Source organism: Camelus ferus, chromosome 11, assembly GCF_009834535.1.
Source record: "Camelus ferus isolate YT-003-E chromosome 11, BCGSAC_Cfer_1.0, whole genome shotgun sequence".
In the NCBI taxonomy this organism is placed as follows: Eukaryota; Metazoa; Chordata; class Mammalia; order Artiodactyla; family Camelidae; genus Camelus; species Camelus ferus.
This window is the reverse complement of record NC_045706.1, coordinates 44,510,573-44,582,661: the sequence shown is the minus strand read 5'-3', so window position 1 is coordinate 44,582,661 and position 72,089 is coordinate 44,510,573. Positions and strand designations below refer to the sequence as shown.

The window sequence follows — 72,089 nt, the reverse complement described above, 5'->3', positions numbered from 1 at the left end:
GGCAGAGAACACATTTGGGCAGCAGAACAAGGTAGAAAATGGGAGCAGAGAACAATCAGCCAGGAGAACAAATCATTCCTTCTGAAATCTGAAGTAAGAGAAATGGTCAGCTCTTCCTGGAGTGAGTTAGTCTGATGCTTTCAGCCCTAAAAAAAGTGAATTCTAAAAGCAGAGAGATTGCCTTATCCTTGGTAATGTCGGCCACAAGCCCTTGTCAGGAGTGGCAGGGAGTGTGCTTTGGTGTAACAGCCTGGTGCCAGATGCATGTGCCCCCTCCCTCAAACTCAAGCTGTACCTGGGGGGAGGGGAGCCATTGTCACAGTAGATAAACTTGGCTTAATTTTTTTGTTAAGTTAACATTTACTGGACAGAAGGATATTATTCTCAGTGAAATGCAGTTAGAGGCGATTACTTTCTGGTTACCATTTATTCTCAATTTACCAACTAAAAGGGCAATGTAGGGGTCCCTATCACAGAATTTTTATGGAGCCTATTTTCCTCCTGAAATCTTGAACTCTGTTATTTCTAAGTTGTTTAAAAGCTAGCATTTCAGCTTTCAAAGCTTACAATAGCATCTATTTTTCTGGTTAAAGAGCAGGAGAAGAAAAACAACTCCCCAGGTTGAAGTTAATGTTTTTAACTCCTTTTCCCCAAGGGACATACACATATGTCAAACAATGTAACCCCACAGATTTAGGCAACTGTAAGAAACCCTGAACATCCAACACAGGCTTCAGAAGAGTACAGGAAGTAAAGTGTGAGCAGTCTCCTTTGGAAGGGTCCATTGACCACTGTGAGCATGTCCGCAGGAGGGGGTGACCAGAGTAACAGTGGACTTTGAGAGATCTGATTGTCTTGTCAAATTTCTGAAGGAATGGACTGGCTAATTATATGGTTTCAACGGGCAGAATTAGAGTCAGTCGCTATAGGAAAACCACTTTTACCCTACAAAGAGGAAGTAGATAATTGTCTGATTGACTCATTGTTCCAGTGCCTAGCTCAGAGCTTGACATATAAAATGCACCCAATAATATTTGTTAAATGAATGGTAATCCCTGGCACTGGTCAGGTGAGACTTGCCACTGTCAAGCTAGAGAGAGTCCTATAACTGATTAAAGTTCAGATGAGCACTTGTAGGGAACACTGTAGAGGGTACTCCTGTATCAGGTAGGAAATGAGTCTGTTCTACTTTTGGGACTGATCAGTTCTAGAGCTAATGCTGCTAAGTTGGTCTGGGACTTGGTTGGAGGTAGTGAGTAAGAAGGTTATCAGGGCAAGTCTATCCTTATTTTGGGGGGCACTTAGGAATAGAAGGTGAATCTTATAAATCCATCCAAACTGGGAGATAGAGGTGTCCTCTGAGAACAGAGAAATAAAAACTTAGTGTGACTCAACAATAAGAAAACAAATAATCCAATTAAAAAAATGGACCAAAAGACCTTAACAGACCCTTCACCAAAAGAGCTATCCAGATGCAAATAAGTACATGAAAAGATGCTCCACATCATATGTTATCAGGAAAATGGAAGTTAAAACAAGAATGAGATACCACTACACACCTATTACAGTAGCCAAAATACACAACACTGACAACACCAAATGCTGGCAAGGATGTGGAGCAAAAGGAACCCCCAGTCATTGCAAATGGCAACTCAGAACAGTACAGCTACTTTGGAAGACAGTTTGAGTTTCTTACAAAATTGAACATACTCTTACCATATGATCCAGCAGATCCAGCAATCATACTTCTTGGTATTTACCCAAAGGAGTTAACAATCTACGTCCATACATGGATGCACATGATTTTTGCAGCTTTATTCATAGTTGCCAAAACCTAGAAACAATCAAGATTTCCTTCAGTAAGTGAATAGAAAAATAAATTGTGATACATCCAAACAATGGAATATTATTCAACACTAAAAGAAAAATGAGCTATCAAGCCATGAAAAGACATGGAAGAACCTTAAATATATATTACTAAGTGATAGAATCCAATCACATGCTATGTGATTCCAGCTATATTACTTCCTGGAAAAGGCAAAACTATGGAGACAGTAGAAAGATCAGTGATTGCCAGGCGTTGAGAGGCTGGGGAAAGGATGAATAGGTGGAGCACAGAGGATTTTTGGGGCAGTGAAAATACTGTGTATGACACCATAACGATGGATACGTGTCCTTATACATTTGTGCAACCCCATTGGATGTACAACACCAAGAGAGGACCATAGTATAAACTGTGGACCTTAGGTGATTGCAACGTGGCAGTGTAGGTTCATTAATTGCAATATATACACCACTCTGGTGGAAGATTTTCATAATGGGGAGGCATGTGGGGAGGACAGGGAGTATATGGGAAATCTCTATACCTTTCCCTCATTTTGTCAACTTAAATCTGCTTTAAAAAATTAAGTCTTAATTTTAAACAACAGCAGCAATGTGGAGATTCCCTGAGAAAGCATCTGAACATTTTCATTTGATGAAAAAAGAAGGAATCAGGAGTTGAATCCATTACTGCTTGTTCTGGGAGTCAGATTTCATGAGGCAGAGAAAAAGGTGTTTTTGCAACGTTATGGTACAGGAAAGCCAAGAGGATTATTTAGAAGTTGATCTTTAGACACCCAAAACAAAATCAATCCCCCAAATCTCTAAGGGTAACAAACAAGAAAAGGAATCCATCATTTCAGCACCAGTACTTGTATCGTATGCCTGTGAGTATCTCACCCCCCCCCCATTTACTACCAGGTGAACATCTTAAATAGCCTTCTTATTTTGCACACAGATAATTAAAGAATGCAATTTGATTGCTCATCTTGTCTGTTCTATAGTTGTGAGTCAATGTATAGAATTTACACACTGGCTATGGTTCATCTCTGAGCATTCAGTCTAGCAGGGAAATTTTCCTTTTCTCTTTCTTTTTGGGGTCCTAGCTCTTTAAATTCTATCTTTATTGGCAGGCTGTTGTCATGGAGAAAAATAACCTTAAGTATCTCTTTGAAAAGCTTTGAGTTGCTGTTCCCTGCTATTTAAAGATCCCCCAGTAAAGTGAAAAGTACACTGTGCTTCCATAAAAGGCTCTGCCACTCCAAGGCAAGAGTGTCACCAGAGCTGTGTTCCATATCCTCATAGCAGAACAAGACATGTCCTGAGCATCTGGGAATCACATTTACTAAACATGTCTACTCAGCTCAGAAAGACAAAAGAAAATCAGAAATTGAGACGTTTTATCTGAAATCTTTGTCCATCCAGGCTCGAGTCATTATGAGCTGAAGCAAATGAAACCAGCCAAATCTTACTACAGTTACCACCTATTTTGCCTCCCACAATGGAACGTTTGCTCTACGTGGCCTTGGACCTAATTGCCATAATCCATTTCCCTGCCACCTCCTAGTCAAGTACTCAGTATCTAAAACTTTCTTCATTTTGATGAACAAGTATTTGCTGGGCACTTAAAATACATCTAGCTCCTTTCTGGCTAGACACCATAAGGAACACTGAAGTACAGAACAAGGTCTCCACAGAGTAATGTTTGAGAGCTAAGATGACACAGATGAAACAGCAAGTGATACAGAACATTAGTGATTCCCACCTTTGCCTGATGATTGGACTCAGCCATGCAGCTGTTTTTAAAATACATATCCCAGGCCCTTGTACTTGACCTATGAATCAGGAACTCTAGGAAGGCACCCCCGAAGCAGTAGCTTTTTTCCTTACGTGCGTGCTGAGTTCTGCAAGACCTCTGACAAGAGCAGGCTCTTTCTGAGTCTGAGTTTTCTTGTCTGTAAAAGAAGAGAGGTGATCCAGATGGCCTCTGCAGTCCTTTTTTCTCAGACAGTCTATGATTTTTGTTATTTAAAGTACCAATATGAGTGGTTTAGATAATAATCAATGTAAAAACTCAAAGAGGGCTTCATGGACAATGGACTTGGAGGAGCAAAAGTAATTCCAGTGAGTGCACAACAGTTCCAAGCATGGACTTTAGAATCAGATACCCTTGGATATGAATATCAGTTCTGCGACATTCTGACTGGATGACCTTAGCCAAGTAATTTAACCTCTCTGATTATCCATTTCTTATCTATAAAATGGAGATAATTATGGTCCCTACTTCTTGGAGTTGTTATGAGGATTAAAGGAGACACTATATGTAAAGCACATAGTTAACTACTCAATGATAATTGGAAACATTATTCTCCTTACTATTGGTGAAGACAAGAGAATAAAGAATTGCAGCTGGAGCAAAAGATCTTGGGCAAAGCCATAGAGTCTTGTAAGAAGCATGGGATGTTGGGCTGAGGGGAAGAAACTAGCTTTACTCTGTTAAGAGGAGAGAGGTAAGTTTGGATAGCTAGGGTGGGGTTAGATCATCCAATTTGTTGTGCAAACGACTTGGTTAAAGAAGGCCTTCTCCACTCCCTCCAGTCAAACAGATGCTTTCTCACTTCCTTGAAACCACACACTATTAAAACAGATCCCCCAACATCAGCTATTCAAGCAAGAGCTTTCTCACTTCCTGCACAGAAAGAATCCAGGTGATGCCTCCTTCTACAGTTGATCTGGGTATGCCAGGGTAGATCATATGCAGCATAACCCTATTTTAGCAGAGCAGGAAAGCACAAGTCTCTGTAACAACAATGAATCGGGGCTGTGTCTCTCATGGAGATGATTCAGGCTTCCACTTGGGCTGAAGAGCTGAGTACAGCCAGAGTACCACTTCAAAGAGGAATCTGTGCTTACCATTTTGTTCACTGTAGACATATTCTGTCCCTGTCTGGAAAGTGAGTTCATTCTTCAGTGAGCCTGTGCCAAATCAAGTTATGCCCAGGTTCTGGGGAGGAGTACGTGAGGAAAAGAGTCACAGAGAGGTGGACAGGAATATTTAAGGGATTGGAGACCTAGAATGTTTTGTCTTCATTTCTAAATGCACAAGTATTTTAAAAGAAATCATATTCTTGCTTTCAGTTTATTTACATTTGAGACCAAGTGAATCATCTAATAGTTTGTCTTCTTGGTTGTCAAAGAAAATATTTTGCCCTCTTGAAAAAGGGGCTTTTCTTCTGACATGGAGAATATATCTTTCTCATAGGATACCAATGTACTTCCCCTTTACATCTCATTGGCTAGAACCGGGTCACATGTCTTAGTCCTAGCTGCAAAGGAGACTGGGAAAGGAATAGATCAACATTTTTTTTTCAACAGACATAAAATGATTACAAAATCCTAAGGATATATTATTTAGCCAGTTGCTCAATTACATTAGTCCTTCTGGAATAAAGAAAAGGAAGTCATACACATGACATGTAGGGAAATTTAAAGAGAGACAGAGTGACAGAGACAGACCCATTAGAAGTTGAAAGATGAGGCAGGCTTAAATTGATAGAGAATAAAGGGGGAAGGTCTTTCAAGTAAGAAAAAAATTTTTAAGTAGAAAATGACATTAAATAATCTGTAATGACTAGAAAACATGTGCAGTATCCATAGCAGCAAGGTTATAGTGTTACCAATATTTATATTAATGTCAAATTGATGCTAAATGACTTTAAATTAATAATATATTTTATTTGAAATGTATGTGTGTGTATGTGTTTGTGTGTGATATTTCTCAAGAAGTGTCCCAACTATTTAGACAGAATGGACGCAAGTTAGTCAGTTACAGAAGTTTCCATTCTGCAATTCTGAGTAGAAAGAGACAGGCATATTCTTTCCATTCGGGGCCTCTCCTAACGAAGCTTTCCAAGTATCTGTGAAAGGTGTACTGATAGTGCTAGAGATCAGCCATCAGTGGTATTCCAAGCTTACAAGGCACCAAAATGCTGAGTTATGAGAATTTTGCCAGAGTCCATGCAAGAGAAAAACAACCAAAGTAGGGCATGATGTGTCTCTGAAATCTGCCAGTTAGGTACACAATAGCAAAGCCTTAGATAAAGTCATACTGGATCTAATGTAGTATCTCTTCTCTAACTCCAGTTAGTCTATATCTTACCCTCACATTTCTTGCCTTTAATCTGTCTTATTAAGGCTCACAATCATCTTATGGATGTCTTCATTTACCTAGTTTTTGTCATCTTCCCCCTGCAATAAAACCTCCACGAGGACAGATACATTATATTTTTGTTCACCACTGTATCTCCAGTGCCTGTCATGGGGCTTATAAACTCTCAATATTCATTAAATGAATGCATGAATGAATAAATATTCCTATTTGTTAGCTAATTTTCCTTACAGTCACTTGAAATCTACAAAGCCATCCAGCACTTTCTGTCCTTCCATCAGGTCCATGTTGTGTTGACAAAAGGTATGAACTGGATGTGGAGCGTGTTCAGCAAACAAAATGCATCAAACCAAACATCACCAGACAATCAATAAAGAAGAAACATTACTCGGACACCTATAGCACCAAGCCAGTAGTTTGTCTCACATTAAGGAAAGCTGATTCATTATCAGTTGTCACCCCCTAGTGGTAAAGAATATACTTATCATAGCTCCACATTTCTGGTTAATTAAAAAAAAAAAAAAAAAAAGCCAGAGGGTTTTTTTTTTTGCAGAAAAGTGCTTCTGCTATCCATCTGACAACCTCTGAATTACATATAACACACACAGGTATACATACACACACACACACACACACACACACAGACACACACACTTATTTAGAATGAAAAAGGTTTATGAGTTACACCTTGCCTTAATGATCTGGCTGTTTGTTAACTGACTAGAAAATGTAGCTAAAGCTGAAAATAACTTGCTTAAAATTCCCTTTGAACCTTGTCTGCTTCTATAATTTCACTTGCTTATAGAATTTTTTCCTAAGAAAGATTTAAAATAGATATTTATTCTCAAATCCCTCTTGGAGTAAAATATTGATTTCCTATTTAAAATTTGACATTTACTCTATGATGTGAATAGATCTTTCAGAAAGCAAGAAAACCATGATGAAGTTACACTAAAGCTTGATATAGATCAACTTTTTTAGATGGATTTCAGCAAACTACTTGTTTAAAAAAAAGTTAAATTCAAGCCAAACCACTACTTACAAATCATTAGTTGCAAAATAGCCAGTTGCTTAACTGAATTCAGTATTGCCCTGCCTCCCTCTTAGCTAGAGAAAGTTTATGAGAGAGTTTAAAGTGAGAAAATCATCTGCTTATAGGACTTGTTTGAAATGCTTGGTGTGTGTTTGTATGTAGTACTAGTGTCATTTTTTTGAGCTTCAGTTATATGCCATGCATTGAACTTGGCACATAACCTTTCTAACGAATCTATAAAATAGACACTACTATCACCATTTTACAAATAAACCTACTCAAATATATTAAATTCCTGGCACAAGGTGATGAACTGTAGGACTAGATTTTACTGGATTCCAATTAGCTATTTTTTGAAGCAATGACTTTTTTAGTTAATTGGTACTACTCAACAAGTAGCAGCTTAGTAAGCGTAGTGATGTTGGTCATCTAGGCTGCAGGGCAGGATTCAAAACGCTTCAGTAAATATTTATCTCCTACTGACTGAAAACTGATGAAAATTGTTCTGTCTAAAGAAGCAGTGAACCTAATTAATGGCTAAAGTCTTGTAGGGCATCAAAATTATTCTTCTTAACATTACATTTTATGTGCTATTATTAATAACCTGAACATATTATAGAATTTTCTTATGTAACCAAATCTCAATTATTACTTATTTTGTTGCCGGTTGTTTTTCCCCCCTCCCCCCAAATACAAATAGCACCCTGTGGCTTCTTTTAAATCACCAAAGGAATGATAATTTAATTAATGATTTTAGTTACTTTAGTATTAGTTAACTAATTTTTTGTTCTACTAGATTTGTGTGGCTATTGGAACTTTCCCTTCTGTCCAGAAGAAAATTCCCAAGGTTTGCAAAATTGGCTACTTGCCTGGTGGAGTTGCTGGGAACATGCTAATTGTAGTATCTTCTCTGATACACCAGATGGCGATGGCTCCTTTATATGTATGTACATGAGCCTCAAAGATGTTCAGACTAGTGCATCAGTTAGGCTGATAAAGAAAGGAAAGTTACAGTCTTAAAGTATTACACTATGTTCTATTCCATAGTGTAACCAATCACTAAAGAGGCAGTAATATCCAGGAACTTCAGATGTAAAGTCCCACCTTCCAAGTATCAAGGAAAAAGAAGCACAAGATGCCATAGGACTGTTAGAATAAGTAGCTTGTCCTGTACTAATGCTGTGAAAATCATTTTGATACAACTGATCTTTTGCTAAATATTTCAAAAAACAGCATCATATTTCAGCATACCATTCATCTATTCAGCTTACGGGAAACAGGACAGAGTAGACTGAGTCAATGTGTTTTAAAAGAAAAGAGTTTCTTTGTTTTCTTGCTGTGGAAGGATTCAGGTATTGCCAGGAATCTGGATGCAAATGTGGCTGTGAAGATCTGTGGTATAAATCAATCAATCAGAAAAACATTCATCCTAGTTAAGAGAATGGATGAGAATTGGGACTGATTTCATTTCTGGGGATCAAACCATTCCAGATTTTCCTTGACTGAAAACAAACCCTTTCCCCATACCTTTGTCAGGTGAGGTTAAAAGTCTACAGCACCTCAGTATTACTGGCTCACTGTTGTCCCTTAATCTTTTGAAAATGGGCTGAGATTCCTCAGCACTTAGGATGGAGAGCCTTACTTGGCTCCAGATCCCTAAACCTATTTCAGCACTTAAACCCCAGCAACCAACAAGTATAAAAGGACTCAGAGAAATACACCTAAAGCATCTGTGAGGCAAAAATAAAACCTGTACATTGGGAGTATCACTCAGAAGATTAAGTTTATTAGGAAAAAATTATCTCCAAACACTAGGAGATCTGGGCTCTAGTCTTACCATTCTCTGAGTAAGTCCTTTGTCCTCTCCGGACAGAGACACATACTCATCTCAGGATGAGGAAAGTCATGTCTAATTGTCCTTCCCAAATCTCCTTAGTAAGGCCTGTAGAGTAGGCTCCATACTTCACCCCTCCAATCACTCTTTAAGACAATTAATCTATCGTGTTCCCATCACACCTCTTCCCATACTCTGAAATTGTCTTATTTATTTGTTCGGTTGTTTATTGCCTATGTCCTCTTTGTAGGAGGGGATAAACTCTTCCTCTACCCTCTTAGATTCTGTTGGAGGGTCCTGAAAACTAAACTGACATAAGACAGTTTAACAAGAAAAAAAGGTTTATTTCATATACAAGTGGGAGGTCATCGAAAAATGAAGTAAAAATCCCAAAGAAGCAGTTAGATTCAGGGGCTTAGATACCATCTTAACAAAGCAATAAATTTGTGGAACGGTGACAAAATAAAGGAGAGGGAGTTTAGGTATTTAGGAGCAGTAAATTGTGAGAAGGTAGATATATGGGGAAACGAATGAAGATAAAGATTATTTTAGTAAGGTTTGTTTGTACAGGTTCATCTTGTCACTGTCTCCACCTCAGGTGATAAAGGCTGTTTTTCTGCTCCTGGTACTGGAGAAGGGAGAGGGGACATCACGAAGAGAATTTTAGACAGATGCGGACGGATAGAGAGTTTTTACCTGTATCTGCTGTTTCTTAATTCAGCACAAAATAATCTTTATGGCCAAGTGGCGTATTTTGGGGGTAGCACATTCTGATCCCCTTCACCTTCTGCAAGTTCTGGGACATCTGGAATACACATGGGAACCTATCTTGTTCACTGCTGTACTATGAGGACCTAGAACAGTGCCTCATGCACGAGAGGACTCAATAAGTAATGTGGAATACATGAATAAATGAATTTCCTCAATAAATAATGTTGAGCACATGAAGGAATGAATTTATAATTTATGAACTTCTACTCTTCTAAGCAAGTTTGTTCCAGTGTCTCTTGTTAGCAGGCGGGTTTATGAAAAGAGACTAAAACTGCTCAAGGAGGCTATCTGGAGTTTGTGCTCTGCAATGGAAAATTCTCATTTTGTTCTGATTTCTAGTAAACTTCCTTGTTTGGGTGGTTAATGTCCTATTCCACTGTCCGTGAACTGATGCAGACTCTCCTGCTTCATGTGGGACCAGGTCAGTACAGTTTTCTGAGTAGGTAAGCTCATTGCCTGATTTCAGTGACATTCTGATATCTTGCTGATGTCAGCTGCTTGCTGACATTCTTGATGTCTCCACTCCATTGGCTCCAAATCTTCTTAATGTATCAGAAAGAAAATTCACGGAGGCTGTTGAGCTATTTAAACTCTGGGGTGAACGAATTAATCAGGCTCTTCCTGAGGGGAGGCATTAATTTAGAGCAGGCTGTGAGTATCTAAGGTTGAGTGTACCCAAGACGTCTTCATAAGCATTCTAATTTAGTGGCAGACCAGCTCCACCAATACCTCTCTACCTACAACCTACCTTGATTTGTTTTACATTTGATTCTTATCTTCCCAGTTTTGAGGGAGGGGAAAAAAGGGGGTTGGTGTTTTGAAAGATTATATGAACAATCTTAAAGCTGAAAGATATCTTACTGATCATCTAATATAGTGTTTCCCAAACTTGTCTGACCATAAGAATCCCCCAAGGTGCTGGTTAAAAAGTTAATTCTCAGGCCTCACCCTGCTGATTCGGATTCAGTAGTCTTGGGTAAGGTGAGGGGGAATACTTGTAGTTTTAAAATGTGCCCCAGGTGATCTTCATGTTCAAGCAAGTTTGAGAAACAGCAATCTAACACACCCTTTCATTTATCAGATGAAGAAACCAAGACTCAGAAAGGCCTGGATGTTCATCTGGGTCACATGGCTCAAGAATCTTCATGTTCCTTGACCTGGATTCTTTCTCTTACACCAACCTGCCTGCATTAAATCTCATCCTCCTAAAATAAACTATTCAAACACATGCAGCAAGAGAGCTGAGCACCCAAAAATACTTCCTCAGTACTTCCAATGAAAATGTTCGCTGACTTCTTTCAATATTCCCTTGTTGTGAAACATCTTTTTTTCAAAAACTCTCTACTCATAATGTGTGTGGAGTCCAGATTAACATTCAGACTTTGAAAGTAAATCCTGCAAATAACATTCTCTGAACCAGTTTTATAGCTCTTTGGAGTCAGCTGTCAGTCTTTTAAATCTATATCTGAATTTTCATTAAGTATCACTTGGTTTATCTAAAGAATCCAGAGGTAAGTGTACAGAGCAGTTTTTTTTTAATCATCAGGAACTAAAAACAGTTACTAACTTGCTTTTACTAATGCAGTCCATCTGCACATAAGCAATTTGCGTGATTTTTCCTAAGAACAACATCATATTTTCCATATATTTAAATGCTTAATATTCACAATCAAAGAGACAGAAATATCAACCAGCCCCAATTCTTACAAAACAGAGTTGAAAACAGGTGATTCAGCTGACTTCAAATGATTCAGCCTGCTTCCATGGCCAAAGTTAGTGAGTCATCTGTTTACTGTCTGAGGAAATTCATTTCAGAAACCGCAATTCCAGGGAACTCCAAAAACTCATTAAGCTCATTAGTAACTCATTGGTTCTGTTGAATTATTCTAGCCTTTCCCTTCACCCTCAGTTTTTATCCCTCCTCAAAGAAATCCAAGCTGAACTTAGCAACATCAAACAATAGGTCCTACAAGGAAATCCCACATGTAGGGTAAACTTGTACTTTCTTTTGGTGTGATTTCCCTGGTAATCTGGGCTTTTAGGGGAAACCCAAAGTGTGGAGTGGTTTTGCTGGGGACAGATCCTTAGATTTGCTAAACCTCATGATGAATGAAAAGTAGGTAGAAATAAACACCTAGTTTTGGGGTACTGGGAGAGGACTCAGTGTAAATTTTAGGACTTACAACATTCTGGGAACTGATTTTTTTACAAACTATTTAAGATAAAGAAATTGTTTTCTTTTAGATTCTGTTCAGTCTTAGTGACATATCTGAAAGTCTTTCAGGCCCTGAACCTTAACTTGATTCCCTATTGCAGAATTGCTCACTTTCTGTCATTTTAATAGTAATAGTTGCTATTGTTTCTTGAGCATGTACTTTTTACCCAGCACTGCGCTAAATTGAAAATATGGAAGTACTAATTTACTCACAATGGTCTAAAAAGACAGTGGTCTTTTAAGGAATTTTAAAATATGAATGATTTGTTTAAGTGAGGGATTTAGAAACAGAATCCAGAAAATGTCAATGGCCAGTCTTGCTGTGCTAGATGTGTAAATTCCAAGGCACCCATTCAGTGAAATACTTTCTGGATATCAGACTCCAAGATGGAAAAGATAAAAGTTGTTCAAAACATAGGCACAACACTGACATTCCATCATCCCCAAGATTGCTCTTTACTATGGAAGATTCTGAGAATTAGGTCGAGTAGAGTATTGGCTCAAATTCCTCACATTGCTGATGAACATATGTCTGGGGTCAGATCACAGAGACAGTATAGGAAACATGAAAAATGTTCTCCTAAAATATCTTATATCTGCCCTTCAGCATCCAGCAGTGCTAATCTGGGCAAAGGCTGAACTCCCTTGCCAACAGAGCCCATGTTCAAAGGGCCATGACTTCCAGGTTTGACCAGCGTCTGCTCATGAACAATACTATTAGAAGCATAAGTGGCAGAAAACCACAGAAAACCATTCTAAAACATAGTTTAAAGGTCTTCCAACATTTTGTTTTTACAGACGGGAAAGCTGAGATCTTAAGAGGTGATTTGCCCAAGATCACAATGTATGTTTGTGACCAACTATAACATGACCTCTGGTCTCCTGCTCTTTCCTCTACATCAAATCTCCTTTTTTAAGTGCCATTTTTGGATCTCAATACCATTATTGAAGTCTCTGTTTGCACTGGGTTCTTAAAAAAAAAAAAAGCAATAACAACAAAAAAAGAACAAATGCACTTAAACTGCTCCAGTTAAAATGGTAGAATGGAAAATGTATCAGATGGTTCTTTTTATGAAACCCTACTTAAAATATTACTTATTCTTACTTCATTCTTCTATCTGGAAGCTCATTCTCTGTTTTGCTTTATTCTTATCATTGAAAGATTATTTTGGTACACATACCTTTAGACCTAGAAATTCATCATAAACATACACTCCCAAAAAAGTATCCTGGGATCCACATTGTGGCAGTGATTGAACCCATCAAAAACAGAATCTATCGATTCTGGATGGATACCTAAGAGCAGTACTGTTTTCACTATTAGCATTAATACTTGGTAATAATTTCATAAGTAATAAGAAAGCAGATTGGGGAAGGCCATTGTGTTTTTCAAAATCTGGGGATGTTAGGTGAAATCAATACATTTGTTGACCTATCTGTAAAAAGTTAGTCCTCCCAGATAGAGCTGCTGGGACTGCAACCAGGGAATGTGATAGATGCAGATGGTGAAACACTTGATTTATACAGACTGCTCTGGTTTTCCTCTTTGCCCAACACACTAAGAGCTATTCAAAAGGGAAACACTATAATTACATCCTACATGATAAATAAAAACAGTAGCAAAATGAAAGGATTAGACTCTTAATCCTTAATTACTACCTACTTAGAAGATGGGTGTGATAGCTACTCATTCAGGAATATACCTGAGGCCACACCTCATTTGTCACATTACATCTTGTTTGTCAGATACCTTATGCTTGGTGTTGCAGCAGAAAGAAAAATAACCAAAGAAATTCCACCCAACGAGCTATCCAGGTTAGCTGAGTATTTGCTTAGCCTCAGAAACTTTGCCATCATCTCTTTCTTCTTCCTATTTTGGCAGCTTGCACTCCAGAGATGAGTGATGAATGGTTGATTGTTTATAAAGTTTCACCGAACTAGCATTTCCTGTTCTCTCCAGAGTTTTCGCTTTGTGGCATGTAAAGTTTAAAGTAAAACCCCACAAGGGTCCATTCTTATTATATTATATTATATTATATTATATTATATTATGTTATATTATATTATATTATATTATATTATATTTTTTCTTAAGCTTGTTTATTAATTTTTTAAATTTAGGTATAGTCAGTTTACAGTGTTGCATCAATTTCTGGTATACAGCATAATAATTCAGTCATACATATACATACATATATTCGTTTCATATTCTTTTTCATTATAGGTTACTACAAGATAGTGAATATAGTTCTCTGTGGTATACAGTATAAACTTGTTGTTTATCTATTTTATGTATTGTAGTTAGTATCTCCAAATCTCGAACTCCTAATTTATCTCTTTCTGCCCCCTCCCTGGTAACCATAAGCTTGTTTTCTATGTCTGTCAGTCTGTTTCTGTTTTGTAAATAAATTCATTTGTCTTTTTTTTAGATTCCACACGTAAATGATATCATATGGTATTTTTCTTTCTCTTTCTGGCTTACTTCACTTAGAATGACAGTCTCTAGGTCCATCCTTGTTGCTGCAAATGGCATTATTTTATTCTTTTTTATAGCTGAGTAGTATTCCATTGTATACATATATCACAGCTTCTTTATCCAGTCATCTGTCGATGGACAATTTAGGTTGTTTTCATGTCTTGGCTATTGTAAATAGTGCTGCTATGAACATTGGGGTGCATTTTTTTTTTCAAATTAAAGTTCCCTCTGGATATATGCCCAGGAGTGGGATGGCTGGATCATATGGTAAGCCTATATTTAGTTTCTTGAGGAAACTCCATACTGTTTTCCCAATGGCTGCACCAAACTACATTCCCACCAACAGTGTAGGAGGGTTCTCATTTCTATTATGTTGTATTATATAAGGAGGGCTTTTTTCCTCCTTTTTTTAGGAAAATGGAAATCTTATGGAAACACAATGTTTTAAGTTTTTTCTCAAAAGCAATTTTAGGTCTATAAAACAAGAACGTTAAAAATGTCTTTACTTTTTGATATGTTTTATATCTATAATTCCAAACTAATCAAATAATTCAAGAGGTAGGCAAGATTTAGATACAAACATGTTCTTCAAATTATTATCATAGTAGAATCATTCTTATATTGAATAGTAAGAGTTAAATCAGCTGCAGTAATTCACATGATAGAATAGTAATGTCATCATGAATATTAATGACAAGATTCATATAAACTATACACATATAATATCAATCTAATTTTATTCTTTATAATGTTAACCACCACTTTTTCTGAGATTTAGGTTGATTTTATGCTTTCCTGTACTTTTCTAAGTTTCCTACAATTACTATTTCTTTCATTACCAGAAAAACATAAATGTAAAAACATCCCTGATCTTCAAGAGCATTTGCTCAGTAACTACCACCCACCCATTGAGAATTGGTGATTAGCTGCAATCAGCCCTCACCTAGGAGTTGGCCCACACTCACCATAACCTCAGCATCACCACCATCATTCTAAGCATGCCGACAGAACTGGGCTGGAACCTGAGTAAGCCTCTGCAGTAAGCAATGCTAGTGCAAAAAGACGAGAACTTTAACTTTTCTCCAATTCCAATTATGATTCCCAGTGCTAGGCAAAACATCCAGCTTCAGACTGCCTTAGTTTCTGATAGCAAACCAAAAGCAATTGGAATTATCCAGATAAGCACGCATCAAGACACTGAGAGAGAGAAAGAGGAGTTAAGAACTAGACATCAGAGACATCATTAATAAAGAAAATGAACTATGTAATCAGGCTTGGGGACAAAGATAAAGAGTTTGATTCTTGAATCACAGGAATAAAACTTCTGTATAGGTTTTAGCATCAAGGGAGGGATTCATACATTTTGTTGACAAGTCACAATTATAGAGTCAAAATGAAAACCTGGTTGTTTTGACTTGCATTTCTTTTATTATAACAGACTTGAACATATTTTTTATTCGTTCATTCATTCATTCAACAAATAATTAACTAATTCCTACTATGTGCCAGGTACCAGTCTAGTGTGAAGGATATAGCAGTAAGCACAAGGGACAAAATTCCTTGAGCTCATGAACCTTGCCTTGTAATGGGGAGAAATGAACAACAACTCAATAAGTAAGAAAATACATAGTACATCCAATAGAGAAAAGTTCCAAAAGAAAAGTAAAGTGGGGAAGGGGAGTAGGAAATGCTGGCAGTTGGGGGTGCAGTTTTAAATAGGGGAGGCCTCATAAGAAAGTGATATTTGAGCAAAAGCTTCACAGATGAGGGTGTGAGCATAAAGGATATCTGGGGAAAGAGCGATATAGGTAGATGGAAGAGTAAGCATAAAGGCCTTTGGCTGGACCATATTTAGCTCCTTCTTTTCAAATATTTGTTTAGAATTTGTGGTTAGTTTTATGTGAACTGCCTGCTCATATGCACATTTTCTCTTGGGTTGTCTTTTTCTTATTGAGTTATAAGAGTTCTTTACATGTTAAAGAAATTAGTCTTTGCCTAGCATATATAATAAATATTTCCTCATTTATATTGTGAGTATACAGCCATATATATACATATATGAGTGTATTATATTTAGACGTAATTGCTATACAGAAATATGAAATTTTATGTTACAAAATTTATCAACTTTTTTTCATTTTTTAACTAAAGTAGAGTTGATTTACAATGTTTCAGGTGTATAGCAAACTGATTCAGTTATACATATTTATAAAATCTATTCTTTTTCAGATTCTTTTCCATTATAGGTTATTACAAAACATTGAATATAGTTCCTTATGCTATACAGTAGGCCCTTGTTGGTTATCGATTTTATATATAATAGTTTGTATCTGTTAATCCCAAACTCTAAATTTATCCCTCCTCTACTACTTTCCCCTTTGGTAACCATAAGCTTGTTATCAGCTTTTTCTTTATTGCTTCTAGGTTTTGGGTCTTATTTAGGAAGGTCATCCCCACTGCAAGAACTGAGAAAATGATTCTTTTTTTCTATTTTTAATAGTATTGATTTTTAAAAATTTTGAACTTTGATCTATCTGGAAATTATTTTATAATAAATAAGGTAGGGTTTACTGTTTAAAAAATAAAGGATTCCTGAAATTGGGAAACTTCAAAGATCCAAAAATATGAATATATAAGTGTAATATAGCATGCAGTTTGAGTTGAAATTAGGTGGAAAAGATTCTAATAAAGTCGACCTCCACAAATGTACTACCAGCCATTCCCTAGGGTCTCACTTCCCAAAGTGTTCTGTGCCACTCCAATTCTACAAGATGACAAAAAGTATTCAGCAAAAAAGTTTTCCATGTTAAAATAAGTTTGATAAACTTGGGATAATTATTTTTTAACTATAAACAAAGACACTTTGGGCCACAGTACCCTTGTTTCATAAGGTATCTTGGTAATCAGTATTTATATGTGCAGCAGTCGTTCCTAGACTTGGTTACATCAGAAATACCTAGAGAAATATTATAATACATACTGTTGAAGCTCATTCCTAATCAATCAAATCAGAATATGCAGGAATTTTTTAAGCTTTCATTGTCTGGTGTTTTGAAATCAGTAGTCCAGGACAGCCCCTATCAAACAAGGTTTCACTAGAGAATTAGGCCTAAAGAAAATTATTTGAATGACTATTTTCTCAATCCTTCCAAGCTGTGTTCTTGATGCTCTTGATGAGGGAAGTTAGTTCATCGTGCACAGTGGATTCCTGAGAGGATTATAGTTTAATTCTCTTCCAAAATCCATGTTGAGAAGAGCTGGACTACAATATTATGTGATAGCTGCAATAGAGCTAGATATGGAGTTTGCAAAACAAACAAACAGACTACGCCCTTATACTCTACCACCTCTTCATCTCATATCCCTTACAAATAGAACATTAAATGTTGAATTTGGTAGCAGGGATGAGGAATGGGATCAAAATTAAACTAAGTTTGATTGGATAGGCACACTCACTCCTGGGCTTCTCAAATTAATAGAGTTCTCAGAAATTTGGCCTGATCAATCTTTTGTTGTTTCTACACATAATAATGTTGACATGGTCTGTTATTAAAAGCCATTTGTAATTAAATTTAATTTTTTTCTTTATCCTAACCTCGTGCCCTTATCTTGTTTACAATTCTTTCCTCCCACTGTGTCTCAAAGGCAAGTATAATATATTGTTGACTCCATGAACTTCAATGCACTGTGTAAAATTAGATACGTTCAATTTTGAAATTATGAACAATTTTAATAATCTGAGTAACCTAGTGTGTAACTAGTAGTGCCAAATACCATGCTTATTATTATATTTTTCCTCTTTGTAAATCTGTTGGTTTGTAAGCTCGAAGACTGCATTTCATTATATCCTAATTGGATTCACAGAGCTATGATCTTCTTGTAATCCTAATCCCTGTTACAAAATGGAAATATCATCACTAAATTTGATTTACACACTCCTTTTGGGGAGTGCCACCTACATTACCCTCCTGGCAAGGATCTTTTGTTAGAATCTCTTTTTTGATCTAGGAATTCAAGTCCTTTAGAATAACCAAAATGAGCACATCTTACACCCTAATCAGTTAGTATAAAAGTTTAATATTCATTCCTGGCTATTAAAACTAATATTCTGTCAAAGCCTACATTATTAAAAACCACAATTCCCAAGGCAGATTTTGAAAAGTACTACTCCTATGAAATACTCTGCAAAGAAGGAGTCTTAAGGTCAAATAAGTTTTGGAAATGCTGAAATTCAAAATATATCTTAGTATCTTATCTCCTTTAGAATTCCTGCAGTTTCTTTTTAAGGTTCTGTTCAAAAATTTTAAAACTTACTAGACCAGAAATTCTTTTTGAGTTTCTTACTCAGTGACAATCTACAGAACATAGTTTGAAAATTGCTGAGCTAGGCTAACATTTAGGGAACATCTACTATATACGTTAGTTCTCACATTAAGTTCATTTAACATTAGAATAAGTCTTCCTAGCTGGTGCTGATATATTGTGTGAAGCCATCCATGGGCCAGGCCCAGATAACTAGTCATAGGGAACTCCTTCTTCAGACAACTACTCATAAGGAACTATTTAAAAGACCCCAGGTGTGACTTGAGGGAGAGATAGTAACAACAGGAACAGGTGCCCTGTGAGCCTGAGCCAGCTACTCACACAACTTGGTTTAGTCTTCAACATCTATTGGACTTCAGTCTCATAGACAGCTCTTCCTCTTTCTTGTGATCATGGCGTGCTCTATGAACATCCAGTTTTGTGGTTTGGTGGATGATAGCTAAGTCATGATGTACTGCTTAGGCTGCATGGTCATGTGGTGATCTGTCTCTGCATTCAACCTCTTCTAGTAGAAAGCTAAGAATTATTTCATAAATGGAGAATGATTATTTTCAGAAGAGGGCATGACTTTGCTCTCAAATCCTAGGCATCTGCACTCTGATTCTCCTAGTGCATATCTCAAAGCTCCCTATAGCATCTCTAGCCGCTGGCTCTGCTGGATCTTAAGACTCAAAGAGCAGAGCAGCTTGTACAGCAGTCTGGACCAGCTGCAGAGCTTCTTTTATTCTAGGCCCATTCAAAACTGACAAACTTACAGGTCATTATCTGGTAATGTGTCAGAGCAGCATGCTCAAATGTGATGCACCTTGCCTTTAAGAACCAAAGAAACCCACCAAGCCTTCTTAGTGATAAGGGTGTAAGGTATAGCAATTTGTCTTCTATTTTTTAGGAGATAGCGCATTTCCCAGATCACAAAACTAGAAATTTCACCAAATTGACATGCTTTGAATTTTCATGGGGTGTTTCTCCCACCTCCAGCATGCAAGTATTTTACCAGGGCATCTAAAGTACCTGTTACTTCCTACTCACCTGGTCGAATCAATGTGAGTCATCCACATAATGGACTAACACACTGTCCTGTAGAGTAGTGAGACAACTTTGGTTTCTGTGGGCACGATTATTGCCAAAAACCAGAATGTTGACCTAGCTCTGAGGAAAGGATGATGAAGGTATACTACTGTCCCTGATAGATTAAAGCAAACTGCTTCTGATGTTTTTTGCTATTCAGAATAGACAGGGAAAACATTATCTGGATCAATAGCTAATACCAGCTGTTGTTCCAGCAAGGGGTCCATGTCTGTAACATCTGCAGTAATAATTGCAATAATCCACTGTCATTATTTCAGATTCATCTGTATTCTGTATGGACCAAGCAGATGAGTTAATGTTGACGTGAAATAAATCAATGGCCCTGCAGCTTTAAAGATTTGATGGTGGCACTGATCTTTGCAATTACCTCAGGTATGAGTGTTAATTACTGTTTACTATTTTGGGGAAGCAAATATAAGGGCCTATCCTATCATAAAAGCTTTACGCCAAAGATGAGGATGCCAATGTGGGAATATTGCCAGTAGCTGATTAAATCTATTTCAGTCATACTTTCAAAGATGAGCACAATATGGTTTTGCAAACCTCCTAGGCCAATTGTGATACGGATTTAGGTTAAAATTCCATTTTTCACTTCAACTCCAAAGCTCCTATTTTAACTGATAGACTTCAGGGGACTTTTGGTTTCTTGGGGGTTTGCATCAGCTCAGGGCCAGTGAGAAGTAAGTCCTGGAAAACGTGGGTATTTTACTTTACCTACTGTGGATTAACTCTGGTAGATGGCCACAGGTTCCTGTGAGAAAGGCTTGGTAACAGATTTACAGTACACAATTGTGCCATTGTTACAGGATCCTTCATCAAGTTGACTAGATTCTCTTCCATTCACAGGGGCCTGTGAGCTGGCTCAGGTTGGAAACTGGGGATGAGAACATGATTGTCTATGACTTAGATCTCTGTTCTGAAACAAAATGGCTACCTATTTCAGTCCAAGAGACATCAGTAAGGTGCTACCAAAGATGTCTGTGGGTAAAACCATGCTGATTATTACTCTGGTCCTGCCACCCATTATAGTAACCACATTTACTTTGTCTCTGGAAGTTAAGTGCTGCCACTTAATTAGTACCACTTCAGGATCCTGTCATCCTCACTACAATGTAAGGGCTCTTTCCATTGATAACATTTCCCATCATCATCTCAGAAGAGCAGAGGAAACCTACTGCAGACCTTTCCTAGGACACTCAATCTTCTTCTCATTGCCTGTCCATGTCCTGTCCAACCGCCCTTCTGAGAGAGTATAGTGAAAGAGACAAGCTTGATATAATCACTCCAGCGTTCCCCGTCCTCTTAAGCCTTTAGATTCCTCCCTCTGTGTTATATCAAGAATATTCTAGCAACTCAACTTTATTTAATGTAGACCACTATTGATTCCAGTTGAAATCAGCTAAATAAACTGCAGAACCACTCCCAGTTGCTTGAGTGAACACAATAAATCCAGAATTTCTGTTAAGTACCTCATGAGACAGTGTTAGCCTATTCCTAACTGGTCTAGTACACTTATAATCCATTCCCACACATGGTCTCCAAGTGTCTGCCAATATAAATCAGCCACTGTCATGCAATTCTTTTGGTATTTCAGCTACCTGCTGTGGGTTACACTTTGTCCCTTATAGCATTTTGAGGATATGCACTGGTTACCAATCTAGAAACAGTGTGGATTTGGGGTAGGTCTTAAGAAAAATCAGCATCCCCTTTCAAAGTAATTGCCTATGGTAATACCATAATAGAATCTTCAAGCAAGGGAAAATCTTCAAGCAACAGGAAAGGAGGACGTTTTACTGGGATTTGAGGGTTTCAGATTTATATTTACTCACCCAAATTTCCCTACTGTGATTTTCAGGGTCTCAATCAATGCTCCAATTTTCACAAAAGCTACCTACACTTATTCTGTAAATCAGCAGCCTGCAGAATCAAACTTTGACTGTAGTTTTAAGATATATTAACACTATAATTACAAGAGATAATGCATTCTTTTTAGCACGGTCATAATTATGATTTTCAACCATGTCTAAACCCAAGAATTTAAAACCTTAAGATTGTAAATTCAGTTAGAATTTGCCATAGTCCTTTTTATTATTATTCCTACCATAATAACCCATTTTAGCAGCCACTTGTTTTCCCAAAGACTTCTTCTCAATAAACATTCCATTCCAAGCAAAAAACAACTGAAAACAGATAAATACATATTTTGTCACTGTATATCATAAACTACTATTAACAGTTATCAATCCCTTTAAACCTAAGTAGGCCAGATTTACATCTTTGAGACTTTATTTCCCAGAACTGCTTCTGGTACAGAATACTTAATCAGTCAGGACTCAGTGAGAAGAACAGAAACCAATTTAGAAGAGATTAGATTCCTACAAATCCTAATCAGGGAATTAGGTTCTTATAAAACCACTGGAAGCACTGAAAGAGAAAGAGTCAGGGAAGGCCATCACTTGTTTTCAAGTTCACTGCCAACTTGCAGAAAATTAAGATATTACTTCTGAGCCCAAGCCAAGAACTCAAAAAGCTGCCAGAGACAGAAAAAGATTGCCAAATATTCTACTTGCTTTCCTTTATTTCAGCTGCTTGTAGTTATGTAGGGCCATTGATATGTGAGACGTTATATGCATCAGCTCTGGGTTATAAAGAAAACTCCACATGCAATTCTCTGTCTCCTTATTTCTGTGACATGGTTTTCTAGAAGGACACAAGTTTTAATCAGTATAGTTACAAAGATGGTGGGAGCTCCGTCAGCCTGGAACCTTAAATTACTGTGTGAAGCAGAGTACCCTGTCAATTTGTAGTGGACATAAAGTATTCATTAGAAAAAAAGCTCTCTTTTATGTTAAGCCACTTAGATTTCAGGGTTAATTTATTGCTTAAGAAGAACCTAGTTATGCTGCCTAATATGAATGCCAGTGGTCACAGCTGCCTTCAGCACTGAAGTAACAATTGCAGAAAATCTAGAGGTTGCTGCAAAATTCTGTATCTGCCAAAACTAATGTATCTATCTCTTGTTGCAAAAAGAAGAGTAACAGCCTCTGCTTCTCTCTGCCTTCCAAATTGGACGAGTGCCTCTCTTTGGCAGATCTAAACTAAGACTCGGTTGGTGGGCGATTCTGAGAAATATAGTTTCAAGGCTTCTAATCCCTGGTATATGGGAATAATAAAGAAGGTGAGTGAGAATGATGCTGAGTACCAATTGACAATTTGAAAGAATATACAAAGAAAAAAAGAAACTTAAAGATATGTGAAAAAAACAATTATAAACAATCACAAAGAATTTCTAAAAAGGAAAAATATAGTGAAATTTAAAAACATAAGGACTGAAATATAAAACTCAATGGATAGATTAAATAGCAGATGAGATACAGCTAAAGGAATTGTTATTGAATGGCAAAATAGTGCCAAAGAATTTATCCAGAAAAACCTCAGAGAGGCAAAGAGAATATACAAAGGAAAAGTTAAGAGGAAAAGAGAATAGAGTGAGAAGGTCTCCTCAGCTTTCCAGAAGTAGACAATTTAGGGGAAAAAAGTCAACCCCAAAACTAGTATTAGTTGAAACTGTTCTAGAATTGTTGGAAAAACCCAGTTTTCAAATTCAAGAAGCCCAGTGAATCCCCAAATGAATAAAATACAAGAAAATTCCTAACTATCCCCATTATAGTAAAATTTTAGAACACCGTACCAAAACCAAAAAACTCTTAAAAACACAGAGAAAAGAAAGATCACCTACAAAGGAAGAAAACTTAGACAACTTACTTCTCAACAGCAACAGTATCAACCAGAAGAGAATGTACAATGAAGAGAATCTTCAATGTACAGAGAGGAAACTATCAAGTTAATATCCCATATACAGTGAAGCCATCTTTCATGAGTGAGATCAAGTAAAAAAGGTTTACATAAATAAAAACTGAGTTTACTACAGAATAGAAGTAAAGTATATAATCCTCAAACAAATAGCTGAGGAAAGTAGAATAAGAAAGAAAAAAATCAATTAATCCAAAATAAAAGGCAAAAAGAAGGGAAATTTTTAAAGCAAGACAAAGAGAAAGTACATAAAAGAAGATGCTGGTATTAAATCCAAATACGAATCACAATCATTGCAAACAGTTTAAACTGTCAAATTAGAAAGCCAATTTACCAGACCAGAAAAAAAAATTCAGTTGTATTTTGTTTACAAAAGACATACTCAAAACTTAAGGATGAGGGAAAACTGAAAGTAATGGGATAGAAAAAAACTAAGCAAATATCAACCAAAATTTGTAGCTGTATAAACATCAGAGAAAACTGACTTTCAGGCAAAAAACTTTAACAGAGATGAGGAAGGTCATCATAAAATAATAAAATATTCAATTCTATTTTATGCACTCCTAGGGCATAAAAATGCCAAATTTTTGTACCTAATAATATATCCTAAATATATTTAGATTATACATTGACAGAACTGATATGTGAAATTGATAAATACAACCCTATAGTAAGAGATTTTAGTAGTTTTCTCAAAAGTGACGAGATCATAGAGACAAAATAAAACCAGTGAGGATAGGAAGGATATAATGAGCAGACAAATAAATGAGCTTGATTTCATAAGTATATTATATATATTTAGATAGGTAGATAGATAGATAGATAGATAGATAGATAGATAGATAGATAGATAGATAGATATGGTATCATTGCAGTCAACAGTAGGAGAACACGTATTTTTTAAGCATGTACAAAAATTGATCATATAGTAGGCCAAAAAGCTAGCATCAACAAATTTCAAAGGACTAATGCCAGAGAACCACATATTCTATTATCTAATAAATTTACAATTAATTACAAAAGATAAATTGGGGAAAAACTCATACAATTGAAAATTTTAAAAATACACTTTCAGGTAAGAGACGAAAAGGAAGCATAATCAAATTAGGAAAAACTTAGAATTAAAAATTACAAAAGCATTTCACACTGAAATTTGTGGGATATAATTAAAGAGGTACTGAAAAAGAAAATTATAGCATTTAGCACTATATTAGAAAAGAAGAAATCCTAAAACAATGAGTTAAGTCTCCAATTTAAGAAATTAGAAAAACAATAACAGAATAACTTCAAATCAAGTAGAAGATAAAAAACATTTTATTAAATAAAAAGGAAAAATTTAACAGAAAGAAACAACAAAGACAAGACTTTATTCCCTGAAAAGATTAATAAAATAATAAACTTCCAGCAGAATTAACCAAGGACAAAAGAGAGAAGACAAAAAATAACATTAGAAATGAGACGGAGGAAATAAGGCAAATGTTCTATAGACTGAAAATATATAAGAGTTTCTTGAATTCTTAAATTTTCACTTGATAAATAGATAAATTAGTAGGAAAAAAGAGAGGCATACTAAAATTGACTAAAGTCAGGACATAAAGGACCTGAATAATCCTATGACCAATGAAAATTAAATCAGCAGTTTAAAATCTCACAAAGAAAACAAAGACCCAGGTAGTTCATTCAAACAAATATTTATTCTGTGATAATTTCAAATTTGCCCAATTTGTTCCAGAAAATAGTAAGTCCTAGCCTAACTTTGATATCCAAATAAGACAATGTCAACATAAGAAAGGAAAATTGCAGGCCAATCAGTCTTAAACTAAATGCAGTATTATATATAGAAATAATACATAATGACCAAGTATGATTTATTCCAAGAATTCAAGTTTATTTAATGTTATAAGTTCCTATAATTCACTACATTAAGAAATTAAGAGAAAAACTGAACAATACCTCATTAGGTACAGAAAAAAAACTTCAAATTTATATCCATTTGTGATATAAAAAACAAAAACAAAAAACCTCTTAGCATACTAAGAATTGAAAGGAACTCTAATAACCTAGAAAGTGTATGTACCAAAATCCTAAGACAATTTTCATATTCAATGATAAAACATTAATTAATATGTAAGAATATCTCTATGATTTGGGGTAGGAAAAGAAACAGAAAAGCACTAAGCATAAAGGAAAAGACTATGAAAAAATGACTGCATTAGCCTCTTGACTTTCTATTAAAACAAAAACAAAGAAAATAGAAAGTCAGAAAAGATAAAGATCTTTTTTAAAAGAGAGAAAAAGAAAAAGAAAGCTAATCTAATAGAAAATTGGGCAAAGGGCTTGTAAATGGCTGATTAACATAAGAAAAGTCTCAACCTAATTTGTAATTGTGGAATGTAAACTCAAACAAAAATGAAGTGTCAATACACATCCATCAAAATGGTTAAAATTAAAAAGGCTGACAATACATAGTGCTGATGAGGAAGCGACACAAGAACAACACTCATACTTAGAACAACCACTTCAGAAAACATTGTGCAATTACCCAGTCAAGTTAAATGTGCATTTCATAACATCGCAATTCCACTCCCAAGCGTATGTGCTAGAAAAATTCTTGTGCATTTAAACCTGGAAAAATATATTAAGAATGTTCATATCAACACTCCTAATGATAGAGTTAGTTTGGGCATCTGGACCCACAAAATGGAGACTGTCTCTGAGGTCTGGCTCATGTCACAAACCTAAACCTAAATCAGCTGCATACACCAATCTCAATTCTCCAGCTCAGCTTTAGCTGGTTTACCTTCCCCTAGCCTTGTGAGGAAATCCCTGACCTCCCCACCAATTGTGCCCCATTTCTGCGTTACAGCTTCTAATGCTGAAATCCTTCAGGAAGAGCGTTTCACTGCTTATGAGGCCCTGTATAAAAAATACTCATATTTTACATATACTCTTTTGTATGTATAATGTAGTTCACATTTTAAAATATAAAAACAGATCTATTTAGTTTTATTTTTTAGTTACTTTTACTTGTTAAAATAGTGTTTCTTTAAATAATTGCTAAAATTTATTGAGTTCTCACTATATACCTGAGATTGTGCTCAACTCTTTATGTGGATTATCTACGTCAATGCTCACAGCAAGTCCTTGAGGTAGGAACCATTACTGTCTGCACTTCACATATATGCAAATGGAGGCACAGAGATGTTAATTTGCCCAAGGTGGTAAGAGTAGTAAATAGTGGATCTGAAATTAATCTGACTATATAGCCTAAATCAGAGCCAGTACATACCATCTTTAAGAATGGCACAGTCTGAGATTGGCCATGAAACATATGTTACAAAATCTTGGGGAATAAGTAGACTGCATCAAGGTAACATGCATATATACGCTGCTGGCTTTCTTTTCGTTAGAAATATTGATCCAAGTTGGGTCTTTCGTTGTCATGTTTGAGTATCACTACTGGAAGGTAAACCACTTAAAATCATTCCTGACTGTAATCATGTTGGTTTCTATTTTTCATTCCTTTAGTTATTTCTGCATCTTTGTCATTGTTTTCAATTTTTATACATTTAAATTGTTTTTTTATTATGTAAAACATTTACATGATTCCAAAATCAAAATCATAAAACAAAGTAATTCAGAGTCTTCCCTATAGCACTCCTGTCCTTCCTGTTCTCTCCCTCCTTTTAGAAAGGGAACTATTTGTTTTTAGATTTTAAGTTTATCTTTCCATTTTTTCCTTTTACAAATATGTATTTCCTATTCTTCTCTTTTTCTTTTTATACAAGGGTAGTATACAGTACACAGTTTACACACGGAATCTGATTTAGATATTTTTTATAGAGAGATGCAATATAAGAGAAAAGTAAGCTTCTGAAGAAAAGTATATTTGTTATGTGCTCTCAAGGAGCATGAAATTTAAGGAAAGAGACTCGGAATGTCCTCCTTTCTCTGCTACTAACTCTCTAGGTGATTCTCGGAAAGTCACACTATCAATCCACGTCTCGGTTTCCCCAGGTGTAAAACAAGAAGGAGGCTAAAGATCTCTAAAGTTCTGTCCTTCTTTAAGGAAAAGTGCCACAACAATCTCTGAGTTGTGAATGATGAAGCACATTTAGCTTGAGTTAGATAAATAGTGTAGGGGTTCAGAATACGTCACCCCAAACTATGCCACTTTAGCATATTGATTATTTTGAATAAAAGAACTGGAGAAATAGCCAGTGCAAAAAGGGTACGCTGACCTTCCTTTGTCCCCCTTAAAGCAGGAGATAAATCTCCCATGTGAAAGCTACCCTCCCTGTACCAGGAGGGTAAAGGCATTCTTGTCACCAGAGTCAGGGAATTTAGGGCCAGCAAGGCTGTATTAAACACACCTTGTTACTTCTTCACCATTTTACTACCCCTAGCCCAAACCCCTTTTTCTTATCAGTTCTTTACAAATTTATTCCTTCTTTGCTATGGTCATTTCTTTGAGTCTCATTTCCTTGCAAGGCTCTTGTATGTATACATACGTGCATACTTAATTAAAATTGTTTTTCTCTCATTAAATTGTCTTCTATTACAGTGGGGTCTCAGCTCAGAACCTAGAAGGATAGAGGGAAAATTATTTTTTGTCCCCTATGATAGCTCTAAGGAATATTAGCGTATGTCCCACTGTTTTTATTAAGATGAGCTGATTATCACTTTCTCTCATGTTCTGTGCCAACCCTTTAGAGGTAAAGCCTGCAGGAAAGAACTTCAGTTCGATGAAACATGGCATTAGCAAAGAAATGAGAATAGACATTTTGTTCATGTTTAGAGCAGGTTCTATTTATGAAAGACTATTGAATGTTTTATCCACTGGAATCGTTACTGGTATTTTAAGAAGTGATTGCTACAGCACAAAATACTAAAGTAATCTACTCAAAGCACTTTAGACAGGATGCACAGTAATAATCAGCATTAGGCTGATGTTTGAATAAACATTATAATGACGCAAAATAAGAAAAAAGAATAGTATGTTTATCTCAAGTAGATTCAAAGAGTTGATGACCAGTGTTGGAAATTTTTAGGAACAATATAAGTGGTCATTTGGTAAACAAAGTAAGTACATTTATTGAGGTTGATTCTATTGAATAGAAATACATACTTTAATACTATTTCCCGTAACTATTTTGCTAACAAAATAGGTCTATTAGATCTCAAATCACTTGAAATTGTCTGGATTACTGAGCTACAGAGGAACCTTGCCTTTAAGGGTTCATATAATTGGTTTGAAGAAGCACATCAAATTACAGTAATAACCTAATGTTGTATGATTACACGTTTGTTCAACTTCTGTTTCTCTCCCTCTCCCCCTCTCTCATAAGATTTCAGCGTGAATAGGAAAAGTTTATTCTGTGCTGTAAGTTGCCACCTAATATTTCAGGATCCATGGCCTCTCAAAAATCTTTAATCTGTTATTTTTCCTATTTTCTGTTATCAAGAGATTGGAAGTAGTAGGTTCTACCTTCAAGGTATCAGATGTGTGTATTTTGGATTCATATTAGGAAAGTATGAGAATATTTCAGATGAAAAGCAGTCTTTAAATAATTAGTATCTAGAGAAAACATTTTCTTTTGTTAAGTGAATATTACTTACGAGTACAAATAATCATTCTTCTACCAAAAGTGATTCCTTGCAGTTGGCTCACTCTGTGTTCATCCGATACTGTTTTAATTTCATAGTAGTTTTTTTCTGGTAATCTTCCATCTGATCAGGTGGAAGTCTATGACACTTGACCTGTGTTGGGAACCTGTGCTGGGGAAGGAGCTGAGCAAGCTGCATGGCTCAGAACTGAAAGTGATCCAAGAAATCACATCCAGAATTAAACCAAAATGAAAAATCAGAGAAAGTATGTGATTAAAGTGTCAATCCAAAAGGCCAGATAAGAACATCCAGTTCTGGGTAGAATGGAGTAATTTGAGGTTGACCAGTGCTTCCTAAAAGAACAACTACAAACACTGGATAAGACATAGTTTCACTTGTTTAAAGACGTCAGACAGCTGCTAAATGAAAGAGGAGAAGAATGGTTAAATTTCTCAAGAGGTGAGAATGTCAGCTCTCCGGCATCTACCTGCAGTCGCTTTTTCCCTTGGGGCATACGCAAATTCTAAGAGATTGGCAATCTGAGATTTTTCCAGACTGCTGTGAGGAAGAAAAACGAGCAGAGATTTTAATGGTTTTGTGGGGCCATAGAAGTATAATTAAAGGCTTAAGGGACTTCAAACACAAAATCCTCAAGACATTTACAAACTTCTGAATTGGTGAGGGCAGGTGATTAAAAAGCTAAGCAGAAAACTTGTGAAACAGTAGCATTTCTTCATGGATTTGTGGTACTGGGGAAACAAAGAGTAGACTTTAGGATTTGTAAGCTATGCTAAAAACCTCTGAAAATCAGAAAGTAATTTTTCACTTCTTTATAATGCGGAAGAGACAAAAATTGGATCCTGCTAAGAGGAGGGAGACCAGTGAACACACCAGACATTCAGTTGAAAACCCTGAAGGACAACATCTTAGTGACAGAAACAAGTCAGAGGTAGGCTGAACCTTACCAACAGTCAGCCTCAACTCAGTTCATTCTCTTTAAGATAATCAGTTTCTACTTTCATCTGCCTAGCAGAGGAAAGGATGAACCCATTGTGAAGAAAGAAGAAAATCATTTGTAGCTATGTAATTTTTATTCACAATGATCAACATTCAATAAAAGTTTTCTAGATATGCTATAATTCAGGACCATATTACTGAAAACCATAAGAAAAAACATTCAGTAGGAATATAACCACAGGTGCAATAGATATTGGAGTTAGCAGGCAAGGACTTTGAAATAATTATGAGTAATATGTTCAAGAAAATAAACGTCAAAATATCTATGTCTAATATGTTAAAAAAAATAGAGAAAATCAATTTTAAAATGGATAATTTTTAGAGAATTATAATCTCTAAAAAAGAATGGGAATTTTAGAATTTAAAAATATAATGTCTTATATTTTGGGTTTAATAAAGATTAGAAACAGAAGACAGGATTAATGAACAGGAATAATGACCAAAGGAAAATGCCCAAACTGAAGCACAGAGAAAACAGAAATAGAGAATATAGAAAAAAAAGCATAAAAGATACATAGGACACAGTGAAAATGTATAACACATATAATATGAACCCTAGAAGGATGCAAAAGAATGATGCAAAAGCAATATTTGAAGATATAATGGCCAAAAATTTTCCAAATGAAGAATGATATTAATACACAAATTCATGAAACTCTGCCACAGATTCAAGAACCAACCATAAGCAAATTAAATACAAAGACAACACTTAGGCACATCATGATAAAACTACTGAAAATCAAAAGGTAAGGCAAAGGAGAGAATTCAGGTATATAGCAAAAGGCCACAAACTGGAGAAAGGACATATGAACAGAAAAAAAAAGAAGATAGATTACCTGGATGATCCACAGGGTGGTACACTTGGCAAAATATTTCAGAGATAGAGGTGAAATCTCTGAAGAATAGAGAGACAGGATAACTTGGAGCTTCACTTTTAGTTCACTTGTGCTAAGAAGCCTAAAAACAATAATAGAATCCGAAGCAATCTGAGTCACAACCACTTTATTCTCTGTTATATTCAAATGAATTAATGTATATAATTTATTGTTTGATGAACACTTTAAATTTCAGAAAGGGTTTGCTTCTTGCTGGGTTTCCTAAATCTGTGAGGACTTCTATCCCTGACTCTCTCTGTCAGGAACCCAACCTTGGAAAAACTTAACCAAAGAAGGGAAGAGTCAGAGAGTGTATCAGTATTACCAAGGGGTACTTTTCCCCCTTCTCTCTCTTTCCAAGAGTAAATCAGAAAAGGGATGATGAGGAGAGGACCAGTAATTGCATACTGAATGGCTCCCTAAGTATTTCTGCCTTCCTGTCCCCCATATTAAGAACCTCTTTATATTGGTACATATGAATCACCCAGGGATCCTATGAAAATGCAGATACCAATTCAGTAACTCTGGAGTGAGACTTGGGATTCTGCATTTCCAACTTACTCCCACGTAATGCTGGAAATTGCTGGTTCACAGAATACTTTGAGAAGCAAGGTTTTAGGTGAATCCAAAATCACCTAAAAATAGGCCATGCTGGCTATTAAATGTGTGCTGCCTCAAGATAGAGAGTGTTAAGTTCTCCTAAGATGTGGGAGGCGGGGAGTGATTGCAATTCTGCAGTGTTTACCGAAGTATATTCTGAACACTAACTATAGTAGTTGCAGAAGATGTTAATGCATGTTCTCTAGAAGAAATAGTTCCATGGCCAAATAAGTTTGAGAAGCATTTGTGTACTTTTTCCTGCTCTGAGAGAGTCACAAGGTATGTTTTCATTTTAATGATTCTGAACCATCTGCAGTAGGGAAACTTACTTTAATCTGATAATTTATTTAACCATTAACACTCTGAGAATTAGTGTTCTATGGAGCAAACTTTGGGAAATGCAGTCATACAGAGCAGTAGTTATCAAACTTTAGTATGTGTCAGAATTAGCTAGAGAGCTAATAGAGAACAGAGATGCTGTTACTGAACCAAACTTGGGTCTACTTGCCCATCACACGGCAAAGCCAATGTACTGACATTGGGTTGTGGTGAAGGAAGGTACAGCATTTACTGCAGGCACCAAGCAAGGAGAACGGAGAATGGGAAGCTTTTGCTCAAAAGACCCAAGCTCCCTGATGGCTTTCAGGGAAGGGATTCTAAAGGCAATATTTGGGGTGAGAGCTGCAGGGTGTATGACTTTCTTTTGGTTGGTTGGTGGTGTTTTAGAAATCTTAGTCATCAACCTTCTGGTTCCAACCTGTCTGAGGTCTGTGTGATTGCTGTCAACATGTAGTCACCATCCTCTACTGGGGCAGAGGTCTTAGTTTCTACAAAACAACTCAAAGATATGCATCAGATTGTTACGTATATTCCTTTAGGAAGAACTCGGATTCTGTTTTGTCACTGAAGTATTATCATTACTTTTCTTGCTTCACTGTTTTTTCTTTGTTTCTACATTCCTTTATTTCCCTAATTAGTAACCGCTTGTGTCTGCTCTTTGGAACCCAGGGAAGGCCTAAAAGACTACAAAAAGAAATGGGTGACTCAGAGTGGCTTTTGTACCCAGGAGGGCCCCACAGGGTCCTGCTTGATTTCAATGCCAGGACTTGCTGAAGGAGGATAAGTCCTAGGCCTTTGTGTTTTCACCAAATTTCCCAGATGATTATGATTCACACCAGTGTTGGAGAATCACTGCTGCAGTCATCTCAGAGGAGTTTCTGTTACCATCTGGAGAGGCAGAGTTTCCTGTTGGCCCAGCTTCCCTTTTGCAGAAGCCTGTTTTCCCTGGGAGGACCAGCAGTGGCTGCCAACTACCTTCACCTGAGGAAGAGCATCCAGACCAGATGGGGCACCCCACAGATTCCTCTGTATATTTTACGTACTGCAGGGATTCCTCCAAGTCTTTTCGCTGTAACCTCCCAGTCAATAGCGGCTGTCTGTTAGCCCTGCTCCAAATCAGAGCTCAGAAGTGTTTTCTCTTTAGAACCAATTCATTGATTCATAGAACAGATTTTCATCAGTCAGGATTTTGGCGGGATTCAGTGAACAAGGTGGACAAGGCACTTCCACGAGTCAGGGGTAGGGGACAGACAATAAACAAGTAAACAAGTAAGTAAGATAATTTCAGATAGGAATCAGAGCTGTGAGGAAAATAAACAGCACCATGTGTTGGGAGGTGGAGATACTGAATAATATCCTCTGAACTGAGAGGGAACTTTGAGACTGAAAAACGAAGCAGGCAACTCCGTAAAGTACAATTATGAACTTTATTCTGGTAACTTACACATAGGCAGGAAGGACTGGGCAGACAGATGACCCAGAGGCATTCACAGCTGCTCTCCACACCTCTGAAAGGGGTTCAGGTGGATTTACAGGGGTTAAAACTAAAGACAGAACCTGACTACCAAGTGAGAAGCATGTCCCAACAACTGGAACTGAGGGCCTTTCCTCTCCCTGGGGCTCTCCTGGCTATTAACTACCTGTGTCAGCAAAAGGCACTCTTCAAGGTTTCATATCAGATGAAGGCAAGGGTAAAAGTTGATAGGGAGCTCACCTGGTTTGGGGCATTCCTTGTGAGTTAGGGTAAAGCTCTGTCACTGAGAAAAGGGGCGGGGATAGGACTGCAGGCCAAAAAGGAGCTGACAAAATGGAGTCATTGTGGTTCAGCCACACATCATGGGACAGAGAATGAGTCACGGATTCCATTTAGATGTTGTGGCCCCGGAAGACTGCAGAAGCCCTAGGGCAGGCAGGGTAATGTAGACGCCATTCCAGAAAGGCCAGCACTGACTGGAATTGGCCTTAATAGTTCAGAAAAATTTACCAGCTACCTGAACTATATCTGGTCATGAGGCAGCCTAAATCCCTTGTACCTACTACCTGGCTCGTACAGGGGCCCCAGTGAATACTGGTGAATGATTAGTTGGATGGATGGATGGATAAGTGGATTGTTGGATGTATAGTTAGTTCTAGTGATTTTGACAAGATTCATCTGATGAGACCTCAAAGCAGGACTTGTTTAAGCTACTGGGCCAAACTGAGCATTCACTCTGAGGAACAGCTCCCTTCTAAATGATAAGGCAAATGGTGAGATACTCTATACCTAACCCTAAAGGTATGTGAGGTTTCTAATTATTATGAGGCTGTCTTGGGGAAGTGACAATTGACCTGAAATCTGAAGGCTGAGTAGAAATTAACCAGGTGGAGAAGAAAGAGAAGGGCATTTCAGGCAGAAGGCATAACCCAGCATAACTGTGGTGCAGAGGGAGAACAGGGGACTGGTGAAGCTCTGAAACGAAGCCAGTCTGAAGAGGGGCCGGTCCAAGGTGTTGGGGCTAGAGGAGGTAGGAGAGGCAGTCCGGAGCCAGAGCCTGCAGGCAAGCTCAGGACCTTGCTCTGCATCTGTGTGTCCACTCATTTGCCCTTACCCCACTGTAAGCAGCTCTGTGTTTACACTAGATGTCCCTCACCTATTAAGAATCCCCGGTTCCCTCCACCAGCCCTCTGTGTTTAGGATTATAGTATAAGAAATTTTAGCTATGGTGTCAAGTTACAGGCAGACTTTAATAGGAATAAAAATTAAGTTATACATTCTTGAGAATGAGGGAAATGGATGCTCCCCCTTGAACAATGAGGAGGGGCTTAGATATATAATCAGCTGTTTCTCTATGATATATCTGACTGAGGAAAATGCAGTACCCTTCTTGCCAGTCAGTAAACTACCAATTTGAAGTGTCCAAAAGTGTGTGCATTAAACTCTAAGAGACTTAGATCTGAAACTCTACAATTCCTTGGCAAGTTGGGGTGGCTCTGTTACAAGGCAGGGGGTATGGAGAGATTACAGAGTGGTGATATTTACATCCCCCACATGGTGGCTTGCATTACGCAGGTACAGTAATTGATGATAAATACTAAGCTGAATTTTAGGACATGGAAAACCACTGTATAATCAACAAATGCATACACTTACGACCATTTTCTGGGAATCTTATCAAGGAAGCAGTGCAACATTGTGAAAAGAGCCCTGGCTGAGATTCAGGAAGGCAATACTGTGGTTCTCATGCTGGCTCTGTCATGAAGGAGCTTAGGGCCCTGGACAACTCTTTCAGACCACTGTAAGCCCCACCTTCATTGTAAGATATGGTGAAGTTTCATTGTTAAGAGTTGTCAGAAGAAAAGCTGAAGTTAACTATCATGAAAACTATTTGAAAAATGCCTGAAGGAGAAAACGCCTGAGGAAGGCACAATACTGGAGCCTGATGCACCACATACCATCTCTTACTAAGTCCAGCACTGCCAATTTCTCCCCCAGTGTTGGACAGAATTGCTGTTGAATCAGCTGAACACCAGATGAAGTGGTTGGCTTGCATTCAGGAGCCATGCTGTAACAAAAAAATGTACCTTCTCTTTAAACACTGAAACCACATTCTGTGAGGTGAGATGCTTCCCGGGAAGCATGTGGTTCTGACGGAGGTAACAGTGCCGTACGTCTGCCTCTATCATCCCTGACTGCTGTTTCTGCACCTGCTAAGAGAGAAAGTGATACCTCCTCATCCCCACCTACATCAAAAGCATTCTGTGATACAGATACGTTCTGTGATGTGTTTTATGTGTTACAGAAAACTTTACAAAGTCCAAGTCAGTGGGAAAAATCTCCAAAATCAATTTGTCACGTCAACACTAAGTTTTATGCAGCCTACATTTACAATAATGCAGCATCATGTGTGATGGGATCCCAGGGCTAGGAGTGTTCTTCTGCCCAAAGCAGAGCCCCAGCTACCAAAAGGAAAGAGCAGCACCGCGACAGGGGGCTCTTTTCAATAAGGTGACCTATTCTGTGTTACACTGAGGTATTTTTCCTCCAGTGACTTAATACCTGCTTCTTTAGAACTTCCACTGTCTTTTTTTCCCACTGTCTTAGTAACGTATAAAATGAGTATTCTTGCCTGTGACAGCACTTCAGATACTCAAGCACAGCAATCGAATCTCCTCTCCTCATTGGAGATGGGTACCGAAGCTGTCATCCCAGACACCTGCATCCACATAGACAAAATTTACCAGTGTTCCCATTGCAAGGTGGGCAGGAGACTGAGGCCTGCCTATGCATGAGGTTCCTTGAGTGGGAAGAAACCTCATTTCTGGTTTAGAATAATAGCTGCAAATCCGGAGTAATTGTGTCATCTGGCTACAAGCTGAAGATCTCTTTCTTAAGTGAAAATTTCAGATGTCTACATTTTACTGATACAGAACATGGACCAGAAAAAGAAGAAAAAAGAAAAAAAATCACCATCTTAATTCACAAAGAGGAATCCAATTTCTAAAGTCCCCCATCCTTTTAATATTTGAAATGGTGCCAGAGCTTGTGTTTGGGATCCTGCATGCATGCCATCTCTGGAATTCATTTTTCAAGGATCCAAACTGAACAGAATTGCGATATGGGGATTTACTTATGTCTTCTAATGACCAGAAATAATCAAGAATGTCAGTTATTTCTCAAGAACAGTATGACCTGGTGAACCCATTAAGTTTAACATGAGTAAGCATAAGAGCAGACTGAGGTCATCTCCCTAATAGCTCTAACAGCTCCTGAACAAATGAAATCCCCTGAATTTTCCTAATCCCATGGCTCTTAAAAGACTAAAGGCTGAGTAATTCTACCAGTGATATAATTCTTTCTGTTAACTATCCTGATCACTTTCTGGGCCTTGTAATGACTAGGATGTACAGCATATATAGACTGGGATATATACTGTGAAATCTATTCATGGTTTTTGCTAAAAGTTGGCAAGTTTAAAAATATAGTGTAGGAAAATTACTCATAGTTGTGGAGGAAGATGGGAGAAAAGTGCCAAATGAGCTTTCAATGAGGAGTTGTCAGTGTGAGCATATGTAAAAAGAACTTTTAGGTAGAGGCATTATGATAAACAAAAATGATCAAGCTAAGTTCTCAAGAAAACTTATAGGTACAAGATCACGGTGATGACATGTATGATGAACAGCTTTTTCATGAAAAGCCCCTTCCACTGTTAATGGACCAGCACACTTGCTTCCCAGAAACACTTCGAGACAAAACATACCAATACATTAGTCAGAAATATAGCTTTATTATTATAATAGTTCATAATCTAAAAACTTTTTTTAAATTCTGGGAATAGAATATCCCAACTTCCATACAACTGATTAACCCTGCACAATCCTGGAAAACAGTGTCTGAGAAATCTGAATTTTGCAGTTAACAATCTGTAACCTAGTTTTGGGAAAAAAGAATGAAAGGAGGGTTGAAATTAAGGTTTCTTCCTTAGAAGACAAATAATAAAATTAGATCCATTCTTCAGTTTAAACTTGAATATGTTTTCCCAGAAACTTTGGTGATTTCTTCAAAAAATCAACCCTAAGGTTGACTGCCCATTAGGACAAAGAAAATATTTAAAAATAAGACCCAAGTGGGGCATGGCACATGGTTCAGACCATGGCATGTAGATGGGATATCCCTCGAAGTGAGTGGGCTCCCGTGTTTCAAAAGCAAAGTTATGTCTCTAAGGAAGCACAACATACATAATGCATCTCCTTGTATGAAGGTCAGAACTTAGTTAGAACTTAAAAAAAAATTTTAATGTAATAAATTTTAAAATCATTTGTCTTGTGTAATGTCCATAGAGTAGATATGACATTACGGTGCTTTCTGAAGATCACTGGGTAGGTACCACTGTCAAAGAGAGCTGTCATGCCCTCTAGGCATATTAAATGAAAATTGAAAATGTAAGTTACATTAAATAAAATGGGAAAAAAAGTTGGCTTACACTACCTTTAAAAACAAATTGTCACTGCATACACATATTACAGAACAAAAGCGCATGCAATGCAACAAACAAGTCAATTTTTTAGTCTGTGTAATGCTAAAGTGCAATCATGGCATAAACACCAATAATAAACAACCATGGAGGAGGTTAATTCTCAAAATAAGTAATTATGGTAACTTTACAGTTTTTAGCCTAAACAGTGATATTCACAGCAACGTTTTTTCGCACTTGAGAGCTGCGTATATACCACATGAGCAGCCCACCCCCATGAGCCAAAAGTCAAAGTGAAGATTCAAAAATCAACATTTTCACTATAAGTTCAAAACGTCTGTATAATATAAGTTACACTTTTCAATTTACTGGCATATTAAGCAATTATTTTGTTACCTGTTTTTAATACACTGCTAATCTGCTGCTTATTGCAATAACAATATAATTCTACTAATGTTAATTAGGTTACACTTTTAATTTTTAAAGTAAGAGAATTCAATTTACACGAACATATATAGTTTAAAAACCACCCACCACAAATACACACCTTTTCCATGAGTATTTAAAAATAAATTATTAATATACCTGACATATATATTTTATATGTGTTATATATATATACATAAATGTTTATATTTGTGGACATAATTATTCTTGTTGCCAGAAGAATGTCAGTACTTACAAACACTGCAGGAGACCCAATGATATTACTAAATTAAAAAAAAAAACATACAGTAACATGAAAATTCATTCTTGAAGAAAACTGTCAAGCAGGAGGTTTGTAACAGATGGTTCTTTATGGAAACAAAGGCCGTTTTAGGGAGGCAGGGACAGGAGGAGGATCTCAGATTCTGGATCCCGCGTGCATTGTTTATTTCAGAAATTACTTTAGAAGGCCATGTACAACAAACACTTCAGATACTTGGTTGAAAGGTAAAGAACATATATTTTAGACATAAAAGGGCAGAGAAGCAGCAGGAGGTGGAAAAGTTAGGCCAGCAAGGAGAAAGTCCTGCCGACAGCGAACGGAAGCTGCCAACACTCGTCGGGAAGCAGGTCTTAGGAAAGTGCTGAGTAACATCTGCAGTGCCTCCAGGATGGTTCACAGTGCACTAAATGTGCAATCTGGTGGCATCCAACCATTCAGACCCTGTACTGGTGATAGGTGCTGACCAAAAGGTTTTTACTGTCCTCCCCAACCACAGCAGTAGAAGCAGCTATCAAGACAGAGGCTGGCAGCACAGTCTTAGGGTGAGACCAGAGATGCACCAAAATCAGTTTTTTTTTTCCCCCCAGTGCCTGACATCTTGTGTGGCTTTGGGGCTGAGAATTAATGACCACCACAAAGAACTCAAGATGTGGAAACTACTGGAGACTAGGCTAATTATTTTAGAAGTTGGAGCTTCGTTTTACTAAAACTGCTTTTAGTAAGACTGCTTCCATTTTTAAAAATTCTTTCTTCCTTTAATTTACAGGGGCTTGTAAAAAAAAATTCTGGTTCACCGAGATTCCGTTTTGTTAATTTGTTTAACCCAGGTGCTTATATGGGTATGAAATGAATGTGTTACGCCCTTCACTTTCCCAATGTGTCTTACAACAGGATGTGTTTAAAACGAAGTTAATGTTGGCCCCAGAACAACATCCCCAAAGCTCAGTGATGGTGGTCCAGAGCCACCTACCATTTTAGATGATGTTCACAATCGCTGTTGGCTTTTTTTTGGCCATTTTGGGCCTTGATGTTGCCTTTCCGGCTAAACCCTAGAGGTTCCCCTTTCTTTGCTGGTCTGCAGAATTCTCTTGGGGACTCAGCCTGTTCATGCATGGACTTAGCAGGCTGCATGCTGGCTCTGTCATCCTTGGCCTTTTTCAGGTAGCTCCTTCCTTTTGGATGGAAATGGGTCTTGAGATCAGGATGGTTACACACAGAATGTGGGTGCCCTCGGCTTCTATAGATGGTCAGGCAGGAGGAAGATGAGCAGAAAGAAAGATTTCTTTAAATCCTTAAAAGAATACAAACTACTCATAGCAGGATCACTTCTGCATGCTAAGGTAACAGTAATGCTGCCAGTAAAACAAATAATATAAATAGGCTTTTTTGTTCCAAATATTTCTATGGCTTTCATGAAGTGATCTCACAATACTGAATTCCCAAGGAGTTATTACTAGTCCTATTTACCAGTGATAAAAACTGAAGCACAGAAAACTTAAATGACTATCCAGGATAATAGATACAGTGGTCTTGGAGAAGATGGACCAGAACCCATAACTCTGGACTCTCTAAGTGACTACTGGGGGATTGAGACAAATCTGTGGTAGAGCTATTATAAAGTATATGATTCATAGTATAAATTTATATATATATACACACAGACACACACACACACACACATATAGGTAGAGTGGTACACACACTGCATTAAGAGTACTACAGAGCAATTATGACTACACTATACCACAATAAGAGAAAGTGACACTATGCAATACTAGAGAAAGACTCCTGTAGTACTATCCTACTGCCATACACTCATAGACTGTTAGCATAATTAAAAGTCACACACACATTTTAGGAAGCTAGGTACACAAGCAGGTAAATTTTCACCTGAAACTCTCAAATCCATTTAGATTATAGATATCATCTAAAGTGCAACAGGAAAATGTGTTATGCAAACATTATCAAATGGCTCCAGTATAAAAAACATATACATACAGGCATTTGGGTTTCCTATTTGAGGAGACATCTGTAAGCTGAAGGAAAACAAATAAGACAAAGCATTACTTCACTTAAAGGCTGGATTTGGTTTTTAAAATCCTCCTTGCTTATATTTTTAAGAAACTGTATTCCCATTAAAGAAGCTGGGAACTGTTACCAGGGGCACTGCCCACAGAACCACCCATCAGAGCAGTGAACAAGAACATCTCGTGCTCAGCCTCTGCTTACTCGGGAGGCCTCTGTGGCTCCCTGTTCTGAGATTTCCAAGAAGCCAACATCAATAGATCTCAAAAATGTCAAGAAGTCAGATAGCCTCCCAAGAGAGCAACATTTGAACAAACATGTTTTTAAAAACTGGAATGACATTATTCCTTGATTGATTCAGGCTGTATCTGCAGCTAATTTACTACAGCTACGTCTGGTCATTGTGTATCAACGAAGGGGAAAATTGGCATAACATGTTTATTGCATAAAATACATCATTTCTAAGATGGAAGCATATGAAGACCAACTCCACAACTGGCCTGAGGCCATCTATCATTGAGATTATTTTCCACTCCCAATAAACAATCTGTATGCACTTTTGTGGCTGGGCTCAGAATATCATTTGCAGAATAAATTGATAATTATCATTTTGTGATCCAGATGTCACCAACCACTTTACAGGCAAGCCCAGTGTATTCCCAAACTTCAGTTCCCAACCTCCCTCATGCAGCCTTCACTGAAAGAAGTGGTGTCACATCGGCAGACAGACAGACAGAAGAAGCAGATGACTAAGAGGATGTGGAGAAAGGGCCACCTTGGTGTTGGGGCCAAGACATGTGTCCCTGCTATACTCAAATCATCTGAAAAACCAAGCTCGGCATAATAGGATCTTTCTCCGGTTTTTCTGTCTGCAGCTTGAGCATCAGTCAGGAGCAAATCAGAAAGAAGTTTTCTTAATTAGATCTCTGAGGGTCAAGTGCCCAAGAAGGTGAGATGGGATTCCTGCCTTCCACCCTGGGACACAATCGGAAGTCAGCACTATGGCTGACCTTGTCCACGCTAGCTAGGTTTGGCATGAGACTAGTAAACATCAAGAGAAAAAGGCACCTTCCTTACATGAAGGTCGTGAGGTCATGAAATACACAAAGAAGGGGGGACAGATGCCGCTGGCAGCTTCTTGGAATCCCAAAGGCATCAGCATTTCCACCCTCTTTCCCCAAGGCCCCCGCTCCCTGGACCCTGCCCTCCATAAATAAGAGTTTCTCAGCTGGACTCCTTGAATGGATTTTAGCATCTGAATAAACAAAAAAAAAACTTAACAGGGTTTTTCTTCCTTTGAATACTTTCCTACTTAAAAAAATTACTATTATTGAGGCAGAACAAAACACTTTCAAGTGTACTGTATATAAGTATATAAGCATATAGTGTGATGATTCGTTGTATATGGATATATAATTCCCTTTGGGATTTTATGCAAAGGTAAGTGTGTGTGTATGAGTGTGCATGCTTCCCTCACCAGGGAAAAGGCTAACAGTGATCTGATAGATTATGACGCCTGGGGTGGAGGCGAGGCCATTATCACAGGCACCACAGAATTGCGTACTTTCACATGCTCTCCTCCCTATGAACACAAGAGGCCACTGCTCCCTCTGGCCTTGACAGCCTCAGGCAGATGAGAATGCTCTTCCCACTCGGCACAGCTACCTACCTCCATTTTCTCCTAGTCCACCTACTTTGTCTTCTTTTTGTTTAAGGAGAGAAAGGTATGAAGATGGGAATCAAAAGAGTCCTTGGTCAAGGTTTCAGGCTGAAAAAATATAAATACCCTTGCACAGAGAGCCAATCTAAGTTCTTCTAAAACACAAATATAGTGTCTCAGGTTATTACAGGTTTGGGGAAACTGGGCACCTTGCCCTTCTCCAACTTCCCCTCCACGTATATAGCAGCACATATACCGATTGTTCTGGCCAAAACCTTGGATTCATTTTTGATTCCTCACTTTCCTTCACCTGCTAGATCTAATCCTTCAGCAAGGTCAACTGGTCTTGTCAATTCTACTCCAAGAACATATCCTATGCCTTTCACTTCTCTCCACTTCCACTCTATCCAGGCTGCCATCCCCATCCCCTCACCTGCCACAACATAATAGCCTTCTAACCCATCTCTCATTCTTGCATCCCTCCAGTCAGTTCCCCACACAGCAGCTGAGTGATTCTGCTGAAACGCGGATCACCTACTTAAAACCTTCCAGTGGTCTCCTGTGTGCAGTGGAATAGATCCAAACTCCGTATGTGACCTAGAAGCCCTGGGATGATCTGGATCCTTCCCACCTCTCTGACTTATCTCCCACCACTCACACGTGCCACAGCTTGTTTCCTCCAGAGACAGCTGCATTTCCTATTCCTTTGCCTAGAATGTTCCACTTCCTAATTTTCACAGAGCTGCCTCCTTGTTATTCAGGTCACAGTGCAAATGTTGCCTCCTCAGCAAGGCTTTTCCTGAAATTTTTTCACTAAAGCTAAAGTGGGTATCTCAAACCTATCATCTTACATTTTTCTTTAAAGTAGTTATCCCTATATGAAATTATCTTTGTTACGTGTTTGCTTATTGTGAGCCCCTCCTCCCTGAGACCAGGGAACTCATCCATCTCGATCACAGCAGTTTCTTTAGCTCCCAGTAAGTGCTGCGTTCCCAATAAATATGCTAAATGAATTACTGCTAGTCCTAATTTAGCAACCTGCAGGAAATAAATGCAACGCTTAAAATAAGATTATCCAAGCTGTTCCATGACCTTCCATTTGAGCAGCTCTGTGAGTGATTTTGGCAGATGGGATATTAGGTCACTTTGTGTCTAATTCAACAGCATGTTTCAGAGCATGCAGACAAAATATCTGAGTAAGCACGTTACATTTTTAGAAATCAGCCAGGTGAAAAAGAACATAAATGCTCAAGGGGATTAAGAGAAAGATACAGATGCCGAAACCTTATTTCAGAAAAGGCACTAAATGTGAGGAGGAAGGATATTTTTCTAGAGCACCAAAGAATCTTAAAGCTAGGAAGACACCGTAGAAAGAAGCAACTTACATGTCAATCTCTGGAGGTGGTAATGTGAAAGACTTAAGAGGAGAGAGGGAAGGAACTGGGGGTGGGGAAAGAAGGGAAATGAAGAAGCTGCACGGTTTCTCTAGAGCAGCCTTGGTGGAGATGGGGAGAACCAGCCAGGCTGGGGACAGCACTCCCCAGTGTTCTGGGAGGGGAGCCGAGCTGAGGTGGGGGGAGTCTGTGGGAAACTTCTGCTCCATCTGGGGGGTGGTGTGCACCCCGCAAGGAGCTCTCCTGGGCAGGGCTGAGGCTCCAGAGGCCTGGGCTCCTCCGTGCTCTGCACCTTCACTAAGCTGCGCCAAGTAGGTGACTAAAGGTACCGTTCAAAACTTTTCCTGCTACAAGCATCCAATTCTTCTGTGTATCCACAGCCACAGATACCCAGAGAGGCCAGACTGAGCACTTTTTACATCAAAGACACGGTGAATATATTTTATCATGATGAAACAGACTAAAAAGAAGAAAAGATCTTAAGGTCTGTAGACTGTCTCATAATGTGGTATATTATGGTCCAAAGTAGACTTTAGAGGACTATACATGAAAACAGGGGAAACCACATCTGCCCATTCCTTTCAGAAATTAATCATCTCATTCTTGGTCTTTTCAGAGTGATGTGTCTTCCCTCCAAAAGTCAGTTCACCTCCCTACAGCCTGATCCTGCCCTACTCACAAACAGCTCTCACTTCTGAATTCCCGGCTGCAATCTCAACTGCACTTTATTTGATCTGAATTAGTCATTTCTTCCCTATGTAGATCAAATCTGAAGAAGCCAGATGATGTCATGTTTGGGACAAAGAGAACATAAACATAAATATTTATTAATTAAATGTCCTACCATATTCATATGTATGTGTATACATATGTGTATATATACAAGTACTTATGTGTGTGCATATATGTTGTGTGTACATACACACACACATAATTTTATATCTACATATCTGACTAGAAGAACTGAGATGCTGTTCAACCTTTGATTACATGATACAGCAGGATGAGAAGTAATGACTGGCTGTGTCTTTTAAAAGTTGTTCGGTTTCCAAGCTGGAAAAGTAAACTGAGCAGAGGAAGTGAGCACATAAATATAAATAAAGGCAAGAACTAATGGGCTTCCTTTATTTCTCCTTGCCTTCCATTGTTTTCTCTTCCTTTAAGACCTTCTTAACTTTGTGTAGTAAAACTTACACATTTCTTAGCTCTGGGTTACTTATAAGCCTAAATACTTAAACTATTATGGGACATTTTAATTTTAGAATTCTAACCACCAAAGTCAGAAGATAATCAGAGAGTTTAAGAGGCCACAAGCCTTTAGAGAGCATGCAGTCCAACCACTTCATTTTATAGAAGAATGACAGGCCCAGGAAGACAGACGGTCTCACCTGGTCAGAAGTAGGGTGGGAATGATCCAGAAGCCAGGCCTTCTCACCTCACCTCTGGGCTCACAGCACAACCCCGTCCTGAGAGATGGTAGGATGGAGGAAGAAGGCAGGAAAAGGCTGAGAGTGTCCCTCCAGCCAGTTAGTTATGACTGGACTCAGTTTCCCAAGGAGGTGACAGAGGAATTAAGGAGGCGAATAAAGGCTGCTTCTCAGGAGACCACTGATACCCGCCCAGAAAATAATCAATATGTCAGGTAGCTGAAATTGCTCTGATGACAGTTACTACTGAAACCTAACAGATGGAAGAAATCTACTTCCTTCTCGTCTACTTTGTTCCTGATGGAAAGTTCTGGAGCTTGCACAACTGTACAGCTCTAAGGCTGAGTGTGCATTACTACAGTTAGCACTGTGTAAAGTTCCCTCTTTTCTTTCTTTCCTTGTCTCTGTACCTTCCTATTGTCTGTCTCCTCTGGTCTCCCTTCTTTTATGCACCTGCGCTTCATTTCATTCCTTGATTCTTTAATCATTTTTCCTTTTAATCTTGGCTTCCCTATTATTCAACCTAAACTTTTCAGTCAACCAGTAGCAACCTTACTAACCCCTTAGTTAGCATAAATGTTTCCTATTTTTCTTTTCCTTATATATGTAGTCCATTTTGGAGTAACTAAAAGAATCATTTTTAAATCTTCTGAGAAGTCAGCATAAATAAAGTTCAACTGATAATGAAAATGTTATAAATAAACCACTTTAGGGTTCTAAAAATCCATCCTTTGGCTTTGATTAATACAATTAAGAAAGCTGTATAGAGGGCAGATATGATTCCCCCCCTCTACAGCATGGTTATTTGCAAGCCTTCCCCTACCCCTACCCTCTAAAGAGACCAGGGAATCTTGATCAAGCCACTTATGAGAGTCTGGACATTTATCCATACCCAGGGTTCTCATCTGGGCTCTGGAGGTTCCTTAAGTCTCTGAAAGTACAGGTAAAATTGTATGCAGAAATCTATTACAGAACCTCTCCTGTGAATTTTTCTACGTCTTTTTGAAAATCTACTTAAAGAATGTTTCACCTACAGAGACTATGGTATAGTGTTTTCTTTTCTATTAAGGAAGAAAGCAATATGTGGTTAAATCTTGGTAACAAAGAAGCATGAAAGTGTTTAGAAGATTCCTTGAAGAGCTCCAAAACATGATAATAACTTCCAATCTACTTGACACCAAGGTTGGGAAAGGTGATTTCTTTGGATACTTTAAACTGTTATTCTACAACATAAAAATATTTCTACCAATTCAGCTTGGTGTGGAGTTGGATGGTGAAGAACTGGAGACCCTGCATCCAGAATTTCACTTACTTGCAGGTGTTTTGGACTCATCTGTGTCGCACAGGCATGGCTGGGGCAGCACTATCAAGTGATGTCTAGAATGTTCCTGCAAATCAATCCCCAGCTCCCTTTCCCTCTGCCCTTGACCCCACTTCACATACCATGGCCCTCAGCCCTGGTGCTGAACCCGAGTGACTTACCACGTGCTCAGTGGCATCCCGGCGGAGGCCGGCAGCCTGCTGGCTGTGGTAGTACTCCAACTGCTTTTCGGCCAGTTCTACTCGGTGCAACAGATTCTCAATAAAGTCCTGGAGCCGAGCTTTCCCTTGAACCTCCTTCTCAGCAGCTGCTTCCAGGAAATGGTTGAATGTAACAACTTCTCTGCCAAGCAAACATGTCAGAACACAAAATGGAGAAGTGAGACAAGAATTCATTCATTCAACACGTATTTATTGAGTGCCTACTATGTGTCAGGTACTGCCCTAGGCAGTATGGCCATAGCCATGATGAACGAGATAAGATTACTTTTTAGTGATTACTTTTTAGCAGAAGAAGAGAGTCACTATAAAACATACAAATAAACACATATGTCAGGTGGTCATAAGTGCTAAGGAGAAAACGGGAACTGGGTGACAGAGACAGAGAGTGACAGAAGGGAAGGAGTAAGTGACACTGCAGATAGCAAAGTCAGGACAACCTTTGGGTGGGGCAGCATCTGAACAGACACCTGAAGGAAGCAAGGAAGCAAGGAATTCGCCACACAAGCACCTGGGAAGAGCAAGCCAGGCCTTCTGTGGGAATGTGCAGAATGGTCTGAGGTACAGCAGGGGGGCCTGCAAGGCGGAGCAAGGTGGGGAGAGGGGAGGACAGCCGAGAGGGAGCCAGGCAGGGCCTCACAGGTCAGCGTGAGAACTCCAGATTTTACTATAAATGAGATGGGAAACCACTGGCCACTTTTGAGGAAAGTTCTGACATACATTTTAAGTCTGGCTATTGGGGAAGAAAAGACTACAAGGAGGGGAGCATGGTAGCAGGAGGCACCAAAGCATATATAAAATAAGTTACCTTGTCCAACAGTGTATTTTTGAGCTAAGAATGCAATAATCCAAGAAATGCCATCTTGAGGTAGATCTAAGGTCTGTTGGGGAAGCTATTTCAGCTGACATAGGATAAGCAATGTCCAAGTTGCCCTTCCCTAAAAAGTCGAGCAAAATACCTTTATCTACATGACTCACTGTGATTCAGAAATCTAGAAAGTTTTTAATAACTATTACTATTTTACATTTTTTATTTCTAATGCAAGTGTGAAAATAACACTTTCTTGAATTATAGTTAAGTAAGTTAAGTTCTTTATAAAAAATTCAATCCATGAAAAGTATAATGAAGAAAATATCACTTGAAACCTCATTATCCTAAGATCACCACCATTTACATTTTGGTAACCATCCTCACAAATATCTCTACAAATATATCCACACACACACACTAATCAGCACTACCAATAGGTATACAGTATCACAATTCTCTTCATCTGATTTGCCTCACTTAAGAAGAAATCCTGAAGAGCCTTTTGGCCATCCCCTTTGTATGTTCTGCCACACCTACTGGGGCTAACAAATTCTGTAATTTTACTACCCATTGGATATAATATTTCTTTTATGTGTCTTCAAACCCTCTCTCAACCTTCAAGGAGTAGTTCCACATTTTTCCGGCTCTATTCTACTCACACAGAACCAAGATTCTAAGGACTCTGATCACTGTCCTCCCAAACTTCTTTCATTTTAGTTGAACAAATCCTATTTTTAAAATCTAACCTCATGCAGTTGTTCTAGATAGTCGATTAAATTCATTGCCTTCTCTGCATTTTCTCAACCTCTGCTTGATTTTTATTTTCCACTAAGCTCCATAATTTCTTGAGAGCAGAACTTCAGGGATATCCAGCTCAAGAAGTCAGTTTCACAGAAGGTCTCTGCAAAATAGTTGGTGGTGACTTCTAGCTCCTTTATTCTGTACCACTAGTCAGGGAGTCACTTTTACAATTAGTCATGATTTTTCCCTCACAAATGTATTACATCACACTTGACCATACTGAAACTTTTCTGACACTTCCTACAGAAGCAAATGTCTCTGCAAAACCTTTGGAATTACATATTTATAAAAACAGAAAAGAGACTGGTTCTGACAATGATTCACTCCAAAAACTACTCATCATACCAGGCCCCATTTTTCTAGCTTCCTATCCAAGATCAAACATAAACCCCGATCCCAAAATAAGTCCATTCAGTAGCTCAGAAGTATTCACATACAAGAAATAAGAGTCCTTTTGGAAAGGAATTCTCTTTCGTTATTAAGTTTCAAATTTATTTCCAGGTGTTCCGTATGAGCCCTGAATAGAAGACATGCACTTTCCAAGCTGTTCAGGCCGCGGACATAAGCCGGTTTTGAAGCTCTGCCGTCATCTGGCTTTGATCTGTTTCCGAGGTAAGTCACAAACCTTAACTAACAGCAAAACAGTGGAGGGTCCATCCAGCCCTGTCATGGTTCTCAGTTATAGTTGAGAACCTTTGGATGGAATATCATCACAGCTCAAAAACACCACTGCAAACGTAGCCCAGGAAACGGCTACTCCTTCCTCTTTCCAACATCAAGGCTTCAATACATTTGGAGTCAAGCCCATTGTAGAGACTCGTGGGTGATATTTAGGATAACTGACTCATGAAACAGTTTCCAAGTTGGTACTTACAGGGAAAACAACCAAAAACCCACAACCCTCTCCCCCACCAAAAAGAAAACCATAGAAAAAAGAGCCAGGGTATTATTTTCAATTCATTTTGGTTTATAAAATTTACTATATTTACCTTATTGCAGAAATAGTTCACATTTATCATGGGAAATATAAAAACTGATCTATGGAAGATCTAACTGAGCAGGGGCTGAATCAGCTTTTTGTTCTCTGCTCTAAGGCCATCACTCAGTACAATACAGCACAGAAAATAAATATTCAATAAATATTTTTTGCAATCAATGTTCAAAAAGGACAAGGAAGAAACAAAAAACGACCCATAATCCCACCACCCAGAGGACCCTACTGTCAACAGCTTGGTGTATTTTTTCAAGTCTTTTCTTCTCTGTGCGTATTTAATATTCTTGGGCTCTTGGGCTGTACAGTTTAGAATATAAGACAGCAATATTCAACAGCTTAATCCCACAGTATTAACATCCCAAAAACAAGAAAACAAACCTGAATACAATACAGCTTACAATTGTGGCTATATTTTTAAATCATGTCATGTTTTATTACTGGTTCCATATGAAACGTTTTACAACATTAATGGCACTAGTTGACTTTGGAGTGGTATGTCATGTTGTAAAAAAGAAGCATCTTTTTCTAACCTCCTTCATCCAATTATCTTGTGCCCTAAAGCAGAGAAGTTAACACCACTTTTCCCAACTAACCTGGCACCAGTGCTAACCTAATTTCGGTTTGTGGATGTTTCACATCAACTAAAAGAAAAAAAAGGCAGTTAAAACAAGCCTGATGGTTTGATTTTAAAAGAGAAGTTACATGAACAAGGGCTGGAGAAGTTCATCATACTGAGATTGTGTCTGGGTATCTGAATTAGATACAAACAGGAACAAGACCTAGTGATTAACTGTGGAACAGCATGTGTGCACAACTTCGTATCCCCGCTTCACATCCTGCTCAGTCTGGATTAACAATATCCAGAAACAACTCTTATTTCCCCAAGGAATCTTGTGAATTTCCTGAATGAAAAAATAAATAAATTTAATTACTTTGCATTTGTACTTCCTTTAATAATTATACTCTGAACAGTAAAATATCCATTCAAAGTGCAAGACCGACTTACGGACTTCAATGGAGGAGAGAAGGAAATACTCACTGATGTGGTTTCAGATTCCACATTGCAATTAACCTTTAAGAAACTACCAATTGTCAAGCTTTGGCATTGTATCAAAGCAGAATACTTACTATTCTCTGAAAAGGTTATTAACATACCTCTCCATTTTCCTACTACATATCTGTGTGAGACTGGATTTCCGTCATCTACTTCAACCAAAACAACAAATCTGCAACAAATTAAAGGCAGAACAGGGTTCAGCTGCCTCCTATTAAGCCAGATGTAAAACTTAGAAAACAATACCACTCTTTTCACTTAATTGTTTTTGGGAAAATTGTTCTTTTTCACAGAAATACATTACTTAACAGGTAATGGATTTATTATTGTTATTTTTATACAAATAAGTCTTCTAAAAATGTCTTAAGTTTTAATTTCTAATACAGTAAATTTTGATAGCTAAATCCCACAGAGAAAAGCTTCTTGGGGTCCTCAGATTTTTTTGAGAGTCTAAGGGGAAGTGAGGCCAAAAAGTTTGAAAGCTACTGTCATACTTTGTGCAGAGTGATCCTAAACTGCAGAATGCTGGTGCGGGCGGACAACGTGGTAGAACTCTAGTATTGATGCAGCCACAATCCATACACTTATTTACTCCATTATTCAGGAAGTCAACAAATGATAAACGCTGGAGAAAGCATGGAGAAAATGGAGCCCTCCTACATTGCTCGTAGGAGTAGTTTGGTGCAACCATTATGGAAAACAGTATGGAGATTCCTCAAAAGACTAATATACTCACCAAATGATCCAGCAATCCACTCCTGGGCATATATCCAGAGGGAACTTTAATTTGGAAAGATACATGCACCCCAGTGTTCACAGCAGTACTATTTATAACAGTCAAGACAGGGAAACAACCTAAATGCCCATCAATAGATGACTGGATAAAGAAGTTGTGGTATATTTATACACTGGAATACTACTTAGCCATAAAAAAGAATAAAATAATGCCATTTGCAGCAATATGGATGATCCTGGTGATTGCCATACTAAGTGAAGTAAGCCAGAAAGAGAAAGAAAGATACGATATGACATCACTTATATGTGGAATCTAAAAAAAAGACACAAATGAATTTATTTACAAAACAGAAACAGACGCACAGACATAGCAAATAAACTTATGGTTACCAGGTGGGGAAGGAGGTGGGAAAGGATAAATTGGGAGTTGGAGATTTGCAGATACTAACTACTATAAATAAAATAGATAAACAACTAGTTTCTTCTGTATAGCACAGGGAACTATATTCAGTATCTGGTGGTGACCTATAATGAAAAAGAATATGAAAACAAATATATGTATGTATATGTATGACTGAAACATGCTGTACACCAGAAATTGACGCAACATTGTAAACTGACTATACTTCAGTTAAAAAAAAAACAAACCACATTGCTGAATGCTACCAGGTATTGGGCTTAGTGCTAGGGCACTCTTGAGCCCATGGCTATCCTCATGAAGCTTACCGTCTAATGCAGGAGCCAGCCAACACTTTCTTTAAGGGCCAGGAAGTAAATATTTTAGGCTCTGAAGGCTGTACGGTCTCTGTTGCAACTACTCAACCCTGCCTAGCACAAAGAAGCCACCGAGGCTGTGTAACAATAAAGCTTTATTCACGGACACTGAAATTTGAATTTCATATAATTTTCATATGCCATGAATTATTATCTGTCTTTTGAATTGTTCCCAAACATTTAAAAATATAAAAACCATTCTTAGCTCAGGGGCTCCACAAAAACAGGTGGCAGGCTGGATCAGGCCTTGGTGTGCAGACCACACCCCTCAAGTAGTGGGAGAAGCAGACATTAAAAGAAACAAATACTGAAATAAATATGAATTCAGCTGAGCTGAACGTGATGGAGAAAAAGAACAACACGATGCTATCAGACAGCAGAGTAAAAGACTTATGTGGTTTTATTTTAAGTTCTCAACCCTGTGACTGAAAATACAGTGTGAAAGCTGGAAGGCCAAATGAGAAGATAAGGGCAAACCAGAAATTCATTCTGGGTGTGGTGCAGAACAGCTTTGGGGAAATTAACCAACTGATTCCAGGGGACTTCTAGCCCTACCTTTGACTATTTTTTTTTTAAAGATTAAATATGATTGAAATCAAGGTTTTAAGCTTCAGTGGAAAATATGCCTATCTGAAGCAATATCTGATACTAAAGGAAAAAAATACCAGTATAGTATCAGAAACTGGCCCAAAGTTCTTTATTATGCTGAATGATTTACAGGCCTAGAAATCTGTCAGTATCCTGAGATTCATAGTCTTCCAGAAACAAACACAGTAGAAAGAGGCACTGAGTGAAAAAGCCCCTACAGCACCGAGTTTTATTTAGAAAAATAAATTTGTTCACTCATGCACTCATTTATTTACAGGATGGCCATATGGTCTGAAACATAGATAATCTTTCATTTTTTTTGCAGATTAAACTTCAGTTATTTCTACTGAGTGGGTTAAAGATGGGTTAATTTCAGAAAAATCAAAAACATACTATCATGTGAAGAACACCTTCCAGAAGCAGGTGTAGAGATAGAGGGAAATGCGCATTAATGCACCGTGGTGTTCCCTGCAGTTTTACACAGGCATGGAGCTATGCGTTGTTAATGAGAGACGCTGTACTGACCATACCACATATTGTAATCTACTATCGATGAACCATTTATCATGTCTCTCTTCCTATGTTTCCAGCCTTCATGGCCATCCAGTAGCCTTATGTTCCCCTTGGGCCTCATCACTGCATATCACCTTCTCTCTGCTCCAGCATCAGTGAACTCCACTGAGCCTCCCAGCCAGATTCTTACTTCTGCACATGTTGCTCCTCCTCCAGCGTCCCTTCCCAAGCCCCTACTTTTAATGATCACTCTAACCTCAGGGCTCCCCTGCTAGACACGTGCCTAGTATGGGCTAGGGGACCTGCTATGTTCTCCTGCAGAACCTTGCAGCCAATCACAGCACACACTGCAGCCAGCTAGTCCTGCCACTGACAACATCAATCATAAAGTCAGTGAGTTCAGGGCCCTCACTTGCTCCTTCACTGTGATTCCACAGCACCTAGTGTTGAGCCCAGCACACAACAGGAGCCCCACAAATTTCTGCTGAATGCATGAAATGTGCAACAACATCTCTAGTTAAAAATCTTAACTGACTAAAGATCCTTAGGTTTCCTTTTCTCTTTTTCCAGACAAGTAGTGGGGCATAAAACCACTAAGTAACCTACAATACAGGTACCTGCTACAGGGATCTAAAATTGATGCCTCTTTTCTTTTCTTAAACAACACTTTAACATCAGCTTCTCATCCCAAGGGCACAGCTCTACCGAGTTATTCAAATTTCATTTTGCATTACTGATTTATGAACCTCTTCAGAGGTATATGAAATGGTAAAAATACCTCCGGCTAAAAATAGTCTAGCTATTGATCACAGAGCACCTCAGACAGACTGTAATGTCAGCCACGAGGCAAATCCTAAAGCTGGAGTCAACCACCTCCAAGCACCAGGAGGCTGGCTGCACACTCAGAGCTCTAGGTCAGCTCCTGTGTCCCCGGTGGGGCCCACGGGGTGGAATCTGCACCTGCCACAGGTCGGGAGCCACGTCACTTTTCTACTCTTATCAGCCCTTTCCCTCGTATTTCTTTTTTGACTTCCTGGAGTACACTAAAAAGTATACAGTTCTCATTAAGAACTTAAAAAGCAACTCTAACGAGAAAGTCAAATTATTCTTATTGGTTCTAAATAGATCAAAACACATTCTAAGCCCCTCAGTCCAGACAAAAAGGGGAACTGGCAGAGGGAGGGACAGACGTGAGAGAGACAAGTAGGAAATTTGGGAGGGTCTCCAAATTTTACCACATGCCATCCCTAAGAAGGCATGTTGACACTGGGTTTTTCCTACATTAGTTTGTAAGTCTGCATGGAACACAACCTGATAGAGAGGACCCTATTTACATAAATGCATTAAAAGGTAGAGCAAACAGATGCCTCCCTCTCTCACTGAACTCTACATTTAACATGACTTTTCTTGACCTACTACCTAGCTATAGATCAGTCTGGAAACCAAGTTACCCACTCACTGTTCTAGCTGATCAAAAATGGGAAACATGTAATGAAGTGGCAAGAGGCTTTAGTTGTGCAAAGCAAGTTACCAAGTCAAACTTGCCTTTGAAAGGCCAGCATTTCACAGCCAGCTTTGGATAGAAACCTAAATGGGCATTGCTGGCTTAAGCCCTAGATGTCTCTTTTAACATCCCCTAATGATGTTTAATGTCTAATTTACCTGCTGGTCTATTCCTGTCACAAAAGCAGGAAGTGGACTCACATGGTTACCACTGTAGGACCAGGACCTAGAACAGTACTGGGCACTCAGCAAGCACTCAATAAAAATTTGTCTTCTGGCTGACTCCAAGCTGGAAACAGGGCAAATGACGAAGGAAGAAGTGAAAGATTTTATCTGTCGTAGCTCCAAGGGAGCAGGACGGAAATTAGAGATGGAATTACAAAGAGGCCCCTCACTGCCATGAAAGGCTGGCAGTGGCACATGCTCCATCCTAACTGGGCACCGACATGCAGAGTCAAGTTAAAGCCCTTGCTGGAAGTCAGAAGCCTTGGGCTGGTGTTCCGGAAGCTTAATATCACAGCTATACTGATGACGCCACCATTTCTCCATTTCTCAACAACTTTGATGCCAGCTCACTTTCTTTAATCTCATCAGAAAAATAAATGATTTCACCATAGCAGCCCTCTCAACACAGCAGAGAAGGAAGCCCATTCCAAAATGGGCCAGATTTGGTATTACCTCAGTCTTGATGCTTTGCGCAAATATCACATTTTCAAAAGTCTGGCTGAGGCACAATGAATTAAATGGAAAACACTCAGCAGAGAGGCAGGGAATTTGGGTTCCAGTTTCAGCTTTGCTACTAAATTTTTGTCCTTGTCATTCTGCTGTTCTGGGCATTATTTTCGACACCTGTAAAATGAGTCAGACTGGTACCCACCTTTCAGAACTAAGATTACACAGTCCCCTCAGGGCTCATCTCTAACAGTCACCTCCCTGGTGTCCTTCAATGTCACTGTCCTCCAGCTACCAATGCAAATCCCACCCTCACTCCTTCATTGTGGCCTCATCACATGGAAAAACCCATTCTCTAACATTCATCAACTTGAAACCGTGACTTGTATTTAAGCACTTGTTTAAACTACTCAGAATTTGTACATGGGTGTGTTCATGGGTATGTTTTATTCCTCCTCTGTAGAGTGTAAACTCCTTAGGGAAAAAGACCAAGAATTTTATGTCCCCCACACACACCTAGCACAGTGTTGGGCACATCCCAGGTGCTCAGTCAGGGCTTTCCAATCTTAACAGCAGATGAGTGTGCAGGTAAATTCAGGATTACTAGAATGCTGATGTTCTCCAAACCCCAGGTGACCAAGTCAACCAGGAATCAGCTACGATCCACGCTTTCTTATTAAGGGATACCTTACTGCAAGGTTGACCAGGATTGATTTACCTGATTACGGGTAGTCATGCCCTACAAGCTCTGAATACTCTTGAATAAGTAAATACAGTACCTGTTTCCATAGGACTTTTAAAGTTGCACAAACTTTATGAAGACAGTGGGCAGTTTCTTTCTTGGACCTGCACTCTAGAAATAGAGATGCTTCTCTGCAGAGGTACAATGAGACTCAGGACAAATGTACAGAAAATTGCCAATACAGCCTCCTCTGCTGCAGGGCATGTAGGTGACTTCTATAACCCAAGCCGATTCAGCCCATAGATGGCCTCAGGGCAGAATTAGCCCTCGAGTCTTTTATTTCAGTTTGAAAGAAAGGATTTTAAAGTTGAGGGAAAATCCATAAGCAAGAGAGCCTTATGTGAATGTCAAATACTAGATGTATGCTTTTTTTTTTTTTAACCAAATCTACCATCTGTGTCAAATGGGACTGTAACAACCTACTCTTTCTCACAAATGGGCCTTGAGAGCTCATTTGGAGGGCTTTAGCAGGGGAGCGCAGCTCCTTACAGCTCCTGATAAGTTCACTGGCCAAGTAGGGTCTTCCATGTGTGAAAGGTCACCTCTTTGGTGGAAGGCACAGCTCTGAGGGAGTCGTGAGGAAGGCAGGGCATGGCCCAGCTGGGCAGATCTGGTCAAATCACTCTGGCTTCAACAGTGTGGCAGATGGGCAGCTGGCTCACTCTGCTCCCCATTTTGGGGTGGGGGGGCTGGACACTGTAGCCACTGAGGCTGCTGGCCATAGTCGCCGTCTCAGACCAAGAGCTCCACTGTCTTTCCTGGAAAGAAGACTCTTTCAGCCCTATTTTATGCACAGAAAGAGTGATTATTTGAAGCCTGAATATTGAAACTGCTGGGGCAGGCCAAATGAAGGCTTAAAAAAATGAGGACTTTGTTTATTTTATGTTTAAAAGTTTAAGGCAGTTTCACTGAATTTTCATTTAAAATTTTTTTTTAACATCATTGCTTTTCTTTCCTGGTAGTACAAAAATGTCATACTAAAAATCAACTCTTAACTTACCTTCAGATACACACCCAAAAATGTGAATGAAATTATATTGTATAAGGACATTAACTGAGACGTTATTTTTAATACCAGGAAAATGGAACAAAACCATGTATTCATCAGTAGCAAGCTGATTAGAATATATATGTCATGATTCCACTTGGGAAAACACAGTAACTCTATATGTGCATATGAAGTACACAGGAAGGGTCCAGAACTGAACTAAACAGTGTGGCTGTCTCCAGAGGATGCAGTGGTGGGGTGCTTGGAGAGGAGGGAGGACTTTTAACACATACAACTTAACTCTGTAAAAATTTTTTTTTAAACAAGTATGTTTTGTTCTTCAATTGGTCCTCAGGTGACAGCACTGGATTAACCATATATAACATACTATCACAACTGATCCGTGCACAGCCCGCTTTTATGTAAGTTACTTATTTATTTTTAATAATAAAGCACCCTTGAACACACAACCAAAAATAAAAGTTATATCCTTGATAATAACCTGGGTCTAACCATTTGACCCTCCATGCCATCATATTATTTTCCCATACTCCAGGCAATCACCACCCCAAATCCCATCTCATTAATTACTTGTGTTATTAATAAATAAAACACAACAAATAAGTAAATGCACACATTTAATCTGGCTGCCTTTAAATTCACTGCTCTTGAGTCAAACAGAAATATCACTAATTTAATTCAAGGCTTTTCCCTGCACATAGAGTGACCCCACTCTAACTTCGCACCAGGAAACACCAGAAGCCAACAGAGAAGCATTTTTCAACAGAGATCATTTCCCTGGGAGAAAAGTAAATCAGTGGCCAATTCAAATCCAGCCTTACTACATGATCAAAAAAAATGTCTAGTTGAGCAGAGCAGGCTTTCCCCCTAGGTAGACAGTAAGCCTTTAGTAATAGCGAGTGATGATCTCTTTAATATATAGAGCTTCTCAGCCTAAAGATGGAGGAAGCTTTAATTACTACATTTTAATAGACAACACAAGATAAAAGAGTGCCAGAGGGCAAAGAAAGTATGAAATTAGGTCAACCTAACAGAACTCAAATTATTTAAAACCTTTCTTTTATGCTGTTTTAGTCAATTTTTATGTCCTTTGATTCTATGAATTCTTAGCCTCCATTTAAAATTAAATCCAACATTCTACATGAAGAATAACTGCATTGTGACATATACTTTTCCAGTTTGGGTTGAATCCATACGTACTGATAAGGAAATGCTTATCCAAGTATGATAATTTTAAAAGTAACAGCTTCTCTAATCACGTGTAACTTGTGAAATCCAGTGTCAACTCTTTGCAAGCAGGCATGACAGTCTAGTATTTTACAAAAAGAAAATTCTCAAACTTAAATCATAAGAGTATGTCAATCTCAGAAGCTTCTGCTGGGTTTCCTAATGTCTGCTTCTTCCAAATAAAAATTAGATTCTCAGCTATCGACATTTAGTTAACACAAACAGGTAATCCAAAATGGCAAAGAAGCCAAAATTATTTTTAACTAGAGTATATTTTTATACTTGAATAAGACAGCATCTCATGTCCTTGATTTTATTACATGGAGACTGTCAACAGACAGAAAGGGCCCCCAGCACCCCCTTTCTGTCTTCCCATTCAATTCCCTGCTGCCGGGAATGGATCCCACCATGGCCAGACCGCACTACTCCTCTCTCTAAAAACATTGTCTGTGGTTGACAGTTTCCGAGGTGAGAAGGGTATTTTGATCTTCCTGTTGCTGAGCTGGAGACTATACACAGAGAGGGTAAATGATATTAAAAGCCTTGTGCTGTCTCCATTCAACTGTATCAATGAGAGATGCAGCCAAAGTACCTGCAAGTTATTAAAACCAAACCTTGCTTAACATTCGAGTGTAACTTGGGGGGGATGGTGGGAGGTGCCTAAAGCAATGGGATTAGCATCCCGTTTCACCCACTTACTCTTCTTTCCTGAGAAGCTCCTCCTCGGATTCCGTCAGGCGTTGCCTCAGCACTGCGATCATCTCCACGGCCACGTCCACCTGTCTATTCAGGGCCTGCTCTCGTCTCTGAACTTCTTGCTTTTTCTGAGTCAGCTGTACAAAAGCCGCCCGAACTTCCAACAGTTCGGCAGTTTTCTGGGCCAGCTCTCTGGTGAGTTTATCGATTCTCTTCTCAATGGTCCTGTCCACGGCCTCAACCATCCGATTGAATTTTTCTCTGACATGTGCCTCGAAAGCTGTTTTGGTCTCTGAGGTGGGAAGTCCAGGGCTGGACCTTGGCCCATCCAGCGAGTCTGCACGTAGGTCCACCGTAGTGTAGGTCTGCACGTAGGACACAGGCCTCTCTGCCACCACCTCAAAGGGCTTCCTGTCCTTGGAGTGTTCATGTGAAATGCTATACAAGTTAACATAGCTCGGTTTCTGCTTCACTATGTTGCCACAGCTCTGCAGTTTTCCCTGTTTCAGGGGTTCTGAGGAAGTGACTAGGTCTGTGTCTCTGAGGGATGGAAAGAGACTGCATTTTGTCAAGAGGGTTCTTTCCCGGTAGCTGTGACTGAATTCCAGATGGGCCCTCAATGAGGACAGGCTTCTAAATCTGGTATGGTCCCCACACCTCGGGCAGCGGAATGGTAGGCACACAGCGACATTCTCAAAGGACTCCTGCCAGGGGTATCTGCTTTCCTCAAAAGCCTTCTGTTGCATTACTCTAAAAGTCCTGGGCAGGGGAGAATAAAAGTTAGTTTGTATGTCTGTCTAAAAAACTGCTACTGAAATGATTGTTGCTTATCGTCTCCATGAGGACAAAGGCTTTTAAATTCCAAATGACTTTTGCATATAATATATTATGTTAAAATTGAAACCTATAACCCAAGGACCAAATCCAGCCACATCCACTCATTTCCATATTGCCTACTGCTGCTTTTGCACTAAATGGTAGAGGTGAGTAGTTGAGAGCTCTATGGCCAGCGAAGCCAAAACTACTTACTACTTGGCCTTTACAGAAAAGTTTGTCAACCCCTGTCTATGATAAAAAAAAAAAAGAATAAAATTTTAAAAGGTGGGTAACATTCCCTTTTCACAGGTGAGAAAACTGGAGCAAGGAGGTAAAGTAATTAATCCAAGGCCAGATGGAAAGTGTCAGATTCCAAAGTGGAAAGTTTCCTGACCTCCTGAATTTAGTACACTAACTACAAAACCGTGCCCTATTTTACTGACGACCCTGATAAGCATGAATACAAAAAGAGAGAAAAACTCACATGAATTTGATGTCAAAACAGGTCCTAAGAGAGCAAGCTCAGCGATCTTCCCTCAAGTATAGGAAAGCTGTTACTCACACTAGGTGCAGTGGCATGAAGCACACAGTTAGCTGGAAATTTTTCAACCTGAGATTTTTGCCCTTAATTTTGTTTTCTACTTATTGTTGTGATGATTTAAATCACAGTGTTATCATCATAATCATGCCCCCCTCCACATACTCCAGATTTACTGAAATTTGGGGATCCAGTGTGTCAAATACTGTTTGACCTAAGTGGGACCATGGACAAAATTTTATTAAGATAGAGTGTTCTGGCTGGATTTGTCTTGTCTCTGATCTTGTTTTAACACAACCTCTAGAGATGGCCAAAGTTTGAACCAGGTAAGTATTAGCATAACTCTTAGTAACAGGAAATTCTTATTTCCTTGTAGGAATTTATTATCTTATCCCTAGCAACAGATGACTGCGAGCAACCCAATTCTACAAGCAGCACGTATCTATCCCCCTCAGCAACGATTTCTACTTAAACATAATAAGCACTGGGCCCCTAAAACAGGTAGCAAAGGGTCTAGGCTTAAAAGTGTTGTTACTTCTCCCTCAACCTCTTCAAAAGCAGAGGTGCCAATCGCATCCCTACACAGCTAGGCAAAGCTTCCAGGTAAATATGCCTCTGGCCCCCAGGGAGGAGAACCTCTTCCTGTGCTACAGCGGGCTGTTTAACTACGGGTTTTCTGGGGATTCCAACCCTGACATAAGAGGCCAACCCTGCCCAGAAACGCAGGCCAGAGGTGAAAGAAGGGGAAGTAGCAATTCTAGGGAGCAATAGGGAAGGGGTGGCACCCTGCAAGGGGAAATGGGTAACCACGCACTCCGGGAGTAAGCAAGCTTTCGAGGGCCCAGCGTAAGCCCCAGTCCACAGACTGACGGACAAGCCAAAATTTCTTCTGCCTGAGCAGGGCTGGCAGGCAGTGACCCTCCTCGGGGGTCCCCCTTTCCCCGCCCCCGCTCCGCGGCGTGCCAGCGGGCCGGTGCCAGAGTGGATACGTGCGCACACGAGTTCCTGCAGGCGGGGGCCGAGAAGCCCAACTCCCCGCAGTGGTGCGGGGACCGGACCTCTTGTCCAGCCTGGCCGGCCCCCTCTGCCGCGCACCCTGGGCTGGGCCGCGGGCGCAGATGCCCACTTACCCGACTTGTTGCTGCCGCTGCCGCTGCCGCCGCGGCGGTGCTACTGCTGCGGGAGCGAAGCGGTTTTCAGCAGAGCCGTAAATCAGGCTGAGCGGGGCCCTCTCCCACCCCACCCCCCCGCGCACCCCCGCTCACCCCCGCGCCGGGACGAGCGGCGTCCAGGGCGGAGCGTGGCGCGGGCCAGAGGGGGCGGTGCGCGCGGCTGCCGGGGACCCCGAGCGTCTGAAGAGCGAACGCTCTGGGGGACCGGACCGCCGTGGTCCCTCGAGGGACACTCCCGCTCTGCCCAGCTTCCGAGAGCACAATCTGCCCTCCCCCAGCCGTGGAGCGGGATCGGGTTCAGGATTCCACTGACATCATTGGGAGAGGTGCTGGGATCGCTCCTCCGGGGAGGATGGGGGAAAGCGTGCTAGCCTCGGAGGCGCTGCGCTTTCTGCAGGCCCTGGCAAGGTGTTCTGTTTTTGTTTTTGTTTTTGTTTTGTTGTGTTTGCACTTTACAGTTATTGGGGAGCGGGAGAGTGTGCATGAGGATGAAGCGTGGCTGAGCATCTTCTTTGAAAATCTGCCGGCAGGAAGATCCGGTTGTATATTTTAGGACCTCTTCATCCTAACATCCCAAAATAGCTAACCCAGAGAGTTTCCCTGAGCCTTCCTAGCCGAGTGTCCTGCTGCTAAGTTAACTAGCCGAATTAAATCCAGAAAAGTATGTGGGTTGTGAATAAATAAAGCAAGGAGATCCGCTCCCCTGCACTGGCACCCCCATCTCTGAGGGGCACCCTCCTCCCAGCGGAAGTGAAGATTTACCACTCTAAAGAGAAGTTTCTTTTCTTTTGAAGGACCCTTATGACTCAGCGTTTTTTTTAAAACCTTTTTTTGCGATATTCCTAGTCAAACTGTTGAAATATGAAACCAGGATAAAAGTTACCATTGGGCTTTCTTGTCAAAAGGAGAGATTTTGTTCATCTGCAGACAATTATTTAAAGGAATCTTCTTGACTCCTCAGGGTGTCTCTGTTCTCACAACTTAGTATTACTCATTTCAACCTCAATTTTATTTTAACTGTAAATATCTCAGTAATTATTTTAGGGTTTTTTGGGTTTTTTTTGACAAATTATAATCATCACATCAATGTAATTGAGAGAACAAGCTCTGGAGTTAGGCTTGATTCAAATGCTAGTTCTAGACTTCAGATGCATTTTATTAAATATGGTGATTACATTCACCAAAAATCGACCTTAGAAGGACTGAACATGGACCCTCTTGGATGTGAATAAGTTTCTGCAAAGGGATCCCAGGTCAGATTCCTTTTATCTTCTCCACGTGTGCTACACGTGTGTGTGTGTGTGTGTGTGTGTGTGTGTGTGTGTGTGTGTGTGTGTGTGTAGTCGGAGTTCCCTGGGTTGCAGAGCTCATAAGTGGACTGTGAGGTATGATTTAAGTAGCATCTGCTGCTGCATCTTCATCTCCCTGATGCAGCTAATTGCATTCATGTTTTCTGTTTTTCAGCCAGTATTGTGGTGTGCCTGCTATGTACCAGCACTAATCACTTGCATCATTTAAGCTTCAGAGTCAGAGCTGTAATCTGACTTTAAAGCCTCCACCAGAATAATCTACTAGAAAATTCTATTTCTGTTAAATTTCGTTGGCATGGCAACCACTAGGCAACAGGATGGAAAGTGCCTTAAATCCCACAGCAGTGTGTTAGGCAGAGTGAGTCTGCAGAGAGCAGGCTATATACAGAGGCTAAAAATAGACAACTTCCAGCAAGGTTTCTCCTCCCCCACTAGCAGGAGTGCAACTTACTCCTTTTGGTGGGGTCGCACACAAGTAGGATGACAGAATGGACTAATCTTCCCAGTTTACAGATTTTTCCAGCCCAGGACCTGGAGTGTGAATGTGGAGACCCAAGGGTCTAATACCAGCTTCACCCCCTGACTAGCTGTGTGAGATTCCGTTCAAGCTAGGCAACATCTCTGGGCTTTAGTGCCATCATTTGTAAAAAGCAGGAGCTGGAATGGACTAAGTACTTCCCAGTGCCATAATCCTAGTTGCTAGTTCAGTTAATGTGTTTGTCACTTCCTTGCTAGCATGGATGAGGTGGCTTTGGGATAGGACATGGTAGGCAGTCTTGGTGGTGGTGAAATTTGTCATTTGTCAACAGACGATCTGGCAAAGATCATTAGATGTCATCTCTTCTGGTAATAGCAGCTGACTTGTATCGAGTGTTTACCATGTGCCAAGGATGGTTCTAAGTGATTTTCATATAATATGCCATTTAAAATCTTCCTAATAAGACTAGGAGAAAGAAATTACTAGCATCACTGTTTCATAAATGAGTAAACTGAGTCATAAAAAAGTAGAAGAAATAGATAATTTTTACACAGGTAGTGAATTATATAGCCGGAATTGGAACCCAGGCTACTTGAATTCAGAACCTGCATGCTTGACCATTATCCCATTGTACCTCTAGTGCCCAGATCATTGCCTGGCAACCTCAAGACCCTCAAAAACTAATTGTTGAATGTGCAGTGAATTATTGCTATGCCATAAGGTTCTCAGTGCCTATTATTCACAAAGCTGCAACGCCCTTTCTTTTCTTAGTAGTTTATAATGTGAAGAGAAACCTTTGAGACTTCTCCCGTAAGTGAAATGGTTCTGAGGGAGCTAGAAGTCATGTTGCTATGGAATAAAATATACAGAAAAAGATAACAGTTAAAGTATGGGATTGTTACATAATAAGTTTGAATTATGTAATTATGTGGGAAATGAATTATGGAACTGATGTCTGTCAAAATAGGGTCTGTTTTCTAGGACCTAGAATACATAGGCAATTTTCTTCTACTATTTTAGGTGAAAATTATATTTGTTTTTAGAAGCAGAAAGGAAAAAGAAGGCACTTATAATTATAGGCAAGAGAGAACTGAACTTGAGAATAAAATATAGACTATAGAAATAATTCTTCTGATTGGGAAGAAGGATTTCCCGCACCTGCCCCACTTAGCCCCCCACAGTAGAACAGAAGTGATTTCCTAAGATGTGGTAAGAGATGTATTTTACTAGGCGGCTGATGGCTAAGATCATAAGATGAGTTAAAAAGCGTCTTTGGAACATTATTATAAGGTGACAATTAGGAGTATTCTTCAGTCTCTACCTTTTAGTCTAATTCCTCCCTAAAAATGAGTTGTTAGATTATTTTAAACTTCTTATTGGAGATGGATATACATATAATAGTTTTTCATATCATAAGTATAAATCCTAATGAATTTTCACAACTAGATACATTCATGTGACTGGCATCCAGCTTGAGAAACAAAGCAACTCCCTGCTTTTCAGAACACTCCTTCCTATTCCTATCAAGCACTTGTCCCCTCCTCCACTAGGACTTTAAACAAAAAGAAGACAAACTTATTTACATAACAGAAACAGACTCCTCACAGACATAGAAAACAAACATGGTTGGGGTGGGGGGGCAGAGGGAAGGGATAAATTGGGAATTGGAGATTTGCAGATACTAACTACTATCTATAAAATAGATAAACAACTAGTTTCTTCTGTATAGCACAGGGAACTATATTCAATATCCTGTAGTAACCTATAATGAAAAAGAATATGAAAATAAATATATGTATGTATATGTATGACTGAAGCATTATGCTGCACACCAGAAATTGACACAGCATTGTAAACTGACTATACGTCAATAAAAAAAATTTTTTTTAAAGAGGCTATTACAGGAATCTGAAAGTTGTAATAAGGGCCTGAACTGAAGTGGTGGCAATGGAGATAAGGAAGATATGGGATTTAAGTATAATTTAGGAGGTAAAATCAATAGGACAGGAAGATGTTTTTAATGGATATAGGGCAAATTTGAAGAGACTAAGTGACTCCTAGATTTCTGAATTGGGAAAGTGAGTAAATGTTTGTGCTGAACATGAAGATAGAAAATACAGAAGAGTAGATTTAAGAGGCAAAAATTGAGAGATTCATGGTGTACCTTTTGGGTTGGGGGTAAGATGATGACTAACATTTTGAACAAGTTTGAGTGATGGATACCGAGCTGAATCTATTGAATACATCCTTGTATTTGTGAATCTGCCAATTAGAAAAAAAAAATAAGGCGTTCAAGTATGGGTTTCACTATGATTTTTATCCCTTTGAAGACTGTATTTTAATTATCCTTATCTGTTTCAAATCCTTCCATGTAGAGTGAGGTAAAGACTCATTTTCTTTAAGTTAGCAAGATGAAAGGACAGTAGGGTGCTATTCTTTACAATAATATTGTGATATGTTTGTTACTATCAGGTAATGAAAATCAACAACCACTTCACTCCTATTTCTCCTCCTACTTTACAAATACTAATTAGTATTCAGATCACTAATGCATGGTGAGTAAGAGCTTCACAGAAATTATTCATGTACTTCCCGATTGCTGGGGATCCAATTTTTCCACATAGACTGGACACACAGGAAGTGACTAACATGTGGTGTTAAGTTTTATGATGAAATAAGCAAAACAAGTAGAATTCTCTGAGTTAAAAGCTTATAAGAGCAAGAAAAAAAATTCTCCCTTTGGAGTAGTGTTCAGATATTATCTGGGGCTTGATTATCCAGTTTATATCTTCATATAACATATCTCAATAGTATATATCTTGATAAAGTATAGTTCTTTTTCCTCATGTTTCCACCCTGTGGCTATTTGCAAAGATTCTGTGACATCATTCATGCATTCAAGTTCTACCTTGTGTAATACTTGTTTGCTGAGTCCTAGATATGGAAATCGAGTTTTTTTAATACACCGTACTATTTCTGACCTCAAGAACATCCTAGAAATCTTCCCTTCATCACTCCCAAATGTCCTAGACCTAGACTGAGTCCCTCTCACCCTTAGATTAGGAAAATTTACCCCCCACCACAGAATCTTTATTAGTTTACCTGAGTTATTTTTCATCACAGAACTTATGATTTCTTCTTAGAATTGAACAAAATCTGTATGAGCTATTCTAATTTTTTCTTTCTTAAATTGAAATATAGGTGACATACAATATTATATTAGTTTCAGGTGTACTACATAATGATTTGACATTTGCATACATTACAGAAAATATCACCACAGTCTAGTAACTATCTATCCCCATACAAAGTTACTACAATGTCATTGACCATATTACTTATGCTGTGTATTACATCCCCATGACTTACTTATTATATAACTGGGGGTCTGTACCTCTTAATCCCCTTCACTTATTTTGCTAACTACATGATCCCCCATCCTTCTGGCAACCACCTATTTGTTCTCTGTACCTATGAGTCTGTTTTCATTTTGTTCTGTTTATTTGTTCGTTTTGTTTTTTAGGCTCCATGTGTAAGTGAGATCATGTGATATTTGTCTTTCTCTGACTTATTTCACTAAGAGTGCCTTCTTGATCCATCCATGTTGTTGCAAATGGCAAGATTTCATTTTTTTATGGCTGATTAATATGCCATTGTACATCATACCACACGTCCTTTATTCGTTCATGTTATGGGCACTTACGTTGCTTCCATATCTCGGCTATTAAAAATAATGCTACAGTGAACATTGGCGTGCATATGCCTTTCAAATTAATGTTTTTGTATTCTTTGGGTAAATACTAGACCATATGGCAGTTTTATTTTTAATTTTTAAAGGAACCTCCATACTATTTTCCATAATGGCTGTATCAGTTTACAATCCCACCAGCAGTGCATTAGTATTCCCTTTTCTCCACATTCTCGCCAACACTGGTTATTTCTTATCTTTTTGACAACAGTCATTCTGACAAGTGTGAAGTTGTACCTCCTTGTGGTCTTTATTTGTATTTCTCTGATGATTAGTGATATTGAGCCTCATTTTCATGTATCTTCTTAGGAAAAAAATACCTATTCAGGTCCTCTGGCAGTTTTTTATTCAAGTTATATGTTTTTTGATGTTAAATTGTTTGAATTCTTTGTGTATTTTGGATATTAACCCCTGATCAGATATATCATTTGCAAATATCTCCCCCAATTCAGTAAGCTGCCTTTTTGTTTTGTTGATAGGTTCTTTCACTGTGCAAAATCTTTGTAGTTTGATGTAGTTTCATTTGTTAATTTTTGCTTTTGCTTCCCTTGCCTAAAGAGACATAGTCAAAAAAACATTGTAAGACCAGTGTCAAAGAACATACTGTCTATGTTTTCTTCTAAAAGTTTTATGGTTTCACGCCTTACGTTTAAGTCTTTAATCCATTCTGAGTTGATTTTTGTGTATGGTGTGAGAAAGTGCTCTAGTTTGATTCTTTTGTGTGTAACTGTCCCATTTTCCCAATTTCATTTATTGAAGAGGCTATTTTTTCCCCACTGTATATTTTTGCTTCCTTTGTCATAGATTAATTGATCATGTAACTGTGGGTTTATCTCTGGTCTCTCTATTCTGTTCCATTGATTTATGCGTCTGTTTTTGTCAATACAATTTTGGATTATTGTAGCTTTGTAGTAGAGCTTGGAATCATGATACTTCCAACTTTGTTTCTTTCTCAAGATTATTTTGGCTACTTGGGGTCTTTTGTGTTTCCAGATTTTAGAATTATTTATTCTAGTTCTGTGAAAATGCCACTGGTATTTTTTTTTAATAGGAATTGCATTGAATCTATGGTTGCCTTGGGTAGTATGGTCATTTTAACAATATTAATTCTTCCAGTATATGAGCATGGTGTATCTTTCCATTTGTTTGTGTCATCTTCAATTTCTTTTATCAGTGTCTTACGGTTTTCCAAGTACAGGTCTTTTACCATCTTGGTTAAATTATTTCCTAGTGATTTTATTCTTTTTGATGCAATCTTCAGTTGCTGTTGGCTGTTTAATAGCATACTGCTTAGCTTCCACATGCTTGTGGTTTTTGCAGTTTATTTCTACTCTCAAAGCCTTGTGGTAGGAAAAGCTGACTGATACGATTTCAGTCTTAAATTTACCGAGTGTTGTTTTGTGGTCTAGCATGTAATTATCCTAGAGGATGCTCCATATATACTTGAAAAGAATGTTTATTCTGCTGCTTTTGGATAGAATGTTCTATATTATAGCTATTAAGTACTTTTGTTCTAATATGTCATTAAGGCTGATGTTTTTTTCTTTTCTGTGTTAATGATCTGTCCATTGATGTATGGGGTGTTAGAGTCCCTTACTGTGACTGTGTTACTGTCAGTTTCTCCCTTTATATTTGTTAATATTTGCTTTACGTATTTTGGTACTTCTGTATTGGATGCATATGTATTTATAATTGTTATATCTTCCTGTTGGGTTGATCCCTTTATCATTATGTAATGTCTTTCTTTATCTCTTGTTACAGTCTTTGTTTTAAAGTTGTCTGATGCAAGTATTGCTACCTAAGCTTTCTTTTTGTTTCTATTTGCGTGGAATACTTGAGGAATACCTCAATTTCAATCTGTATGTGTCTTTAGCTCTGAGGTGAGTTTCTTGTGGGCAGCATATATATGAATCTTTTCTTTTTTAAGTCCATTCAACCACCTCATGTTCTTTGACTAGAGCATTTCATCCATTTACATTTAAAATAATTATTGATAGGTATGTACTTATTGCCATTTTGTTAATTGGTTTCTTGTTTTTGTAGTTTTTTCTTGTTCCTTTCTTCTTTTGCTCTCTTCCCTTTGATTTGAAGACTAGCTTTAGTATTACGTTGAGATTCCTTTCTCTTTTTTTCTTTTTGCTTGTGTATCTATTACAGGTTTTTGGTTTGTGGTTACCATGAAATTAATTTATAACAACCTATATATATATACATGGTTATTTTACGTTGATGATCTCTTAAGTTTGAATGCATTCTAACAACCCTGCGTTTTAACTACCCTCCCACCCCTGCAAACATTTACTGTTTTGACATCATAATTTACATATTTTGGTTTTGTGTATCCTGTAACTACCTATTGTGGATATAGATGGTTTCACTACTTTTATCTTTTAACCTTCCCACTAGCTTTCTAAGTAGGCAGTCTACTACCTTTACTGTATATTTGCCTTCACCAAAGAGATTTTTTTTTTAATAATTCTTCTATTTCTAATTGTGGTCTTTTCTTTTCTGCTTAGAGAAATCCCTTTAACATTTCTTGTAAAGCTAGTTTATTGGTGCTGAGCTCTTAGCTCTTAATTGTCTGTAAAATTCTTTATCTCTCCTTCAAATCTGAATGACAGCCTTACCAGATAGAGTATTTTTTGCTTGTAGTTTTTTTCCCCACTATTAGCACTTTGAATATATCTTGCCACTTCTCTCCAGCCTGCAGGGTTTCTGCTGAAAAGTCAACTGATAATCTTATGGGAGTTTCCTTCTATGTACTAATTGCTTTCCTCTCTCTGCTTTCAAGATTTGCTCTTTATCTTTAATTTCTGTCATTTTAATTACAGTGTATCTTGGTGTAGACCTCTTTAGTTTCATCTTATTTCAGACTCTGCACTTCCTGGACCTGGATGTCCATTTCCTTTTCTGGGAACTTTTTAGCTGTTATTTCTTCAAATAAGTTGCCTACTCCTTTCTCTCTCTGTTCTCCTTCTGGGACTTGTATAATGTTAATGTTAATATGCTTCCTATTGTCTCAGCTGTCTCTTAAACTCCTCATTTTTAAAAATTCTTTTTCTTTTTTCCGTTCAGCTTGGCTGATTTCCACTACTCTGTCTTCCAGTTCGTTGATCTGTTCCTCTAATCTACCCTTGATTCCTCCCAGTGTATTTCTTATTTCAGTTACTGTATTCTTCAGCTCTGTTTGGGTCTTCTTTATATTTTCTTTTTTTTAAATATATATTTTCATTGAAATATAGTCAGTTTACAATGTTGTGTCAATTTCTGGTGTATAGCACAATGCTTCAGTCATGTAGGAACGTACGTATATTCATTTTCATATTCTTTTTCACCATAGGCTACTACAATTTATTTTATAATATTGGGTTTTTTGTTTGTTTGTTTATGAGGGGAGGTAATTAGGTTTATTCATTTATTTGTATTTGGAGGAGGTACTGGGAATTGAACCCAGGACCTTGTGCATGCTGAGCATGCACTCTACCACTTGAGCTATACTCTCCCCCTCATATTTCCTAACTCTATTAAAATTCTCACCAGGTTCATCCATTCTTCCCCCAAGTTTGTTGAGCATCTTTACAATCGTCATCTTGAACTGTTTATAGATTGCTTATCTCCACTCCTTTTAGTTCTTTTTCTGAGGTTTTGTCTTGTTCCTTCATTTGGAACATAATCCTCTGTCTCCTCATTTTGCCTAATTCTCTGTTTCTATGCATTAGATAGGTTAGTTATGTTTCCTGGTCTTAGAGAAGTGGCCTTACATGGGAGACAGCCTATGAAAACACTCCTCTCTGATCACCAGAGCTGTATGCTCTAGGAGTGCTCCCTATGTGGGCTGCATGGGCCCTTCTGTTGTGGTGGAACCAGCTGCTGGGTCCTGGCACAGTCTGCTGCACAGCCTAGGGTATTCTGGGGCTGGTTGCAGCTCCTGGTAGGCAAGTCCCGTTCCTGGCATGGCTGATTGTACAGCCCAGTAGGACCTTAAGTCTGGTTTTGTCTGCTGGTGGGAGAGGCCAGGTCCCTGGATGGCTGCTGAAGGAACTGTGGGGACTACTATGTTTTTTTCTTAATCAGATTCAAGAAGAGTTTAATTTTGTTGATCTTTTCCATTTTGAAAGCGTTATTTATCTTTTGGATTTTTTGCTTTACATTTAACTTTTTTGTTTTGTATCTGTAAATTCCATCTTTCTAGTTCTTTTGTATATATTTTGTTAATCTTTTTTAATGCCCTTAAGATATATACTAAGAATCCACCCTTTTTTGTTATTTCTTCTTTAATAATGAAAGCATTTAAAGCCAACGCTTTCAGTCTGAGGATAGCTTTTGCAGCAGTGTCTCATAGCTTTGATGTGAAGTGATCTCCTTAAATTACCTTCTATGTATATTTTTCCACGATAAAAAAAAAAGTAAAAAAATAGTGTCTGGGCTCATTTTAGGTCATTGGTTCTCCATATAAAATTTTAAATGAGCCTATCAATATTCTTGACGTCTTCACACTATTGAATCTTTCAATTTGTTGATACAGTGTAGGTCTCTAAGTCGTCTTTACACCTTTTAATTTTTGTTTTACTCTTTTCTCTTTAAAGGAATTGCTTTTCTTGATTAGATTTATGTCGGGTACTTTATATTTTACAACAATTTTTTGTAAAATTTCATATACATATAGAAAACAGCATAAGTCATAAATGTATGTGTTAAATGAATTAACACAAAGTGAATATACTCATGTAAATACTAACCAAATTAAGAAATAGAACATTACCAGCACCACCCCTCAAGAAGTTGCCTTTGTATTCCTTCCAAGTCACTAACTACCCTCTTCCCCAAAGAAACTACTCATTTCATTTCTACTTTTAATGCAGTTTGATTTTACAATGCTTCCATTGTAAGTGGTGCTTTTTGTTTCCAGTTTAAGAAATCTCCTTCTCAAGTTTATTAAAATATCCCCCCTTGTTGTTATATTCCAGATGCTTCCACTGTGACACCTTAGACTTATAAATTACTCAAGTGTGTTTGATTAATCTCCAGAAATTGGGAGTATTTTCTGATTTTCTTTTTATTATTATTTTCTAGTTTAATCCCACTATGATCAAAGAGCATACTCTGTATGTTTTCAGTCTTGTCAGACTTGTAGAGACTTTTATTGCCCGGCATGGGATTAATTAAGGTTTGTTCCACATACACCTGGAAAACTGTGAACTTTATTACTGTCGAGTGGAGTG

The 72,089-nt window shown here is 38.5% G+C and overlaps 1 protein-coding gene across 1 annotated transcript; it reads right to left on the bottom strand.

The window, feature by feature from the left end:
• Positions 1-37,225: 37,225 nt before the first annotated feature.
• On the bottom strand, positions 37,226-61,607 carry LOC102516323 (protein ZNF365). The gene is given in 6 exon segments (XM_032491478.1): positions 37,226-39,666; positions 39,668-39,878; positions 40,640-40,677; positions 46,630-46,810; positions 58,809-59,564; positions 61,290-61,607. Coding segments are annotated over 5 exon segments (1,224 nt in total). The 5' UTR covers positions 59,552-59,564; positions 61,290-61,607; the 3' UTR covers positions 37,226-39,615.
• Positions 61,608-72,089: the final 10,482 nt, after the last annotated feature.